This window comes from Camellia sinensis, chromosome 4 (assembly GCF_055761805.1).
Source record: "Camellia sinensis isolate YWXY chromosome 4, ASM5576180v1, whole genome shotgun sequence".
NCBI lineage: Eukaryota > Viridiplantae > Streptophyta > Magnoliopsida > Ericales > Theaceae > Camellia > Camellia sinensis.
This window is the reverse complement of record NC_138964.1, coordinates 16,538,596-16,610,684: the sequence shown is the minus strand read 5'-3', so window position 1 is coordinate 16,610,684 and position 72,089 is coordinate 16,538,596. Positions and strand designations below refer to the sequence as shown.

The 72,089-nt window shown below is 37.5% G+C and overlaps 5 protein-coding genes across 54 annotated transcripts; 3 read left to right on the top strand and 2 right to left on the bottom strand.

Annotated features, from left to right (window-relative positions):
* The first annotated feature begins 39,999 nt into the window (after positions 1-39,999).
* LOC114266984 (protein NEDD1) lies at positions 40,000-50,214 on the top strand. 50 transcript variants are annotated; one of them, XM_082924306.1, is made up of 14 exons: positions 40,003-40,219; positions 40,356-40,392; positions 40,759-40,818; positions 40,976-41,047; positions 41,859-41,946; positions 42,141-42,221; positions 44,560-44,637; positions 44,794-44,988; positions 45,817-46,041; positions 46,375-46,761; positions 47,008-47,187; positions 49,107-49,238; positions 49,394-49,510; positions 49,623-50,214. In XM_082924306.1, exons 9-14 carry the CDS (start codon positions 45,823-45,825, stop codon positions 49,833-49,835), a joined length of 1,248 nt encoding a protein of 415 aa, XP_082780432.1. In that variant the 5' UTR covers positions 40,003-40,219; positions 40,356-40,392; positions 40,759-40,818; positions 40,976-41,047; positions 41,859-41,946; positions 42,141-42,221; positions 44,560-44,637; positions 44,794-44,988; positions 45,817-45,822; the 3' UTR covers positions 49,836-50,214. The 50 variants fall into 50 exon arrangements, 49 of the variants coding, with proteins under 49 accessions (XP_082780454.1, XP_082780440.1, XP_082780448.1 ...); XM_082924318.1 differs by having other exon boundaries at positions 46,371-46,761; XM_082924317.1 differs by lacking the exon at positions 40,759-40,818 and having other exon boundaries at positions 46,371-46,761.
* An 840-nt stretch (positions 50,215-51,054) lies between these two features.
* Positions 51,055-51,900, top strand: LOC145823603 (putative UPF0481 protein At3g02645). Its single transcript, XM_082923091.1, has one exon. The coding sequence runs from the start codon at positions 51,055-51,057 to the stop codon at positions 51,898-51,900; it is 846 nt and encodes a 281-aa protein (XP_082779217.1).
* Positions 51,901-55,214: 3,314 nt separating this feature from the next.
* On the top strand, positions 55,215-56,602 carry LOC114256900 (uncharacterized). Its single transcript, XM_028196595.2, has 2 exons — positions 55,215-55,821; positions 56,106-56,602. The coding sequence occupies exons 1-2, from the start codon at positions 55,215-55,217 to the stop codon at positions 56,600-56,602; spliced, it is 1,104 nt and encodes a 367-aa protein (XP_028052396.2).
* A 6,939-nt stretch (positions 56,603-63,541) lies between these two features.
* LOC114256902 (uncharacterized) lies at positions 63,542-64,243 on the bottom strand. Its single transcript, XM_082923090.1, has one exon. It carries the CDS (start codon positions 64,241-64,243, stop codon positions 63,542-63,544), a length of 702 nt encoding a protein of 233 aa, XP_082779216.1.
* Positions 64,244-64,500: 257 nt separating this feature from the next.
* LOC145823602 (uncharacterized) lies at positions 64,501-65,373 on the bottom strand. The gene is made up of 3 exons (XM_082923089.1): positions 65,298-65,373; positions 65,206-65,256; positions 64,501-65,120 (listed from the first exon to the last, which is right to left on the bottom strand). The coding sequence occupies exons 1-3, from the start codon at positions 65,371-65,373 to the stop codon at positions 64,501-64,503; spliced, it is 747 nt and encodes a 248-aa protein (XP_082779215.1).
* Between the last annotated feature and the right edge of the window lie 6,716 nt (positions 65,374-72,089).

Below are 72,089 nucleotides of genomic sequence, written 5' to 3'. Positions count from 1 at the left end.
GAACAGTGTCTAGGTGATCTTCGCCCTCGCCGAATTTCCAATTGCCTCAGACATTGACCATTATATCGTCAACTCATTTGCCAGAACTGGAAAACATGATTACCAAGTGATGGTTGGTGTCCTTGGCCCTGAGAAAGTAGCGCCCGAGCCAATCGGCGGATTTGGCTAAAGTGTAGCAGTACCGAATCGCCGGAATGCCAAGGTTAATCCTAAGGCGCCAGTTCAATTCTATGATTCCCATTATGATTTGAAAGAAATTCACATTGGGTTGGGAAGGAATCAGACCCCAATGGCGGAGAACGGCCCTAAGAAATGGGTGTAGAGGAAAGCAAACCCTGCCCTCTGCAATGGATAGGAGAGGAAAGACGATGGTATTTTGGTCCTCCCTCTCCATATCGAAGGTATTGTCCATTACTAGAGATATATGGACATCATCAGGGATAGAAACATGTCGCCGGAACCCAGAAATACGACCCTCGGAAATGAGGTCTTTTAAATGCTTAGCCATTCTAGTATGGACTCAAAGGTATTCTAAATAAAAAATGAACACGGAAAATAGGATTACAAAGAGAAGAGAAGAAAACTTACGAGAGGCAAATGAGACAAAGAGAGATATGAAGAAGTTGCAGAAGACGCAAAATAGAGGAGGGATTCCGACTGGCAATCCAGGAGGCTCGAATATTCAAAAAGTATGCATTCGAAGAGACTAAAGTTTCAAATCATAATAAATGCAAAAGATGCACGAATGAGGCAGGAACGTATAATGATGACCAAAAGACGTGCGTGTTCTAACATTCACATTGGGATAGGTGAAGCCGCCTAATTTATGTTTCTCTTGACTTTTCAAATTCGAAACCAAACACACCAGGCAATTGTGGAGCCGAATAATTAGCAGAATCAGAAGCGTACGCTTTAGAAGATAGACATTACTCGGCCTTAACCTGCACGATTATGAGGCCGAATACAATAAATAGGCCGAGTAACTATTAAGAGCAGATGGGGCCGAATAAATAAGCAGATAGTGAGCAAAAAATGGACCAGGCCCCGAGGCCCTGGAAACGAGTATAAATAAAGGAACAACAGTCAAAGAAAGGTATGTGAGAACTATTAAGCTTAACTTAGAATACAAGTAATCTGGAGTGTAGAGACTGACTTGCCCGTCGGAGTGCTAATTCCGGCACCCCCGACCGGAGTGTTTATTCCTTTTCAGGTGACTAGCAGAGGATCACGAGCATCCCCCAGGATCAAAAGAGTATTTCCAAGCCACTTCTCCACAGGAACGTTCAAGAGCAATATCCTAATCGGCCCGTCCGAACATAAGATGGAATTCCATGTCATGGACGTTCCAGCCACATTCAACCTACTATTGGGAAGGCCCTGGCTATATCAGATGAAGGTTATATCATCAACAGTCCATCAATTAGTAAAGTACCCCTTCAAAGGTGGGATTGCCACCATGTACGGTAGCTCTGTGATCCATCCTTCCTAGGGAACCACCGCACCCTTATTGGAAATCATATATGGGGAAGAAGACATGTTCCTTTCTGGCTTCTCTTTGGCAGAAGCCTGGTTGGTCTAAACCATCATGGCAGAAGACGAGGGAAATTATGTGAGTGCCCAGTCAATCTATATGATGAAAAAACAAGGGCATATGCTCGGGTCGGGACTAGGCTGAAGTGGTAGGTACTGTTGCTAAGGAGATGAGTCATAACCCCCACACTTTTGGGCTGGAATACAAACCTACCGCTGCAGATTGGCAAATGAAAGGTCAGGAGCTGAGAGAAAGGCTGAAAACAAAGAGGACTGGGAGGCAGTATGAGTTAGTTCACAAACCAATACAGGGGACCTTGAACAGACATTTTGTCCACCATGGGGAAAACTTCCCCTTTTGTTGATTCCCAAAGCCCTAGTACGATTAGAAAACAAAAACATGGTATTCAGGGTTTGAGATCTTCTTCGGGCACTAGTTATCGAAAGAGGAGGATGAGCAGGTAGACCTAAGCATTGGTACAGATCAAAGAAGGGCTGTGAGCTTGGTTATTGAAGAGGAAGAGTTACTGGGAAAGGCATTGGTAGATTTACTGGCGAGTTCTACTACTGGAGCTGAGACCACCAACTTGGGGGATAGTTTTACTATCTCAATGATTGGGGATACCCCAGCAGCAGATTTCTCCAATCTTATCGTGGATGTGTCTGAGGCTCCACGCCTGGTTTGGATGTTTAAGCAAGGCGTCATCAACAATTTTGAATCGGATAGTGAGTCCGGATCTGATTCCATTGAGTCTGTGGAGTCGGAATCAGATTCGAGTTCCTCTGAGTTTGGTACTTCTAGGAGTGGTAATCCGGATACCAAAGTCCTGTCCAAGTCATCTTCTAGCTTTTCTTTTGAGTCCACTATAAACGAAGATCCAGCCTTTTTGAATGGGAATGTTGTGAATGTTACCTACTTCTTTGTGCCTTTGGTTTCTTGTACTAGTCTTAATTTTCAAAATTTTGACATAAACGAAGAGGAAAAAATTCCTTGGGTTTTGAAAATTTTGGTTGATCATGAGGAGGATAGGCGTGTTAAGCCCTGTACAGATGAAATCGTATCAATTAATGTGGGTACTAAGGAAGATCCTCGTTTGATCCAAATTGGGTCCACACTGTCTTCGGAGCAATGCGAGCGTTTAATCAATTTATTAAAAATTTTAAAGATGTTTTCAAGTGGTCCTACAAAGACATGCCTAGAATTGATCCTAAGATTGTACAGCACCGGATCCCTCTTGACCCTGAGGCCTGGCTAGTTAAACAAAAGCTACACAGAGTTTGCCCAGATTAGGCTTTGAAGATCAAGGAAAAAGTTACCAAACAGATTGAGGCAGGGTTCTTACTTGTATCTGAATACCCGATGTGGTTGGCCAATATTGTTCTAGTCCCAAAGAAGGATGGCAGAATCATAGTCTGTGTCGACTTCAGGGATCTGAATAAGGCTAGTCCGAAGGATGATTTTCCACTGCCGCATATTAATGAGTTGGTAGACTTCACCGCAAGCCATGCATTGCTCTCATTCATATATGGGTTTTCCAGGTATAACCAGATTCTGATGGCACCTAAAGATAGGGAGAAGACCGCTTTCACTACTCCGTGGGGCACCTATTGTTACCAAGTCATGTCGTTTGGGTTAGAAAATGCTGGGGCCACTTATCAAAGTGCTGCAAGTACTATTCTGTACGATATGATCCACAAAAAGATTGAGGTGTATGTGGACGATATGATTGTCAAGTCCAAAGATCAAGAGGGCCACCATACCGCCTTGGAGAAATTCTTTCAGTGGATCAGAGAATATAGATTGAGGTTAAACCCGCAAAAATGCACTTTCGGTGTAACAACAGGAAAAATGTTGGGATTCTTAATCACACAAAGAGGAATTGAGGTAGATCCTTCCAAAATCAAGGCCATCTTAGAAAGGCCACCACCAAGGACTAAAAAGGATGTGCGTGACTTTCTAAGTAAAGTGCAATTCATAAGGTGGTTTATTTCAAAACTAACCTTGACTTGTGAACCATTATTTGGCCTCCTAAAGAAAGGAAAGAAGTTCCAATGGGACGATCGCTATCAGTTCGCGTTTGAACAGGTCAAGTAGTACCTACAAAATCCACTTGTGTTATCATCGCCAGAACCGGGAAAATCGCTGATCTTGTACCTGCCAATGACAAACTCAACCATGGGGTGTATGTTAACTCAGGAGTCGGAGGCCAAGGTGGAGAAAGCCATTTACTACTTGAGCAAGAAAATGCTAGATTACGAGACCCGTTACACTCCCCTTGAGAAATCTTGTCTAGCCTTGGTATGGGCTACCCGAAAGTTGAGGCACTACCTAGTTTTGAGATTAGATCCCATCAAATATCTCTTTAAAAAACCAGCACTTACGGGAAAGCTAGTCCATTGGTTGCTTCTTCTCTCCGAATTTGATCTTACGTATGTTACATGCAAGTCGGTTAAAGAGAGAGTTGCAGTGGAATTCCTAGCAGATCACCCAGTAGAGGGGGATGAAGCGATGAAGTACTTGTTCCCAGATGAAGATATTCTGTAAATAAAGGAGAAAACGTGAATAATGTACTTTGACGGAGCAGCCAATCAATACGGTTATGGGATCGGTGTGTTGCTGATAACACCTGATGACTCCCATATACCCTTAGCCTTCAAACTCTAGTTCAAAGTATCCAACAACGAAGCAGAATATGAGGGGTGTATTGTTGGTTTAGAAGCTGCCCTCAAACTAGGGACAAAAAGGTTGGACGTCATCGGGGATTTGAATTTGGTTGTGTCTGAAGCTAATGGAGATTAGCGGGTAAAAGAATAAAAAAATGAAGGTTTACCATCAGGTCTTTGATATACTAATTCTGAGGTTTGAAAAAGCTAACGTTTACTCATCTGCTAAGGGAAAACAACCGGTTCGCTGATGCACTAGCAACTCTATCTTCTATGGTAGACATTCCATTGAGAGTCGGGATGCGTTCGATCATTATTGAACAGAAGTACACGTCGGCCTATGAAACCATTGCCGCAGTAGATAAGGCTTCAGACAAGAACCCTTGGTACTACGATATCTGGAATTTCTTGGAAAAGGAGGCGTATCCACCAGAAGCAAATGCTAAGGATAAAAGGGGAATACGGTGTCTGGCCGTCCAATTTATCATCTGAAGGGGCAAGCTGTAGAAAAGAGGCCATCTGGGAATGCACAAGCTATGTGTTGAGGAAGAAGAATCAAAGCTCCTTATGGAGGCCATTCACGGAGGAGAGTGCGAAGCCCACATGAATGGTGTGGTGCTCGCCCGAAAAATCCTTAGACAAGGCTACTACTGGTCAACCATGGAAGAGGATTGTATTGGTTTTGTTCGGTGCTATCACAAGTGCCAGATTCATGCCAATCGCATGAACATTCCGCCGTCGAAGCTCTACAACATGACTTCACCATGGTCATTCTCTTTTTAGGAGGATAGACGCTATTGGCGCAGTCACGCCAAAGGGCTCAAATAGGCATGAGTTCATTCTGGTAACAATTGACTACTTTACAAAATGGGTGGAGGCTCAGTCCTACTCTATATTGAAAGCATCGCATGTGGCTAAGTTCATAAAAAACAACATCATATGCCGGTATGGGGTGCCCAATGAGATTATCTCTGATAATGAGTCGCACTTCAAGAAAGAGGTGATAGACTTGCTTGAGAAATATAACATTGCTTTCCATAAGTCATCAACCTACAGGCTGCAGACCAATGAGCTATCGAGACTACAAACAAAAATATCAAGAGAATTCTGCAGAAGATAGTGGAAACCTACAGGAATTGGCCAGATAAATTGTCATTTGTGCTCTGGGGCTACAAAACCTCAATCCGAACATCTACAGGAACAACCCCTTATTCTCTCATCTACAGAATGGAGACTGTTTTGCCAATCGAAATTGAAGTACCCTCGTTACGAGTTATGGCCGAGTGTTAAATAGCAAAGACAGATTGGTAGCAAAGTAGGTTTGAGGAGTTAATGTTGTTTAATAAAAGAAGACTAAGAGCACTGTATCATGTCCACGGCTACCGATGTAGAATTGCCAGGGCTTTTAACAAGAAAGTGAAGTCCAGAAATCTTCAAGAAAGGGACATGGTACTGAAAGACAACGGAGCTCTCATTCATGACCCTAGGGGTAAGTTCAAACCCAACTGGACTGGTCCTTACATCATCAAGTCAATCTGGTCAGGAGGAGCGGTTATTCTTATGGACTTGGATGGCCTGGAGTTCTCACAACTAGGGGTGTGCGCGGTGCAGTTTGGGCAGTTTGAGAGTGAAATTACAAACCGAATGGCGGGTTAGCGGATTAGCGGATTGACAAATTTCAGTTTGGACGATTTTTGGCATATTGGCAGATTGAAGAATATTTTAGCTAATTATCATACATTTGCATAATATATAACACTAATTTGTATAATATTTTTTAGATATATAATATAAAGTTATTTTTCATAATATGTTTCATATATATAACCACTAATTTGTAATAAATTTCATATTTTCAATCTCTCTCACACTCATTTTTACATTGATATTTTATTGAAAATTAAAAAATGTATATGTATTTGCCATAGCGGAGTAGAGCGGTTCGGTTGACGGATTATAAATTTTAAAGTTTAAACTGCGGTTAGCGGTTAGAGCAGTGCGGATTGATGTATATCGGTGCAGTTTTAGCGGATTGGGCAGTATTTTGCACACCCCTACTCACAATCGATCAATATGGACAAGTTAAGGAAATACTACCCCTGAGAGGCTCGCTAAGCTAAAAACCCGAAAGGGTGACCTAGGCAAAAGTTAGAGCATGAAAAATTAGAAATAAATAAAAACTGAGCTCGCAAGGTTGGAAACCCGAAAGGGCGACTTTGGCAAAAATTAGAGTGCAAAAGGAGAGCGTTAATACTCGAGTGAACCTAAACCAAACTACATAAGGCCTGATTCCCATTTTTGGGATACGTAGGTAACTTCATCCCGAAGTTCGGCCGTAACTATCCCCAATTCAACTATCCTATCCATTTTCTTGATCAAGTCATCTTTGTTCACTATCTATTAGTTCGGTTGTGCTCTTTATTTCGAGAAGAAAAGATGATTACATTGTAGAGAAGCGGGGATATGCAGCCAGGGGCAGTAATGATTTCTTTTGGGACTATACATCTTAAGAATCGATTCTGTGCATGTCAAGTGGTGATCGTTTCTGAAAATTATTTTGAAGAGTTTTAATAAAAGTTGATTTTTTTCAAAATTTTACCATTTTACAACTTGACCATTTTTGGGACCGAAAAGAAAATTTTCAGTACTCGTAACTTTAATTTTATTGATTTCAACACAAGTACATTCTACAACTCTTTGATTTAGATCAAAGTTGCTTTTTACATCTTAAAACTTGAAAAGAAAGATCAAATTAGTAAAACTAGGGGCACAGCTAAGTCATGTGATTCTATGCCAAAGACGGCCCAACCTCTGCCTCTTCTTCAAGCCAAGCCAAACACTCCTCAGACAAGGTGTAACTAAAACTAATGGTAGGGGCCACAATCTATCTCATCCTTCATGCCGCAAGATACCGGGGCAGGTGCGAGGTGTGAACTGGAAATGAAGCTGTGTATTCCACTCCCTCATCTGGTCATATCTGATCATGCTCGAATTGGCGTCAGAACCGGAGAGGAAAATAGAATACGCAATGTGTAAGGCCAATTAACTCTACACCTGATTGCCATGACATGTTGTAGCTCATCTCAGCTAAATTAAATTACGGGCAACGCCAAGTTATGTCAGCTGCGAACCGGCTACACATCCAATCACACCATAAACCTTCTGAGGGGAAATCCACTAGCCGTTGAAAAAAAAAGTAAGCTTGGTCCGAATACTCGGGGTAAGGAGCCACTACTTGTAGTTTATCCATAAGCTATACCTGAGGAGGGATGAAAAATAAAAGAGATTAAAGAATAGAGATGTGTACGATGAGAGAAAAGTAAGGAAAAGGTTATAAGAGAAAAATAGAGAATGAGTGTTAAGTGATGTAAGAATTATAAATTAGAATGGTGGAAAATAATACCTGGAGAAGTAGCAGATTCCTTATTAGCCGGGTGGTCTCTCCTCGACAGAAAGCATCTAAACCCATCAAGGTTTCGGCCAGTGCCAAACCCATGCAACTCTTGCCCTCTTTCAGACGTTGAGCCACTTCTATCAACTGGATGCTAGCTCCATTGAAACTAGAGGCAAGGAGGAATTGTACAAGAAGGCATAAATAGAGAGGATGTCGCCGGTGGCTTCTCCAAAGAAGGTCACTCCTGTCTACAATAACGAAAAATCGATGAACTAAACCGGGGATGTCTAGCTCTCTGTCATGTGCCAAAGACCTAGCCTCATGTAATGTTAACCCACACATCCGTCCCAAAGCTTAGGTATGGCCAAAATGGGGCTGCAGTATGATTTCTTCGTCGCACCGGGACTCCATTAATGCTCGAAATTCTTCAAGTGTCGGACACATCTCTTGTGATCCGAATTGAAACACATGTGTGATCGGGTTCCAACATCGAACAGCGGCGTATAGGAATGGAAAGCAAAGAGAAGTGCAACTTAGAGGAAAAAGGGCATTTAGGCCAAAACTGCAAAAATTCACATTTTTCGAGCCATCCAAAGTGGCAATCCAGTTTCGGAGTCTATTATTGCATAATGTCTCCATTTTGATAGCAAAAATATCAAAAACTTGCTATTCTATCAGAAAAACAGCATGGAAGCATCATTTATAGAGGATGAGAATGAGCAGTGCATGACAGCTGGGCAGCACTAACCGACCTCATACTTAGGCCCAACCGTGCCTATTTATACCTGGCCGAGTCTAAATGATGGCTCAGATCAGTGCAGTTGCAGGAAAAGCTGACATGTGCCTTGACGTACCACAGTTGTATTTTGAGTCTTGTTTTGTTTATACCAAGTGTTTTTTAGTATTTTCAAGCTGTTTTCATTTTGTTTCTCTATTCTCTAGTTGTATTTTACATTTTGTCTGGTTATGGGTAGTTGTCCGATTCAAGAATGAATGCAAGAGCAGATATTTATTGTTTTAAGTCCTATGTGAAGTTACCATGCAAGGGTTATGCCATTCATCACATGCAAATACCATTCATCACATTGTGCAATGAAATCATTCAACAAAAACTTGTCTTTTATAACTAGCGGGTCCAACCCTAATCATTATTTTATAGAGCAACAAAACAAAAGAAAATCCTTCAAAAAAAAAAAAAAAAAAAGCAAAAGAGTCTATCCGAAGCTAGTCATTAACTACAAAGCAAAAACAAAAACAAAAACAAAAACAAAAACAAAAACAAAAACAAAAACAAAAACTAAAACAAAATCATCGTCCTCATCAGTAACCCATTATCACCCTCTTTCTCCTCAGCTACGGAGGAGGTACATCACTATCCTCACTGGGGCTACTGAACTACAAGTCAACCTCCTCTCCCTTGTCCTCGGGGGTAGCGGACCCGTCAAAAGACTCCTCAGAAGATAAGCGCTGCCTCACATGGCCTCTTCCTCGATCGGCTCTCCCTCAGCCCCTCACTGGACCCCGTCTTCGTCTACTAGCCGAAGGAGGTCCTGCAGGGATTGCTGGCGCCGGCTTAAGCTAAAAAGAGTACAAGTATCAGTATGAACTAACGTGTCACAGCCCAAATCCGCCCCTATGGGTTTAGCACCGTAACCGGCCAGTAATCTATGATTACCGAAGGCTTGCTTAACAGTAATAACAGTAATACAGAGTACAGGGGCTGGCGGAAGCCAAAACAGTAATAAAAGATGTCCAATGAGCTGTGACAGTCTGTATGCAAAAAAAGCCTTTTCATACATATTCATATTCAGAACCAAAACAGTATATATATACATATACAATCATCCAGGACGGGGACCTAATCCCTATTAGAACAGTACAGTACAGGTACAGTCAGTCTATACAAAAACAGAGACAGAAAGGATGAATCTAAAACACTCCAAAAAACTCTAGCTTGAAGGACTTGGAACCTCTCAGTGAGGCACGGTGGTTGGCTTGGCAAAAAGGGAGTTAAACCCAACGCTCCTAGCTTCGATCCGGCGCATGGACACCTACATATATATATATATATATATAAACAGTGAGCTAAAGTCTAGTGAATAACATATGCGTAAAGAGGTTAAGAATGAATGTCCTTTCAGTATTTAAAACAGCAAGTTATAACAGTATACCAGTCATTCAGTCATAGCAGTCATATGTGATACATCCCATAGCAAAACAGTATAGTAGGCCTTAACAGACCAAACAGTCAGTTGATGGCCATCATATCAGTAAACAGTAGTGGTTCCAAACATGGGAACCGACAGAGATCTCTGTAACAGTAGCAGTAACAGTACTGTAATAGTAAATCGCTATGGATACCACGAATACAGTTCACAAATAGGACAAACATTCATTCAGTAAGAAATATCATTTCAGAAAGCAGTACAGTTGATCATTCAGAAAATATTCATGATTGAATATATCTTTACAACATTGTTACTCACAAAGTTCTGGGCTACAGATAGGCTAGAGCGTCCTCGGATGCCAACCCTATACAATTACAGAATGAACACACACTAAGTTACACACTTGGGAATCAATGACTTAGTCCCTAACTTGACTCGGCGTGGTTCTACATCAATATCCTCATTAAGATGCCTTAAACTAGGCCTAGGAATGCCTAGGATGGAATGAGGATGCAAAGATGCACTTTAAAACACTTTTTGAAATTTTCGGAAAATAGGGGTCTCGCTCGAGCATGGCTTTCTATGCTTGAGTGGACATGCAGACAAAGGATCTCCGCTCGAGCGTGACTTCCTTTGCTTTGGCGGACTGTAAACTCATGAAAAGTACTGGATGCATGCAATTCACGCTCGATGGGCGCTCGACCTCCGCTCGAGCGTGAGACACAAGTCCTCGTTCGAGCGTGCATTCCCTCGCTCGAGCGGACTGTAAAACACAAGAACTTCTGGGTGCATGCATTTCACACTCGAGCACTACTTTCCTCGCTCGAGCAGAAGTGCACATCTTAGAGGGTATGCTCGAGCGTGAAGTCCTACGCTCGAGCGTGGGTCCAAAATTTGGAATTTCCAGATTGAACCTCCAAGCTCAAATTCAACATTTCAAACATCAAATCCGATCCTTTTGGGCTAATTTTCTGGAAAACACTTTAAAACTCATAATATGACATGTTTGAAAGATTAATTTGCAAAATGAAAGCCCAAATGTAGTTCAATTAAAAATAAATCCAAACAAACTTCAAGAACATGATGAACATATGACATGCAAGTGTTCAATTGAAATCAAAGCTTCCAATACATAATCAAATGAGTCAATCCACTAAAAAACATGATGAATTCATGGACCATAGCTAGGTTATAGACATGCATGTAAGAATTTCCATGAAAACAACCTCAAAACTCACCAATGTGTACATGCATGCATGATTCAAGCTTCAATTCAACAATTTAAGCCGTATCTTGGCTCTAGAATTCAATATCATCCTAGACCATGCACGACACAATTTAAACTCATAATCAAGAGGATGAGTTCTTACCTTAGGTCTTGAATGTTAAGGTGTAGGAGCCTAATTTGTAAAACCTCTTCAATTCTTCAAATTTTCCTAGCCAAAACTTGTTGAAATCAATTCTCCTACTCTCCCTCTCTCACTCACTCGGTTTTGGACTTGAGGAAGATGGCTGAAGAGTTGTGATAATGCCAACATATATAAATCAAATAAATGGCTCATGGAATAGTCCACTAAGTGGCATTTTGGTAAAAACATAAACTAATGAGATTTAGCTTTACTTAATCTAACATAATCTTACCAAATCAAATTTCAATTAAACATACGATAAAATCACATAAATTCTAATTAACATGAAACTCTAATTAATTTCAGATTCGGCCGCCGATAAGGCCTCCAATTCACAGTTCGACACTTAAAACATGAACAGATCAATTAACAGTCAAACAGATAGAAATGCGTTTAAACTAATACACTCAATCAATCAGCTCAAAATGTCAGTCAAATCAGTTACTTAATCATGTTTAGTCACAGTTTAGTAGTAATCAGTGGTGAGGGTTGTCACAGTCTCCCCTCCTTACAAAGAGTTTGGTCCTCCAAACTTGAATTACCTTCATTTTGGAAGAATACTAGATCGGAAGGGAACAGATCAGGATATCTCTTTAACATATCGCCTTCCCTTTCCCAAGTGGCATATACGCCACCATGGTTTTGCCAGTCAACTTTCACTAACGGAATTTCTTTGTTCCTTAGCTTCTTGATCCGTCAGTTTACAATCTGAATAGGTCGTTCTTCATAAGTGTAGTCATCACTTAGCACTACACGGACGGGCTCAATCACATGGAAGGGATCCCGGAGGTAATTCCTCAACATTGAAATATGGAAGACATTATGCATATGCTCCATTTCAGGAGGAAGCGCTACTTGATACGCCACCGGATTAATCTTTTTAATAATCTCGTACGGTCCGACATATCTCGGCGCTAACTTGCCTTTAACCCCAAAACAGGTCTGCCTTTCATCGGTGTCACTTTAACAAAAACATGATCACCTATTTCATACTCTCTATCTTGCCTTCAGATATCCGCATAACTTTTCTACCGGCTCTGTGCGGTTTCAATCTCTATTGAATCAGTTTCACTTTTTCAGTAGTTTCATGTACAATCTCAGGCCTAAGCAAAGGCCCATCTCCAACTTCTGCCCAGCAAATTGGAGATCGACATTTCCTGCCATACAAAGCCTCGAAAGGCGCCATACCAATGCTTGAATGAAAACTGTTGTTGTAGGAAAATTCAACCAACGGTAAATGGCTTTCCCAATTTCCCTAAAAATCAAGGACACACATTCTCAGTAAATCCTCCAGAGTCTGGATGGTTCTTTCTGACTGACCATCTGTCTGAGGATGGTATGCACTACTCAGTCTCAGTTCAGTACCCAATGCTATCTGTAGGCTTTGCCGAAATTTCGATGTAAACTTTGAGTCCCTATCAGAAACAATGGACACAAGCACTCCATGCAATCTAACAATCTCATCGATATAGAGTATAGCCAATTTGTCCGCATTATAAATTGTTTTGACAGGTAAGAAGTGAGCAGATTTAGTCAGTCTATCAACAATAACCCAAATTGAATCCATACCTTTACTGGAGCTAGGTAAACCAACAATAAAATTCATAGTGATATGTTCCCATTTTCACTCCGGTATTGGTAAGGACTACAGTAAGCCTGCGGGTCGTTGATGTTCGGCTTTGACTTATTAGTAATGAAGACATTTCGACACAAAATAAGCAATTTCTTCTTCATTCCCGGCTACCAGAAATTTAGTTTCAAGTCTTGGTATATTTTCGTATTTCCTGGATGGATAGACAGTTTTGAATTGTGGCCCTCTTGCAGAATTCTTCTTTTCAGTTTAGAATCACTCGGTACATATAACCTTCCCGGAAATCTCAACACATTGTTCTCAAATTTGAAATCTAGCCTCGGTTTGGACTCCCGTTCATCAATGACCTTTTTCAAAAAGTCGTCCTGTTGCTGTTTCTCTTTAATCTCCTCAATTAGTGCCGGTTGAGCAGAAATAGTGGCTAAGGTTCCACCTTGTTCATGCAAAACAATCTCAACTTCAAATTTTTCAAGGTCACCTAGCAATTCTTTCTGTCCGGTGAGTAAACAGGCTAAATTTCCAATCGATTTCCGACTCAGTGCATTGGCAACGGTGTTAGCTTTTCCTGGATGGTACAAAATTTACAAGTCATAGTCTTTTATCAGTTCTAACCATCTCCGTTGTCTCATGTTCAGTTCTTTCTGTGTGAAGAAGTATTTCAAACTCTTGTGGTCTGTATACACCCCACATGTCGCCCTATAAAGGTAGTGACGCGAGATTTTCAGTGCAAACATTACTGCAGCAAGTTCCAAGTCATGGGTCGGGTAGTTCTTTTCATGCGGTCTCAGTTGTCGGGAAGCATACGCAATCACTTTACCATTCTGCATTAAAACACATCCCAAACCCTTATAAGAAGCATCACTAAATAGGGTAAAACCATTCGTACCTGAAGGTAGGGTAAGAATCAATGTAGTCACATGTCGAGTCTTTAACTCTTGAAAAGCTGATTCTCTCTGATCGATCCAGTCAAATGATATCCCCTTTTGAGTCAACCGAGTCAATGGTAAGGCAATCTTGGAGAAGTCTTTCACAAATCTCCTGTAGTACCCGGCTAAGCCTAAGAAACTTCGAATTTCTGTAAAATTAGTTGAAAAATTAGTTGGTCTGGGCCAATTCACTACTACTTTAATTTTATGCGGGTCAACTGTAATACCATCTTTACTGATCACGTGCCCCAAAAACATTACATTATCAAGCCAAAATTCATATTTTGTCGGTTTGGCATACAGTTTCTGTTCTCTTAAGATCTGCAAGGCAATTCTCAAATGATGTTCATGTTCTTCCGTGCTTTTGGAATTAATCAGAATGTAATCTATGAAAACAACTACAAATTCATCTAGGAATGGTTTGAAAATTCTGTTCATAAGATCCATAAATGCAGCAGGTGCATTAGTAACTCCGAAAGGCATAACAACAAATTCGTAATGTCCATACCTCGTTCGAAAGGTAGTCTTTTCAATGTCCCATGTCTTGACTTTTAACTGGTGGTATCTAGATCTAAGGTCAATTTTGGAGAACACTTGGGCACCCTGTAACTGGTCAAATAAATCATCAATATGAGGCAATGGATATTTATTTTTCACTGTTACCTTGTTTAGTTCACGGTAGTCAATGCAGAGTCTCAATGAGTCGTCTTTCTTTTTCACAAATAAGACCGGCGCGCCCCACGGTGAAGTACTGGGCCTGATGAACTTCTTGTCTAATAGTTCTTGCAGCTGAACTTTTAACTCTTTCAATTCAGTCGGTGCCATTCTGTAAGGAGCTTTAGATATTGGCTATGTACCCAAAATCACATCAATGGTGAATTCAATCTCCCTATCAATCAAATCCCCTGGCAAATCATCTGGAAAAATATCTGAGAATTCTCTGACTATAGGAATACTGTTCACATCAGTAGGTACAGTCAATACACAACACAGATACCCTTTACACCCCTTTTAATCAGTTTAAAAGCTTTCATGGATGAAATCAGATATGAGGGAGGTACTACTCTAACTCTGTTAAACACAAATTCAGGCAGTCCAGGGAGACGGAAAACAACTTGTTTTGTTACACAGTCTATGGTAGCATGATATTTCGTTAACCAGTCCATTCCCAATATCACATCAAAGTGATCAATATTTAAAGGCAGTAAATCAATATACAAATGAACATCCCCAACAATAATTTCACATGCAGGGTACATATAAGCACAAGTCATAGATTCTCTAACAGGTGTAGATACAGCTAACAGATAGTTCATAGGTTCCAGTGGTCTATTTAATTTTCGCGAAAAAGCATGCGATACATATGAATGTGTAGACCCCGAATCAATCAGAACGTAAGCATTTTGAGCACAAATTGAGAGTATACCTGACCCAACGGTCTCGATATTTTGTATATCTCCTGGTACGAGTGCAAATACTCAGCCTTGCCTCATAGGCTCTTTTCCAGTAGCTTTGGGGTTGGGTTTCGGTGGAGTAGTTGATGCTGCTGTGCTTGGTGTAGCTTTACTATTGCCCTGAGGAGCAGAAGGGCAATCTTTGACCATGTGGCCCACCTTGCCACACCTGTAACAAGCACCAGATATTTTATAGCAAACCCCTTTATGTTTCTTACCACATTCAGAACAGGGCGGTATGGAACCACTTCCTTGACTAGAACTGGTTGTTGACCCTGTATTTTGCTTTTTATTCAATGAACTGTTCCGGCCTTTCTTAAACTTGAAGCCTCGTCACTTACCACGCCACTCGGTTGCTGGTGTTTTAGTCTGTTTCGGTGCCTCGATGTTCGACTCAGCCATTATTGCTCGGTCAAGAACATCTACATATTTCAGTAGTTTCAGAACATTGATTCTGTCAAGGATTTCAACATTAAGGCCGCCTTCAAACTTCCTGGCCTTTTTGTAATCGGTATCCACCATGTGTGGTGCATATCTGGCGAGTTTAGTGAATTTCGATTCGTACTCAGCTACGGACATAGTGCCTTGTTTCAGTTGTTCAAATTCAGTCACTTTTCGGTCTCTGACACACTGTGGAAAGTATTTCTCAAAGAAGGCTCCCTTAAATTGAGCCCAAGTCATAACAGTATTGGTGTCACGGATAAGTATCCACCACTTTCTAGCCTCTTCTTGTAAGATGAAGGTAGCCAGTAGCACTTTGTGTGCTTCAGAACACGGAAAGACTTCAAATAATTTCTCTATTTCAAGAACCCAGGCTTCGGCCTTTAATGGTTCAAGGCCTCCTTGGAATAATGGCGGTTTCATTTTACTAAACTTCTGTGTTAGAGAAATTATGTCATCATTCACATTCGGTTCCGACTGTACCGGAGGCGGTGGGGGCTGTTGGTTCTGTTGTTGCCTTAAGGCCTCAGTCAGCAGTTCAACTGTTCTTTCTAATCTCGCCATTCTAGCGTCAGATGATTCAGTTTCATCAGTAGTTCTTGCATTCTCCATTTCATTATAGGCAATTATGGCAATAATAAACATAGGCAGTTGCATACTTTAAACATATTAACATATTAGCACATATATTCATGTCATGGCCACACACACTTTCTTATGCTCATGTAATGCCCTATCCACTTTTCTATGACATCCTATAGCTCATTTGGACACGTGTGTGCGGTATAACTTGTGGTTTTATATTGCTCTGATACCACTCTGTCACAGGCCAAACCCGTCCCTATGAGTTTAGCACCGTAACCGGCCAGTAATCCGTGATTACCGAGACCTGCTTAACAGTAATACAGAGTACAGATGCTGGAGGAAGCCAAAACAGTAATAAAAGATGTCTAATGAGCTGTGACAGTCTATATGCAAAAAAAGACTTTTCATACATGTTCATATTCAGAACCAAAACAGTATATACATACATATACAATCATCCAGGACAGGGACCTAATCCCTATTAGAACAGTACAATACAGGTACAGTCAGTCTATACAAAAATAGAGACAGAAAGTATGAATCTAAAATACACCAAAAAGCCCTAGCTTGAAGGACTTGGAACCTCTCAGTGAGGCATAGTGGTTGGCTTGACAAAAAGGGAGTTAAACCCAACACTCCTAGCTTCGATCTGGTGCCTGGACACCTACATATATATATATATATATATATATATAGTGAGCTAAAGCCTAGTGAATAACATATGCGTAAAGAGGTTAAGAATGAATGTCCTTTCAGTATTTAAAACAGTCAGTTATAACAGTATATTAGTCATTCAGTCATAGCAGTCATATGTGGTACATCCTATAGCAAAACAGTACAGTAGGTCTTAACAGACCGAACAGTCAGTTGATGGCCATCATATCTGTAAACAGTAGTGGTTCCAAACATGGGAACCGACAGAGATCTCTGTAATAATAGCAGTAACAGTACAGTAACAGTAAATCGCTATGGATGCCATGAATACAGTTCGCAAATAGGACAAACATTCATTCAGTAAGAAATATCATTTCAGAAAGCAGTACAGTTGATCATTCAGAAAATATTCATGACTGAATATATCTTTACAACATTGTTACTCACAAAGTTCTGGGCTACAGATAGGCTAGAGCGTCCTCAGATGCCAACCCTACACAGTTACAGAATGAACACACACTAAGTTACACACTTGGGAATCAATGACTTAGTCCCTAACTTGACTCGGTGTGGTTCTACATCAATATCCTCATTAAGATGCCTTAAACTAGGCCTAGGAATGCCTAGGATGGAATGAGGATGCAAATGTACACTTTAAAACACTTTTCAAAATTTTCGAAAAACAGGGGTCTCGCTCGAGCGTGGCTTTCTACTCTCGAGCGGACATGCAGACAAAGGATCTCCGCTCGAGCGTGACTTTCTTCGCTCGAGTGGACTGTAAACTCATGAAAAGTACTGGATGCATGCAATTCACGCTCGATAGGCGCTCGACCTCCGCTCGAGCGTGAGACACAAGTCCTCGTTCGAGCGTGCATGCCCTCGCTCGAGCGGACTGTAAAACACAAGAACTTCTGGGTGCATGCATTTCACGCTCGAGCGCTAATTTTCTCGCTCGAGCAGAAGTGCACGTCTTAGAGGGTATGCTCAAGCGTGAAGTCCTATGCTCGAGCGTGGGTCCAAAATCTGGAATTTCCAGATTGAACCTCCAAGCTCAAATTCAACATTTCAAACATCAAATCCGATCCTTTTGGGCTAATTTTCTGGAAAACACTTTAAAACTCATAATATGACATGTTTGAGAGATCAATTTGCAAAATGAAATTCCAAAGGTAGTTCAATTAAATACAAATCCAAACAAACTTCAAGAACATGATGAACATATGACATGCAAGTGTTCAATTGAAATCAAAGCTTCCAATACATAATCAAATGAGTCAATTCACTCAAAAACATGATGAATTCATGGACCATAGCTAGGTTATAGACATGCATGTAAGAATTTCCATGAAAATAACCTCAAAACTCACCAATGTGTACATGCATGCATGATTCAAGCTTCAATTCAACAATTTAAGCCATATCTTGGCTCTAGACTTCAATATCATCCTAGACCATGCAAGACACAATTTAAACTCATAATCAAGAAGATGAGTTCTTACCTTAGGTCTTGAATGTTAAGGTGTAGGAGCCTAATTTGTAAAACCTCTTCAATTCTTCAAATTTTCCTAGCCAAAACTTGTTGAAATCAATTCTCCTACTCTCTCTCTCTCACTCACTCGGTTTTGGACTTGAGGAAGATGGCTGAAGAGTTGTGATAATGCCAACATATATAAATCAAATAAATGGCTCATGGAATAGTCCACTAAGTGGCATTTTGGTAAAAACATAAACTAATGAGATTTAGCTTTACTTAATCTAACATAATCTTACCAAATCAAATTTCAATTAAACATACGATAAAATCACATAAATTCTAATTAACATGAAACTCTAATTAATTTCAGATTCGGCCGTCGATAAGGCCTCCAATTCACAGTTCGACACTTAAAATATGAGCAGATCAATTAACAGTCAAACAGATAAAAATGCGTTTAAACTAATACACTCAATCAATCAGTTCAGAATGTCAGTCAAATCAGTTACTTAATCATGTTCAGCCACAGTTTAGCAGTAATCAGTGGTATTATCAGTAAACTGTGGTGAAGGTTATCACATAACGGGAGTATAAACAGTATGGCAACAACAGTGAACTACAGACAGAATATACCTCGATCCCATGAGTGACTAAGGCTGTCTGCCTCCTCCGTACCATAAGGAGCAGTCGATCGATCGTCTGGAGGAGGTCATCAACATACGCCTAGGGTATCTGCAAAAGGAACAGAATTTGAGAAGGGTAGACAAAAGTAACAGAGAACAATGAATAGAAATGGTAGAACACAAAATAAGATAAAGTGCAGTATGGACTAGCATAAAGAAATGTGTACCTACTTGATGCCTGGAGCAAACACCAGCCTACGATCTCTCTCCTCGATGCACTCGATAGGGATCTGCTCGATCACTCCATCTGGACGCATGTATATGATCTCAGTGGGAATCACAGGAAACCCAAGAATGGGAACAACGGCAGAGGCACCTCCAACAGGGGCATCACCCACCACAGCAGCAGCAGTAACCTCCAGTACAACGCAAATCACGCCCGGGGTAAGCAGCGCCATCACCCGAGTGTGTATGAAGGTAGTGAAGTCGTCAGGCTCGTGATGTCGATCACTATCCTCGCCAACATCAGGAGGTCGATTTGAGGATCGTCCTGCAGCTCATCAAATACCCTCATGACTAGAGGAGAAAGATGTGGACTATCGGGATCAACAACGCCCTGCGTCTGGCGGATGAACCTATCTCCCAGGTAGTAAGCTCAGCCAAAGGGGCCCTCGATCCGCATGGTGGAGGCATGCTATCTAGTGATGTAGGTCGTCCTCAATGCCTGGGGAATGCCCACCTAGGATAGTCAACCTGTAGAAGCAGACGTCAGATGTTAGAAATCAGTGCAGTATGGAAATAGCAGTGCAGTATAGAAGCAACAATATAAAAATAACCATATAGTGTGGGAAACAATGCAATTTGCTTACAGTATATAAAAAGTAAATGTTGATATTTTGTTACCTGATATTTTGTTACCTGATCCACAATGATCGTGTCAAAGAAGCGGTGAAAGTAGGGGAAATCTCGGTCTACGCGATAATGGCGCTCAAATCGGGAGTTGTGGTACCGGGAGTAGGGTATTAACAACTCAATCGGCCTCACCGGGACCGAAGTCAAAGAGGTGAAGCATGTATAAACCCAGAGCTACAAACAGAAAAAGATGAATGAAGTAAATAAGCAGAAAATGAAATGTAAAGATGAGCAGAAAATGCAGAATGAACAGAATGCATAGAAAATATAAGTGTGAGGCATACCTCCCAAACCCTCCAGTAACCGCCGAGTGAATCTGCCTTGCGGCGGGAGACAAAGCTCATGTAGTAGTGTAAGGTGGCCAGACCGGCGCCACCCCAATCATACTTTGTCACTTGGAGAAGGTGCACCAGTGCCCCCAGAAGGTGTAACCCCACGGTATTTTCCCGGTTTGCAAACAGGGTAGTATCGAAAAGATACATGGGGAAGTCGTAGGTGTACTGGGTGACCTCATCTGTAGTAGTAGGCTGGGACTCAAAGAAATGATCGTAAAACCAACTGTACCTCACCATCCCATGACTGGTGATGTCTGGGATCGCCCTAAGAAACTGACGCTGTGCGACTCCACACTGCGTCATATCAGGATCATATGGGATTGGGCCACCAACTCTAACCCGCAGGTTGGTGAGCATCAAAAAATCATGCAGGGTCAGAGTCAACTCCCCGACCGATGAGAAGTGGAATGAATCTGTAGTGTTCCACCATCTCTTGACCAGGACCCCATACAGCAATGACTCGGCCCTCATTTGTATGAGCCCTGAGCAGAAGGGCCCAAAGCCGGCCGCATTAACTAGTGCGCAGACCTCCGCAGGCAGTCTCTCATACAAGCGCCGGGGGCCGGATATGGATCTGTATCCGCCAATCCTCTTGGCTATCACCTGCAAATGGGAAATATATGGCGTTTAACTAGTGATCTACTTATGAGATTCAACAATGTATCCAAACAAAGGAAGGTTGCTTACCATGCAGGCATCGGCGGACAAGTGCTCCGTGGGTTCTGACAGTAAGATGTCCTCATCTGTCTCGGGAATGAGGCCCTCGAATCTCAAAATAGCACCCGGGGGTGAAGAATGTGTGCGTGGTCAGTAGGTGACCGCATCAAATGGCCTATCAATAAGGGAAGGCAACGTGGGAGCATCCTCGGCCTCCATATCTACGCCTAGGGCAGCCCCAATACCAATTGCGGGGTCTCCGATGGAAACTTCGTCATTGGCCATGGAGAAAAGTGGAGGAAATGAAGAGAAAGCAAGAAAAATGTAGGGGGCTAAACCCTAGGAGAGAGAAAATGAGAGGGAAAAGTGAAAACACGAGAGTGAGAATACAAAAAACCAAGAAAATTCATGAGAAACAAGTTAAAAACAATGAGAAACCCAAAAACTTGACCGAATCAAAATCCAATCGGTTTAAAATATAGAGGAGGGGAAGGGTTTCGAAGAAAAAATGGCAAGGGTTATTGGGTATTGCAAGGAAAAGGGAAATCTAGAAAGAAAGGGAAGCTAGAGAGAAAGATGAAGGATTTTCAGATGAGAAGGTGTGAGAAAATAGGGTTTGAGTTTGTTTTAAACAAACATATCACATGGAATGCCCGAAACTGCCCCTGCTACTATCGAGGCCTGACCGACAGTCGCGATGCCTGGCCGTGCTTCATTGAGGCCCAGCCGACTCTTAATGTTAACTCCATCCAGTTTTGTGTTTTCTTTCTTTCTCTCTCTCTCTCTCTCTCTCTCTCTCTCTCTCTCTCTCTCTTCCTTTTTATTTATTATTAATTTCTTGTATTATGGAATTTCAAGAAAAACAGAAAAGAAAACCAAAAAAAAAAAGAGAGTTGAAAAAGAAAAGAAAAATGAAAAACAGAAATAAAAGAACAAAAAAATAAAAGAAAGCAAAAAGAAGAAAAGAAAAATATGAAAAGAGTGGAAAACAAAAGAAAGTATTTTTGTTCATTCGAATTTATTCTATGAATGCATAATTTGATTCAAAAATTGTTTGTTTAAACTCATTTGTTTTAACTCATAGTTTAAGTCGTAATTTGATCTGTTTAAATTTGTTTAAACTATTCTGTTAGTTTATAAATTGTTTTGCCTTAATTATCTGTTCTGTTATATCGCAAACAAACGATATTGTATGTACAGTTCATTCAGATGAGTTCCAGATAAATCATTCGTGTCACAGTAAAATCATCATCTATCTCACAACCACATTGAAACATGGTGCGTTGTGTTCATTGTTTCAACACATTGGCAAATTAGTTTTCGCTTTAATACAGTGCTTTGATTGTTTTTATTTTACTTATGCGATTTTTTTGTTCTTTTATCAATTCAACCTTTCTTGCTCTCGCGTGTGACGCATTCAGATTGTATTCTCGGTTAAAAACATCAGGTGCGCCCGGTGTTCACACCACCTTTCCTCCTCTCGCGTGTGACGCGTTAGGATTGTACCCCTTGGTTAAAAATGTCAGGTGCGCTTGGTGTTCACACCATCTTTCCTCCTCTCGCATGTGGCGCGTTAGGATTGTACCCTCAGTTAAAAACATCGGGTGTGCCCGATGTTCACACCACCTTTCCTCCTCTCGCGTGTGACGCGTTAGGATTGTACCTTTCGGTTAAAAACATTGGGTGCGTCCGATGTTCACACCACCTTTCCTCCTCTCGCGTGCAATGCTTTAGGATTTTAACCCTTGGTTAAAAATATCGGGTGCGCCCAGTGTTCACACCACCTTTCCTTCTCTCACGTGTGATGCGTTAGGATTGTATCCCTCGGTTAAAAACATCAGGTGCGCCCGGTGTTCACACCACCTTTTCTCCTCTCGCGTGTGACGCGTTAGGATTGTAACTTCGGTTAGAAACATTGGGTGCGCCCGGTGTTCACACCACCTTTCCGCCTCTCGCATGTGATGCGTTAGGATTGTATCTTTGGTTAAAAACATCAGGTTTACTTGGTGTTCACACCATCTTTCCTCCTCTCGCATGCAACGCGTTAGGATTGTATCTTTGGTTAAAAACATCAGGTTTACTTGGTGTTCACACCATCTTTCCTCCTCTCGCATGCAACGCGTTAGGATTGTGCCCCTGTTAGAAACATTAGGTGCGCCTATTTGTTCACACCACCCTTCTTTCTCTCGCGTGTAACGCGTTAGGATCTCGGTTGAGACCTCGGGTGTGCTCGATGGTTACGTCGCCCTTCCCCCTTTCTACACAAGGCGTAGTTAGGTCTACATTTTCTTACATCCTTTCTACGTGAGACGTAGGTTGGTTTGTGCTTCCTTTGTATTTTTCATGCGAGGCGTGCCTGTTTATTCATTTTTTTCCGTATGAGACATGGCAAGGTTTGTTTTTCTTTGATTTATTTTATGTTTCATTGCATTTATTCATTTCATGATCATAAGTTATTCACTGCATTGCATGTCACATTTTGCCCTTGAGTTCAATCTTTGCATTTATGTCTTGATTTTTTGCCCGAGCCTTGCGGCCTTGTCAAATAGGTCGTCTCTAGGCTTTAACATTCACTCGCGTTACTTTATGACGTTGAGCTCTGTCAAAGAGGGGCAATTGTGGACACCCCATTTTTTGATCGCCCGCAAGGCTCGAGCGCTTTGTCCGGTACACTCGATGATGAAAGTGGTGTTGTACGTGGTTCGAGGTCTCAACGAAGGGGCCATGTTTTAAGCTTCGAAACAATACCAAACCTCGCATATTCCCACTGATTATACCCAAGAAATCCATTTTTACATATTGTGCCACCCTATGCTGAGGCTGAACCAGAAAAACAGGGAAATGCATTGAGGTCCGGCCGTACCTCATTGATGGCCGGCCCCTCTCGTACCTAAGTCCCCGAGCCAAGACACTTTGGTGATGATAGACTAATGGCCTTTGGCACGAGTCTCGGGTTTCCTAAATTTTTCAAAAATATTTAGGTGGCGATTCTAAAATCTGGCAAAGTAGTCCATTTTTGACATTTGATTCAAAATATCGATTTTCCAAAAAAGAATTGTCGGATTTAGATTCTTTTAGTGTTTTCAGTATTTCACATTGCACTTGTGAAATCAGATTCTGAACCACTGGTGGAGTCCAAATTGTGGGGTTATTCGCCCTCCGAAAGGAATGTGGAAAGTCGGGCTACATCATGCTAATCACAATGATACAATAAATGTTGGTTTATGTCGCCTCTACGACCCTCAATTTCAAATTATTATAGGAAGTAGAACAGGTTTTCCTACGGTGGACAGATATAACTTCAAATTCACATATAATCACATGATTAGCATTCAAATTCATATCAAACACATAATCACAACCTTAATTAAAGGTTAACAAGATAACACAAAACGGGGTTGCCACATAATAAATCATGAGCATTTGAAGCTTCTGTTGCCAACACAAAAAATTGACCATCTGAAAATTTGTTTTTTTCTTTTTTGTTTTTTTTTTCTTTATTCCTTGGTGCCATCCAGGTTCACCAAGAGGAAATAGCAATGGATATTGTAGTGGATCATAGCATCCATAATAATACCAAATTCTTTCAAAATGACCTTGATGCTTTTGGACAATGATATTAAGCTCTCTGTACTCAACAACTTCATCATTCTCATGCCATATTGCAGAAACTTGGAATACAGTAGGAGGATTAAAAGTTCAGAGATCTAAAGATGGATCAGCACAGATAAGTATATGATGAGTGTCTAGGTCAGAAACGTCTCTTAAACTTCTAAAGAATATAGAATATGGATTTGAAGTGACAATATCAATTAGAAGAGCAATGATGTTCAGATCTAGATTGTCTACAATCCTCATCCTATTCTGAACTTCGTGTTCAGTGCCAAAGGAATAGAACTGCAAGTAAGAAGGTTTATGATCTGAAGGATAAAGCTAATTGATATAATGATAAACCTATCTGTAGACACCCTATTTTTGACCGACCTTAAGACTCAGACGTCACCGATTGAGCGCTTGGTGATGTTTCATGTTGTGCTCGTTCGAAAGTCGCGGAGTCTTGGCTGCGAGCCTTGCCTTCGGACTTTCGGACTCTTTCACGCCTTACCTCGGTTTGCGAACCAGGCTCGGTTTTCTCTGTTTCTCTTCCCAAAGGGAGTGAGAGGTCTCGTAGATCATCTCTCAGTGGCCGTAGGCTACGTTTCGTGGTCATAGGCCATTTTGCCCGTTTGGAGTCCGGTTTTCAGTTTTTCGGAGCCGTTGGCCGTGTGCCTCGGTTCGGGACCGCTTAACCACCTCCGTTTGCTCCAGGTTTTGGCATACTTCTTATTTGATCCCTTTTGAGGGAAACTGTGGTCCGAGAGACTAACTTCGTGGTCGAACACCACTCCCGGTGCCTAACAGCCAGTTTTCGGGGCCTCGGGCTGCGCGTTTCGGCCCCCGAACCTTCGTTTTACATTGGTTTTGGTTCATTTTTGGCAGGGACCTCTGTTTCATTGGTAAGAAGGCCGTAGAAGGGTGGGAGGCCAGTAATTGTTCTGTCAGCCAACTTTATCCCTTCATCGCCCTCCGCGATTTTCTGCACTTCAAAGCCAATGTTGAACACCCTTGGGCCATTTTCTTGCACCAAAAACCCCATATTTGTGATGTACACATCTGGGAGGCCACCAATATTTGGTGGCCGGCTAGTAACCCTTTCTGACCCTGTTGAACCACTCCTTGAAGTGGGTTGTTCTCTCTCCTGGTTCACTTTTTTCAGTGTTTAACCACAGGGTTGTGTTGTGCACACATCAGAGGCTCTTTATTTGTGGTGGCCGGCCATTAATCACACTTGACCCTTTTGACCCTTGGCCGGCCGGCCATGGGAGGTAGCTGGCCGGCCACCTGCAACCTAGATAACTGGCCGGCCAGAATCCTTACATCAGCTACAGTGCAAATATGCATCTGTTTTTCCCCCAGATTCTGTATCCGGGGGGCTACTTTTTGGAGGGAAACTTGGTTGGTTTTCCCTCCATTTTCCCCCCCTTTTTCCCTCCCTTTTGGCCTTTATAATAGGAGCTCCAACTCTGATTTTAGGGTTACAAAAAATCCCCCCTAAGCCCTTGCTTTGTATCTCTCTTTCTCCCTCTCTTCCAAGCTCCAATCCTTCAAACCCCATACCATTTTGCACTACACCACCTAGAACCATACCTCCAACCTCCATTGAAGCCATTTGAAGTTGTTTTCCAGAGCCTAGGAGTGCTGCAACTCAAGCCAAGGAGCTGCCAAAGACAAGTCTTCAAGGGTGAGCTTCCATTTTCCCTTTTCTAGCATTTTCTTGATTCATTTATAAGCCATTCTTGCTTTCTGTTTTGGGCTCCGACCCTAACTGGAACTAGGCTTATTTTGAGCCATTTGTCATGTTTGATTAAGGGCCTTTACCTGTTTGGGGCCTCCTTGTTGCACTTGCTTCATTATCCCTCTTGTATGCATATTCCTTGTGTAGTATTTTTGGCCTACGTGTAGACTGTTTTGAGGCATGTCATAAACTGTAAAATATCATATTTTGAGCCCTTCTTCAACATTGTTGAAGGGCTCATTGCTGTTTGAGGCTTTAATTTATCAGTTGCCTTTATATCTCTCTTGTGGCTCCATTTTTGCATGATTTGTTAGCCTCTTTTGATTTTGTTTTTAGGCTCTGGTCTGAACTACAAGTGACCTAATTTTGAGCTATTTTTCATGTTTTATTAAGGGTCTTTCACTGTTTGAGGCACCCTTTATATACTTTGTGTTATATCTCTCCTTTTGGCCTTATTTTGCATAGCATTTTGAGCATTCTTGCATACTGTTTTGGGTCTGACCATCAACTGTAAAGTGCATTATTTTTGCCCTCTCTTCAACATTGTTGAAGGGCCCCTTTGTGTTTGAGGCCAGAAACCACCACTTGCTTCTTTAACCCTCTTTTGGCCCATTTCTTGCATGAGATCTTAGCCATACCTGTGCGGGTTTTTGGGGTTTGTTGTAAACTGTAAAATATCATATTTTGGACCCCTATTCAACATTGTTGAAGGTTCCTCATCTGTTTGGGGCCGGCAGCTGTGGCTTGCTTCTTTATCCCACATTTAGGGCCATTTTTTACATGCTAGTTTTGCCCTATTTGTGTTTGCTGTTTGGCCTCACTTAGAACTGAAAACATGCTTTTTTTGGGGCTGCCTTGAATCTATCTTCACATTTCATGATCAAATAATGCATGCTTGATGTAGCTACAAGTCATTTCATGTGCTTAATCTTGCATTTCGGGACCATTTTCATGCATCGGGTGCCATGTGTTCCTGATTCGGGGCTGTTTCGGGTCATATTTTAGGGCTGAAATTTGCATGTTTGCATGCCATAGTCCATGCCTTGCCATGTCTTGTTAGAGTGGCATTTTGTGCCTTAGGGTCGGTCCTTGGTTTGCGTGCATGCGTGCGCGCATCTCGAGTTGTCTCATTTTCATCGTATGGCCTCTTATGCGAGTGTGGCTGAGGTCCACTTGTGTTAGTGTAAGTCCATTCATGCATTGTGTATGCCATTTTATTCCATAGCATTGTGTATGCTAGGCCGCATGTTAGCGCATTGTGTATGCCATGTTACCTTGTTCATCGTGCATGCCATTTCATAGCATTGTGTATGCTAGGTTGTATCTTAGTTGCATTTCATGCATATCATGCATATTGCATCGTGTTTGGGATAGGGGTTAGCCCGAGCACGGGAAACGAGGTACGTTTCGTACTCCGAGTGACGGAACGTGTCTCTATTCCCCGGTCACTGACACTCCGGATCATCCATGATGGAGTTAGGTTTTAGTTGAGCTTTCATGTGCATTCATTCCATATTGAGTTGCACATTTTGACTCCTCGGCCATCATGCATCGAGATGCGTGATTGGTGGCACGAGGATCGAGGCATGCATACGTTTGTGAAAATACATTGCTATGCCCCTTTCCTGCTCTCTGTTGCAGCAAATCAAGAATTAGCAACCTTTCGGAGTTTGGCGCGCTTTCCAAGAATAATTGTAAAACAGAGGCTAATCGGGGCATCCCAGTGGATTTCCGCGCAAGGAAGCCCAGACATGCATCATCCATCATCTGAAGAAGAGTCAAGGCAGTCCCTGGCTTGCATGCCAGATTATAGCTTTCTTAGTTAATTTGTAAATTAATTAGGAGTTTGTGTATATTCGGATTGTATTATTTGGACTGTACTATTTGGACTGTACTATTTATTCGGACCCTCTGCGCGAGGGCACAACTGTAATAAGTGTACGTGTGTGTGTTGTATGTCTTCCAACCCCACATCTTTCTCCCTTTTATTTATCCGCTTATGATGGTTAGATTAGGGCATATTTCAATTAGCATACAGTATGACAGCATGTTTGCATTCATTCATCTGTCTTGCATGCACCGGGCTCGGCGCATCATACTAACTGCATTCGTATTTCAATTCCAAGTTGAGTACTTGTTAGCTGTTGCATCTCATATGCCATGTTTAGAATAGCCGAGCCTGCTATAGTTGCATTTTTGCATGTGTTGCATTAGGCATTTATGTATAATTAGGATCATGCATGGATTTCTAATCGGTTTCTGTTTTGGCTTGGAGTACTCGGTGAGTTTTTATGCTTTAGCATCCTTGCATGCGTGTGAGTGACTGCCATGATAGCATGCTTACCATGAGGCTATTTGCTTATGTGATATAACTGCCTGAATGCTTGTGGGTGAAGGTTGGGTTATTTGGATTGGAACAATTCATCAAATGTGTGTTTTAAGCCCACTAAATAGTGGCAAAACCATCTTTTCTTAAGCCCACCTGAGGGTGGCAAAATCTGCATTTCAAGCCTACTTGCGAGTAGCAAACCATCTTTCAAATAAACAAACATGAAATGTTTTGTTCCAATTCAAGCGATCCAGTCTATACTTGTATGCTGTGCGCATCACATAGTAAATCTAGGCTAATAACCGGAATAAGAACACATAATGTTTTCAAAAATAGATATCATGGTTAGTAGAGGCCGATCTTGGATCGGGCGAGCGGGGGTGCTCATGAAGTGACCTTCCCCAATCGTACCCAAGTTCCCGAGCCGAGGCAACTTTGGTGATGACGGACACGTGGCCTTAGGCAAACGAGTCAGGATTTCTTAAATTTTCCCAAAATAAAACATTTAGGTGGCGACTCTGTATCTGGCAAAGCAGTCCATGTTTGGCACTTCTTTCAAAAATCTGTTTTCTCAAAACGATTTGCCGGATTTGGACTCTTTGGTTCAGACTTAGAACCGTAACAATTTTAGAGTCCTGAGCTGTAGTGACCCCAAATGAACAGAACGGGGTGGACTCGTTCCCTCCCAGGGCGTTCCGGGGACGTCTACACTATCCTTGCACACGAAACTTATAGATTCCTCTATTTCTATACCCTAAATGTTTGTCAGTGGTAACCCCGAATGAAGTGAAAACAAATGAATTATTATAGGCACGAATGGATTTCAAGAAATGAACAGAATTTTTGGAATGACCTCTAAACAAGTCATATAATTGAGATGGAGCAACATTGGGACATACTACAATTTTCCCAACAGAACAACAAAAACCATCTCGCTCGAGATCTTTTTTTTTTTTTTTTTGCATTATAGAAAGAACAACATGGTCTATTTGGTAAAACAAAGGCTTCAACTAGTATATCTCTTTTGATTCTCTTCTTCTTTCTACAGCGTAGAACAAAGCCTATGTAGAGTATAAATAGAATTTAACAATTATTTTCTATCCAGTTGGGTGTATAATAAAAATAATAATAAGAGAAGTTGTTTAATTACCATCTTCAGTGTTAGTGGTTGTGTTATTCTGGAAATCATTAATACCTATATAAGATAAATGTATGAAGTCATAATGAGAAAGACTAATTATTATAGTTGAAGAATAAAATAAAAACTCTATGATGATCTATACGCTGCAGAACTGCTGTTTCATCAAGTGTGCTGGATGTATAACCTAAGGATTAGGAGAAAAAAAAAAATGTAATTATACATAAGTAATCGAAAAAGAAAGAGCGAAAGCGGTTGCTATCTAATGAGGAGAAATGAATTTTTTCTCTAATAAAGACTCTAAAAAAATTATATCTATTTCAAAGGTGTTATGATTGATGGTTACTCCTTCAAGACTAATTTGGGAAGGTTTTGAAAAAAGAATAAAGCTTGGGACCCCAGTGGGGGTGCTGGGGGTCCTCTGTGATTGGTTGAAAAAACTGTTTTTTTTTTTTTTCCTTTGTTTTTGGCCATTGGCAGCCCCCCATGTGGCACTGGGGGTGCTAGGGGTGCCAAAATGCTGGGGGTCTCTAGCATTTCCGTTGAAAAAATTGATGTAAGAACAGGACATTCAGATATTCCCAATTGTTCATATTCAAATAAATTGCTTGATTTATTGATGTGGCGTGTTTTTGTTGGTCAATCTTTTTGTTTTTCTGCTCTTAATTCTCACCTTCTTTGATTGATGTGATCTTTTCGTTCTTGTGAAAAATTTGCATATGACACTGCTTTTTTTTTGCTTTTCCGGCATGATTGAAACACTATACTGTATTAAACAACAATATATACCGCAACAAATTGATAAATAAACATTAAATTGCAATTGTCATTTTGATAATAATTTTATTAGCGTTGTAATTATGATATAGCATGTACACAAAACAAGAAAAGAAAGCATACAGTGACATTTTACAATTACAAAAATAAGCTCAGATCTTAATTAAGATTAAAAACAAATTTCCATGGAATAATAAATTGTACAAATTAACACAATTAAAGATTATAAAAATTGAAAGTGTAATTAATAATAAATTTCCATGGAATTTATATTACATATTTGCCTAAATTGTAATTAATAATACGGTTATGATTTTTAACAGAATTTTAAAAATTGAGTTGGTTGAAATTTATTAATTACGTTAATCAATTTACATGTTTACCCGTAAAAATACATTCTATGTTTCCATTATTAATAAAAAAAAAATAATGATAAGAATTGTAATTATTTGAATCAAAGTATAAGACCAAAATCACACAATGACTAAAATACATAGACTATTGGTATAATCTGCTCAATTTTAACATCAAAATTAATATTATACAACTTATGAATTTTGAAGGGCATTTTGTTTTATGTCCTCAGAATGAAATGATATAGTAATATTTTATGATTATTATAACAATAAATAACTACACAATTTTTAATATAATATTTAAAAATAATTTTTATTATATTTATTTTTTAAAAGTTGTAGAATAGCATACTAAAGGACTGTTTGGGAACATTCAAATAAGCCAAGTATTTTTCTGGATTTTTTTTTATCTTTAATCATTATTCTTTTTTCAAAATTATGTCAATTTTTTTTTCTAGTTTGTCAATATGAATAAAAAAATGAAAAAATTCAAGAAAATAAAATAAAATAAGCCAAAATAAAGTAAAAAACAAATCAAAAAAAAATTTGAAATATTTTTCTCTTTTCTGGACTATTTTAAAAAAAAATTAATATTTTTTTCATTGCTCTAGTTGAGTATAATCCTAAATTTTTTTGATAAAAAGTTCACTAAAACAAAAATAAGCCAACAAAAAATTCATAAATAAAAAAACCAAACCCTAAACACTCTCTGAACAAAATACAAAAAATGGTCATGACCAAAATTTATGAACACAAAATTCAAGTTAAAGGATTTTCTATTTTGTGTAGATGATTAAAAATAAAAATAAAAAAAGTTGGAAAATTACAAAAATAAAATAAAAATAAAATGAGGTAGAATAAGATAAAAAGTCAATTTTTTTTTTGAATTATTATTGTCTTTCTTGGACTTGCTTTCTTGAATTTATATATTTATGAACGTATGCATAGAATTCATAAATACATATTTAATTTATAGTCTTACCTTGTTGAACTCTGAAAATCTGCAGACTGAAGACCGAAAATCTGAAGATTGAAGATTGAAGCTTGAACTCCGAAAATCACAAATCTCCACTTTCCAGCCGGAGCACTTCCTTCGCACTATACATGAGATGAGACTGAAGAAGCTGAATCACTTTTTGATTATCTAAATTAAGGATGTAATCGGTTCGGTACGGTTGACATTTAGGTAAAAAATTACACCGAACTGATAATATCCGTTTTATTATTTTAAACACCGATACAGACCGCTTCTCACATCAAACCGTACCAAATTGAACCAATTGAAACAGTTCGGTTTGGTGCAGTTTAATCGGTTTAGAATTTTTCAAACTTGAGTCATTTTTAAATATAATAATTAATCTACATAAAAATATTAAATTAGTTATTTGTTTACCATTTCAAACATATCAAATCCATCCATTTAATACATACTTTTTAATTCCTAAATTAACAAAAATAAAAACAAAAAAAAAAAAGGTTTAAAAAAACTAAGGTTTCAAGAATAATGAGTTAGAGTTAAGATTATATATAATAAGAGTTTACAAACTTAAGTTATAAAGATGATAAGGTTAATTAATTAAGGTTAATAATTTATTATACTTATTAATATCATTAGATTATTAAATTATATATATATATATATTTATATATTATAAATACAATATATGTTGAAGTGGTCGGTTTCGGTCTAGATCGGTGCACAAGATGCTTAAACCGATACCGAACCGAAAATCAAAAAATTTCAAATTTAAAAACCGCACAGACCGATTCTTGTTAAAAAACAGATCAAATATAGTCGGTTTGGTCCGATTCAATCGATTTGGTTGATTTTTTCAATTCTTCTTAAATCTCTAATCTAAATGCAATCATTATAGCTAAATGTAGATTTCCTAGATATGATGAAGATCGATGATATTATCAAATGAGAATGGATCTAAACTTTCACTTTTTAACCAAAACAGATTTGATCAAAAAATAAAAAAAATAACCAAATTAGATATATATGTAATAAGGCAAAAAATCAAGGGTAAAATGGGGGAGGACAAAAATGAAAAAGAAGCCATTTTACTGTAGTAATACCAGAACTGACTCTTATTTATAATAGTAAAATAAATATCTTTAATGTATTTGAATTCAAAATACATCATGTCTCTTTTATACATGGTAATTATCAATTTATCATTCACATTTATTTACAAGGAAATTACGATTTAGTGAGAAGTGAGCTAATTAATCCAAACCAAAGACGTCACGAAATTGAGATACTTGTGGCAAAACTATTCCCTGTTTTAAGTAGTAAGGGAGAGAATTAACTAAAATGATTAATTATACTTAGTACTTCTTATTCTTGTAGTTTAATTCAAATTTTATTTTAGTCCTTATAGTTTTAATTTGAACAATTTAAGTTTAGTTTTAATTTATAGTTTTAATTTGAACAATTAGTCCTTATAGTCTTTATACTTTAAGATAAGTTTTAATTTGTTCATTCTGTTTAAATTGTTATTAATTTTAATAGTGTCTCAAAATTATTAATTTTAACCTCTGATTTATAATGAAAAACCAAATTGAAACTTTAGAAAATTGATTAGTGTCCCAAATTTGTTAATTTTAATCTCCAATTTAAATGGAAGAACCAAATTAAAAGTAGACCTAAAATATAAAGAACAAATTATTCAAATTAAAACTATAGAGAATAAATTAAAATTTGAGTCAAATTACAAGAGCGAAAAGTACAATTAATTTATTTTTATTTTTATTTTGTTTTTTCATTTCCATTAAGTTGAAGAACTAAGCGTATATATAATGACCTCCTGAGTTGACTCGAAGCCGATACTTCGAATCTAATCTTTTAAGTCTTTGCAACTTGGTCAATTTCGTGGAGTTCATATGTACTTTCCCTAATGATGTTATTTTGATTTTGGGTAATGGATTGGTTTTTTTTTTTTTTTTTTTTTTTTTAACTATTTTGACTATTTTAGTCTGCGGCTATCTAGTGATCTCCCTAAGGCTTTTTTTTGGCCATCTAGTGACCTCCCTAGGTGTCGTTTCGGAAGTGGGTTTGTCTTTTTGACTTTTTGACTTTTTTGACTATTTTAACATGCGGCTAAAAAGCATGATTTGGGAAGGGCTTTGACTTTTTTGGCTTTTCTGACTTTTTTGTGAAAGAAAGAATGTAATGATTATGAATTAAATGTGATGTTTTGTCTTATTAAGCTAAAAAATTTATTTTATTTTTTGTAGTTATTTTAACCAAAAAAAGCCCTAAAGGCCTCTTCCCAAACAGTGGATTAATAGTTAACCTTTTACCCTCACTATAATAAATTAAGATTTTATCAATTAAATACAGTTATTAATAAATAAATAATAACAATAATAATAATAATTGAAGAATGGTTAATCCATCATCCATCATCTAAACATTTTTACCATTACATGTATCCAAACATGCTAGGTAGTCAACCATTACATGTAACTTTTATAAAAGTGATATTTACCAATAAATCACATCTCACAAACAAGTATTTTAATTAATCTCAATTTTTTTTGTTAATCTATCAAGTCCTATTACTAGAGAGTTTCTTTCCGTGTGATCCTATTTTTTTTATTTTGGTAGTGTTTTGGTTGACATCTATACTCTTTTATTAATGTGACATGTATGATGTGATATTCCAATGAGATAAGTATTAATGTGACACTCTAAAAAATTAAAAATTCCTTAGTGTACTTTTTCCGAATATAACAACGTGGCGGGCATGATGTGACACTTCAAAATTTTTACTCTAAAAAAAATAAATAAATAACTCTTTAGTATACTTCTTCTAAAAATGACAACGTAGTAGATATAATGTGACACTCTAAAAAAATAAAAACTCGTTATTGTACTTTTTCTAAATATACAATATAACGGGTATAATGTGACACTCTAAAAAAAATTAAAAAAAAATTAGTGTACTTTTCTTAAACGTGACCTGTGACACTCTGACGTGCGAGTATGATGTGACACTCTAAAATAATTAAAAACTCTTTAGTGTACTTTTCCCAAATATAAGACATTACACATCCAAAATGACTAAATGGATTAAAAAAAAAAAATATATATATATATATATATATGGAACTATATGAATTACAATTTAAAATATGAGACTTATTGATCAATCTCCTTCAATTGCATCACAACTATCTTCGCCGATCAATTCAATTAAAAAATTTTTGCAATTCCGCAACTTTTGTATGATAGATGTATATTTTACTTTTACGACCTGGAGCCCAATCATTGATCTAGACTGGAGGATACTGCTTGGACCTGTGGGATTCGTCATGTTTTAATAATTCAAAACATTTATGTTGTCGGGCATTTCGTATATCAATCACCAAAAAAATTAAATTGATCCGATAATCGTAACATATTCAAGTTATTACATTTATCACTAAAAACATGAACGGCAATTGTGTTTTTAACAATAGACTTTATTCTTTTTCTTTTTCTTTTTTTGTGACAAACGTGATGAATTGAATATTTTATGATTATTGGATCGATCTTTTTTTTTTTTTTTTTGTGATCGATATAAGTAAAGTGCATAACAAAATGAACGGTTTGAATTATCAAAATAAGACCCGCGATAGACTCCATAAATTTAAACATTACCCTCTCGTTCGGATTAAGGACGGCGAGGATCCACTTCCTTACTTTTAATTTTAACATTACAAACTTTTATCCTTCAAACCCTAGAAGGAAGGATAGGCATCATAAAACACATTCACAAAGTTTTGTGCATGTTGATAAAACAAAAATAAAAGAAATAAACAAAATAAATTTAAACAGATAGATATGAATTTGAACAGATAGTTAAAGAAAGTCAAACAGATAAAAAGAGTCAAGGGGTAAAATTGAAAATAAAAAGTCATTTAGGAGTTCTCACCAAACTATTTCACAAAAAGTATATATCTCACCAACAAAAAATATTCACTGGACCTATGTCAGAGTAAATTTTTCATCAATTTTCTCTAACTTTAATCACCTCGATTTTGTCTTTAATTTTAAATTTTATGTCAATTTAATCTAATTAATAATTTAAAATTTTCAAAGGAAAATATCCACTGAGTTTTTTAAAGTTAACTTACTAAGTAGAATATGTTTACAATTTTATCTATAAATAGAAGTCACTTATATGTTCATTTTTCATTTAAAAAAAAAAACACGCTAACAATTATTGCTAATTGGACTAAATAGAGATAAAATAATAAATTTAGAGTAAAAATCAAATCAATTAAAATTACAAAAGCAAAAATGATATCGGGACAAATATATAGAGATCACTGTTGTAATTTTCCTTTAAAATATTTTAAAAAAATGAAATAAAATATATGATTTACTTTTAAAATTTAATATAAATGTATATCGAATTCCAAGTGAATATATGATTCGCACGTTTCATTTTTTAATCATTGGCACAATTTTATGTGATGAAGTTGGGATTGTGAATGTTAGTTATAATACTTTTTGCATTTCCTTGCTTTGTTATTGTAGTTTTGTATGTATAGTGTCTTTTTCATTAGTAAAGATTTTAGAAATTATTTGTTTTGCTGATAAAAAAACAAATAATAAAAAGAATTTAGAAATTAAGAAGTATATATTTAAATATATTTTTGGAGCTACACTTCCTTTCAGTACATGATTTCAATTGGAGAGTGTTTTTTGGATCCGTGAGACTCACAATAGGTCCCACTATGATAATCTAAACTATTCATTTTGTCGGACTCTTTTTGTATATCATTCACACAAATTAAATCAATACAATATTGTAACCTATTCAATTTATCATATTTAATTCTAAAAAAATGAACGACTATTGTGTTTTTAAAAATAGATCATTCATTTTTTTAGTAATAAACATGATAAATTAAATAAATTATGATTATCAAATCGATCTAATTTTTTATGTAAATAATCTACACAAACAAGCTTAGAAAATAAATTATTTGAATCATTGAAAGAGATCCAAAATAAGCCCCAAGAGCCGAAACATTACCCTTCGAGCCAGATAATGTTCTAGATTACCCAATCCTTTTCTTCTTTTTCTTTTTATTTATTATTATTATTATTATTTATTTTTATTTTTATTTTTTTCTCTTTTCTCATTGATTTTCAAATGTGACATTTAAACAAAATGTTAATACGTAAACAGTAATAATATAAATTCAGAGTTAATTATTTATAAATTATTTAAAAGTATAATCTTTTGAGTCAAATTTATTTTAGGGCAAATTACACTAACGGTCCCTATAGTTTGGGACTTATGTCACTTTAGTCCCTAACTTTTCAATTGTGACACATTTGACTTAGAATTTTGAATCTCGTACCAAATAAGGATAATTGAATATACTATTGCTTAATTTCAAGGATAAAATCGTCAATTTGATAAAATATAAACTAATTTGATAAAAACAAATGTGAAAAAAATATTTTTGAATATTTAAAAATTATTTCTACCCACTGAAGATAAAATTATGTAAAATTGATAAATCTTTTAGACATTTATATATTTATTTATTTGACTAACGAAATGACCTTTAATAGGACCACGTGGAGAAGAAGGATTCATGTAGCCGACCCCACTTGATGGGACTTAAGGATTGGTTTGGTTGGTTTGGATATCAAATTAATTTTTACTATGTGTTTGGATGATGATCATGTAATGGGTAGTTTTTATTTTCATTAAGTTAGTTTCTATTTTTTCAAAAGTCAAATATGACGACAACTTTAATATCATTATTAAACCAATCCATTAAATCAAAAATCCAAAACTAAAAATATTTCATATATTAAATATATTGATTACACATTATAATCCTAACAACCACCCATTACATGGTTATCATCCAAACACATAATAAAAAATTAATTTTGTAAAATAAATAAATAAATAAATGTGTAAAAAATTTATCAATTTTACATGATTTTATCTTTGATGGGTATAAATAATTTTTAAAAATTTTAAAATATTTTTTTGACATTTATTTTTTGTCAAATTAGTTTATATTTTATCAAATTAACGATTTTACCTTTGAAATTAAGCAATGGTATCTTCAATTGTCCTTATTTGGAACAAGACTCGAAATTCAAGATTAAATATGTCACAATTGAAAAGTCAGGGACCAAACTGACACGAATCACAAACTATAAGACTGTTAGTGTAATTTATCCTTTATTCTATATATAGATTTTATACCATACAAATTTAACCTTAACCACACATTTTCATTCAGGGTGACTTTGAGGTGGTTAAGTAGAATTCATAGAATTATTCATGCCACAAAAGTCAACCTCTTGTGTTGCACTATATTTTTTTGAAAAATGCTTGGGAGCACTAATTAGTGCTCCCACTAATTAGGTGGCAGTGGGTCCCGCCATTACTGATGTGATGTTTTGGTCTTGGAGTTGTGTTTTTTTTTTTTTTTTTTTACTTTTTTAATGCATTAGTGCTATTAGTGGTGATGTTTTTAGTGGGATGAATCATTGTTGTATTTTTTTTGAGCAGCAAATAAAGATATATTTTATTAAAATAATATTTTTTTATCAACAAAAAAACAACTTTATTGATGCAAGAATCAAGTACAAAGTACAAAATAAATTACATCAATAAAGAAAAGGGAAGTGTAAAAAGTATCACAATAAGCTAAATCATCCCAACTAGGTTGGCTTTAAAACAATATAAGTACAAAAGTTTGGAAATAATTTGCATCATTGTCCAAGCTAGGCATCCCAACTAGGTTGGCACCTATAGCAAAACTAATCATGTGCATTTCCAAAATCCCAAAAGAGAGTTAGAGAGTTTCCAACTCCAACCCCTCAAAACCTCAATGACAATACAACATGACAACATCCTATCCAAACAAATCCTAATTTGCACCAGGTTATACGTAGAATCTATTAACAAAAAAAAAAGGCTGCAGAATGTGTTATGCTCCAAAATAATCTGACCAACATGCACTACAAGAATTTGCACTTTTCGCGACCACTTTTTGCGACCAATGTAAAAGTTGGTAGCTAAAAGTTATCTTTTGACGACCAAATATTAATTAGTCGCAAATGATCATTATTTTTGGCGACCAAATATTATTGGTCGCAGAAGGTTATATTTTGGCGACCAAAAAATGACTTGGTTGCAGAAAGTGATATGTTTTTACCGACCAACTACAAATTTGGTCGCGGAAGGTCACATATTTTTTGGCAACCAAAAATTTGGTCGCGAAAAACTTATTTTTAGCAACCAAAAAAAATTAGTCGCCAAATTAATACTTTTAGCGACTAATATTTTAGTCGCCATTGATTGAGATTTGGCGACTAAAATATTTTGGTCGGCGAAGGTACCTTTTCTGCGACTAATATGGTCTTTTGGTCGCCAAAAGTTTGGGAGAGAAATTTGATTTTTAATGGGGCGGGAATTGAAATTTTTTTGCGACAAATAAATTTAGTCGCCAATTTTAAAACGACGTCGTTTTGTACCATGAAAGCAGAGAAAAAAAAAAAAAAAAACCCTAATCACCATCGTCTCTATCTTGCTATGTCTCGGTCCGCCTCTCCCTCTCTGTGTTCTTTCTCTCAATCGGTGCCCACTCTCTCTAGCTCACCGAAGTCCCTCGCCACCGTTGCTCACATCCGTCGCACATCGCCACCGCCGCAAATCGCCATCACCCTCTGTCTTTCTCTCACACAGAGGGAGCAATTGCTGGGTATTCGCTGCTGTGGTTGTTCACTACAACAAAAAAGTGTCTTTGGAGACGAAAACTAATGACGAAAATAAATTTTGTCACGAAAGACGTACCTTTTAATGAAGAAAATAATTTTTCGTCTCCAAATGTACCAATTTTAGAGACAAAAATAAAATTTCGTCACCAATCTGCATATATAATAAAAAAATTAGGTGACGAAATTATTTTTCGTCATTATTTATATTTTTTTTGTCACTAAATATTTTTTCGCTAATTTTTCGGATGGTGCCAAAATTTTCAGACTTTTGGTGAGGAAAAAATTGGTCACCAATAATAAAATTATTAATGACGAATATATTTTCGTCACCAATAATTTTTTATAATTTAATATTATTTAATGAAAAATTTATTTTCGTAGCTAATAATTTTATTTTTTATGAGAAAATAATTTTGTCACTAAATAAATGATTTAATTGCTAAAAATTTTTAGGGGGAAATGAATATATTAGCGCCTTTAGATATATCTGTTCCTCTCACACACAGATTCCAAACCTCGCCCTACATGACCTCACCTCCCCCTTTCTCTTTTCTCACGCCTCACGCCTCTGTGTCTCTTCTCTCTCACGCCTCACGCCTCACGCTGCCCTCCTCTCTGTTACTAGAGCATCACCGCAAGGGTTAGATGAGCACAACGCAAGGGTTAGGTGAGCACACCGTAAGGGTTAGCACCACCGTCGCTTTGTCTCGGGTAGGTATGTCCTCTATTTCGCCCTCTCTCTCTTTCTCTCTCTGTGCGTGTGTGTGTGTGTCTCTGTCTTCCTCTCTTTGTCTCCTTCGATTTGGGGCTAATTATTTTCTTCATTTTGCTCACTATTTGACATTAAACAGGGGAATTTGGGGCTTTATTGGCATCAAACTGGAAAGGGTATGACCCTCTCCTAATTTCTTTTTCTCATGTTTTTTCTATTACTTAAGGGGATCGAAAAGGCATTGGTAGCATTATGTAATGGGTTTTTATTGGACTAGGATATGATTTTGAATATTGGTATATTAATTTGGGATTTGATTCCACAGTTTCTTTCTCTTTTGTTCTTTTGGTGCTACATCAAGTTTTTTTTTGACCTTTGATAATGATCCTTTTGATATGTTTCCTCATTCTCACATATATTGGGTTATCCACTGGTTCATTGGTCAAAATTTTGGTCAAATACTGTGGCAATTTGTTGAATTGATTAAGTTAATTTTTCTTTTTAGTTAATGAAATCTTAGTTTCAAATTCACACCAATTCAGTGTATTCGAATTCAAGGCTTGAGGGTTTTGATTAAGAATTGGATTGAAGGCTCAAACCAGGTTCTAAAATTAGAGCTAAAGCTCATTTACTGTGTCAACTTTTCCCCTTCCTCTTGTACCTTACCAAGAAGGGAAAAAAATCTAGAAAGAAGAGAGAATTGTTTTGTACTATGCCTTGTTACTCATGCCTTGTGTTTGTCTTTGTTTATATGTTTAGAAGAGAGAATTATTTCAAGATTTGGATCCACTGTTGTCGAACACTTTTGGTACTATCACTGCCCTCTTGCAGGTATGCTTTATATTGTTCATAATAATATTTTGTAATCAGTTTTTGGCCACACAATTGATGTTTGCTGCAGTGTTCTACATTAATCACTGGCTAATCTGCCTCTCAAAGAACCTACCTTAATTTTCTTTTCCATTCATAATTTATTTTACTAGAAAATGCTGTTCGTCTTAGCTTTTCTTTTGTCTATCAGACATAGATTATGTTCCTTTATACAGCACAGCAAACAAGGGGTATATGTTCCAGTCTGTCTTGTGGCAGCAAATCGATGGTTCGTGCTATCGCATCATTGATTATACTGGTGACCTGTGCATTTATTGTTTATATATCTACTGCTGTGCACACGTTTTTGCATTGATCGTGCAAATTCTGAGTTCTACTTGTGTGTTACTTGATTATAAAATATGACTAAGAGATTGAAGTAGTATGTGAACTTGGTGGTGTTGATTTGGTGAAAATTGACGGCCTGATTCCTATAAAAAAATTATTTTTTGGGGCTAATTATGATGATTTGGTAAGTATTTACTGTTGCAAATTATGCTTATTTGGATATGTTTAATTTACAATTGGATGAATTTGCTTATTGAGCTAACATAATTAAGTTGAAACATTTCTAACTTGGATGCACTATATGCACATTGTTATGTATTTTTTTTAGTTGTGGAAATTATTAAATCATATTTTGTTTATAATCAATCATTTGAATTTTTAAAGGAAAACAAAATCCTACAGAACAGGATGTTGTTTTGTTAGAGAATGCACTGAAGTAATGGAAAAGAAACATTGACTTGACTTCAAACTGCTTTTTTCATAGATGACAACACACCACACAATGATAGGAGAATCCATGCCGATGCCCCCACAATATCTTGGTCCTCTTGGTTTCTCTTTGTAGCAAATAGGCAAGTTGACACTCTATTTTGTTGAAAAAAATTTGCTCGGAAAAAGTTACTTTTAACTATGAAGATAATTTATTTTAGCAATCCCCTCAAACCTAATTAAAGAAACATACTAATTTTTTTCTTCAAGGTGCAAGGAAATTTACTTGTATATATGAATGAAGTAGTGTTGTTAATTATGGCTTCATTTTTTGTAGGCTTCTTCAGAGATTATGGAGTAGATGGTTCTTGGACGGTTGAAAACTTATGGAGTTGGGTTGGTTTTGTTGCGTGTTAGGGTGATATTTCTTTGATAACCAGCATCTCTAATTTGTGCTTTTCGACTTTGCTTGGATTGCTTTTCAATAGAATGCTATTTATATACATATTGACTGTCTTAATCTTGTTTTGCTGATGGGAGGAAAGAAAAAGTGAGCTTTGTTGATATCATCCCTTGCTTCATATTGCATTTTAGACTCCATTGACAACTTGATTTTGTGTAAAATATTTTTTGCGCCTAAAGAAGCTGTTAAGGTTTCCCGTCTCACAAGAAGCTTTTGATTTTATCTTTGCAGCCTTATTCTAGTTTAATTGTGTTTATGATTAGTTGCATGTTACTTTATTAAAACTGAAGTTCTTTTATTTCTATATATATTTATGAATAGAATAGGATTTTTTATTTTTATTTTTATGATGCTATCTTTAGAAACACCTAACCCTTGTGGGGGCATATAATCTGTTAGTACACTTCTCCATATCTAATTTTCTTGCAGCTCACATCTCACTTATCCCTTTTACAATCTTGTTGACATCAAATAAGAACATATCTATTTAGCTATACAGAGAAAAGATAGAAACACAGGATCACATAAACATGATGTGCACAACATCAAACTAGTTAGATCTTTTCTTCAAGAAATGTGTCTGTTTTTATAGAATGAATGTTTTTGGAGAGATTTGAAAGGGCAGGTACAATCTCACAGTTTTTTCATAGACACACATATCTCACCTCATCTGTCTTGTTGTCCCGAAATATTCATAGCAATTAGATCATGGCTTCAGGTCATCAAATGATCAAACGGTTGGGATTGTTTTGAGGTAGAACGACAAAGGGGTTCTTCGTCCATCAAAGGAGGGATATGATATGTGTGAAAAGGACTACAATTCAAGCAATGATGTATTTGTCTATCAATATGTAGGAAACAATAGAAAGAACCACAGGAAGAAGATACATCAACTTGTGGTTATGCACTAGGTCAAACTTGTTGGATCCTTCTTCAACAATGGTCTCCAATTTAGGAACATTGGATGAAGGTTTTTGGGGAGAGAAGAGAGGAGATGGAAACTCAGGAATGACTGTGTATTTAATAATGGGCAGCCTTCTTGTGTTGAGTTGGGTGAAGTAGTGAAGGTTAGGGTGGCTGTGTGATCTCATTAAAGTGAGAATGGCTAATTGGTATCCTTGTGTGTGATACAGATCAGCCACAGCTGCGAGCCATAGCCAAGGCCACAGCAGTCAAGGCAGTGAAAACTAGATAGCTGCAGCCAAGGCCACAGTGATAAGGCAGAGCAGTTAAGGCCACAGTCTAGCAACCAAGGCCACACCTTAGCAGCTAGCAGCCATAGCGAAGGCTGCAGCTCAGAACAGACAGAGCTGCTAATGCTACAGTAGCTGCAGCCTCAGCTGTAGCCCTCTCTCATCAGCTGAAGTCTCTCTCTCATTTCAAGAACGTGTGAATTGCAAAGCAAGTGGCAAATTAGCTGTTAGTTTGTTAAAGGTTAACTATATGGTTTAGTTAGACAGTTATAGTCAAGTTAGGTAGTTATGGTTATGGTTCATTGTTTTTCCCTCAACAATTTTAGCTTCTTTTTTCTATTGATAAATTCGCAGCTGGGGTTCTTCTCTCTCTTTGCCCTATAAATTGCAATTTATGTGCCCTAATTGATTTTTCCTTGCCAAATGCATTTTTGTTCTTTCCAGATTTCTATTTTAGTGTTAATTCCACCATTAGTTTCATCCACTAGATCTGTCAATAATTCAGTTCTGGATTGAAAATCTGGAAAATATTTCAGAAATGAAATGACATTTTAAAAACTGCATTTTTTCACTTAAATTAATGAAACTAATAGAAGCCACTTTAGTTATGATTTTGTTAGCTTTCTGCAACAAATTAAGCAATCAATGATCATATTGAGAATTCTTAGCAATAAGAATTAGTCCCTTGAGGTAATGGACATTGCTTGTACCTGTCATCGTATTCTTGTTCCAAAAACCTTTACTGGTTTTTCTTTTGTGTCTCAAAAGGAAGAAGGAAAGAGAAAACTTTCACTACTCTTATCTATTTTTTGATGTTGAGCTTCTTGAGTTCTGAATCCTTGTATTTGTTTTGTTGCTACTAGTTTCATTGATGTCTTTTAATCTTGTACCTCTGTTGTGGTGTTGATGGAAGCAATAGACCTGGAGATGGTGAATTTTGTTAGAATTTTTGTGTTCTTGACTGACCTTTTTGCCCTTGTATTGCCAGCTAGTTTTTGTAGACTTAGTTTCAGCACTTCTAATAAAACATAAATTCTTCTTGATATGGATTGACTGAATTAAGGCCCTAAAATTTCATTTCATCGTGTAATATTTTTTAGCCGATCTTTCAAAGGTATCCACGGCCTGAGAAGGAGTACCAGTCCTCTCTTATATAGAATGACAGGTCACTAGATTTGGTAAGCATCTCATTTGACATATCCATTTCCTTATTAATTTTCAGTTGCTGCAATGATCTTCCTAAAATACCAATTCTGTTCTACTATTTTAGAGTAGTTTCCAAATAGATATATATTTTACTCTATTTGTAATTTGGTAAATGACTTTCATTCCAGATTTGTAAAGATAAAGATGAAGCTGAGCAATGGTTTATTTGTTTAAAAGCATTAATTTCGCGTGGTCATCAACGGAAGTGGAGAACAGAATCAAGGAGTGATGGTATTCCATCTGAAGCTAATAGTCCCCGAACATACACTCGAAGAAGTTCTCCTTTGAACTCTTCATTTGGTAGCGGTGATAGCTTGTAGAAGGTATAATTTCTAGTTTTGCACACATGCAGAAAGTTCACCTTGAGACACACGTAGGCACCTTTATGTAAAAACAAATGCACATGGACATAGTTCTCCTTAAGAATGCTTAAACTGGTCTGCATTTTCCTATAAGTTTTACTTACTATTTTCCCTTTTGGTTTCATTGGTTAAAGCCATATGTTATTAAAGCTTGTGATTTCATTCAATTCAATTGAAAGATTGCTGGCTGTTGCTTTACACTTGGTCCTCATGTTAAAATTAAAGAAAATCAGAGAAGAACTTGAATGTATTTGCAATCTGATGTAATTGCTCTGTTGGACTGAGCTGTGGCTGCAACTGCTGCAACTGTTCTGTTGTTCTGAGCTGTGGCCATGGCTGCAGCTCTACCTTGACTTGTAATGCTTTAGCCAATTGCCCATGCTGTGGATATGTCTGCAGCCATGTAGCCCTTGTGTCCTTCAATTGTCTTGCTGATCTGACCTCCTAAACCTGCTGGTAGTTACATAAATATGGTTGACATTCAGATTTGGAATACCTTATCCTACCCTTAGGACCCATTTTTATTTAGCATTCAAGTTTGTATTTTGTCAGAATTCAAGTAATAACAATTTTATCATAATTAGTAAAAATTACCAAGAAAAGGGTTAATCACATCCATTGATTTCTTGATGAATAAAAACTATGGAAAAACAATAACTTCACAAAGAGGGTAAAAAAAAGAGAGATTGAAATGGAAAAAGATAAGTAGATGTTGAGCTTAAAAATCACACACAACACCTTTTTCATTATTTGACGAGATTACATGCTCCTCGTAATTATAATTTCAAGGATGATATGAAAGTGTTTTCCCCACTTGTGGAAGTCCAACCTATTACACCATCGCTTGATAAACTTTGGGATCAGCATGAGGGTGCAAAAAAAGATCATCTTCGAGTTGATAAGAAACCTTCTTTGCTCTTTCCTTCATCGAAAAGGAGATTTCCTCTTTCAGAGGAAGGAGGTGGCAGTGATCATCCAATTTTTGACTGGAAACCTAGTTCAACTTCCAAACAGGTTTACTTTTTGCCCCTCTCTAATTCCCTTTCAATTTTATTGAATCACTTGTTTGCTGCCTGACATTTACTAATTTAGATTGAGAGCATTAATTACTCATCATTTAAATAATTCTGTATATCTTTCCAATTTATCAAAAAAAAAAAAAAAAAAATTATGTATACCTTTCCACTTGAGGATCAAAATTGACCTTTCAGTCCATGATGCCCCTAACATCATATTGAGATGGGAAGTGAACTGTTTGGCTATAATTATTTCATTTTCTTTTTGTATTGTTTTGGTTTTCCCTCTGTCCCTCTGGCTATAAGTATTTCATTTTCTGCAACTAGCCAGACAAGTATGAGTTACCTAACAAGTTCAAACCTGATCTCGGCAAATTTACGCAACAGAGACAACTCCTCCAATCAAGAGTCTTCACTGGGATTTCCAGAGCATATCCCCTTCAGTTCTATGTCCCTTTCTCTAGGAACAAAAAGTACTACTTTAGGGCAGTCTAACCTTGATTCTCTGGGGTCAGCATTAAACCACCCTCGAAAATTTACCACTTATGCTGAAAGGATGAGTACTAATCTGGCCTTTAGTGATGGAACATCCCTCTCCGTGGGTTCACCAAAAACAAAGAAAACAGGAGCTGAAACGAGAGAAGAACTGTTGAATAGCTTGTTATCAAGAACGAACACATTATCTGCTACAGAACAAAGGACTCTTCCATATGTGAATGTAAGATCACCATCATGGATTTATCTAATTTCTTGTTTGTACAATTTTCCTGTGCCTCCATCTATTAAATTTAGGTGTGAACTTGACTTACATTTTGTGAGCTTAAATTTAGGTTTATTCCTGGAACTGTGAGGTAGACTTACACTTTGTGATAATTCAACATCTTAACCTTTCACCCAGATTTCTTAAAGCTAGCGCCATTTTTTGTTAAAATAGAATGGTCATTGACCTGTAGTATTGTAATAGGGAGGAGTTTCACAACCCCCGAGAATCCCATCTCAACCTCACACACAGCAGGGGTCCTCTTTTACACTTCAGCTGTTTCAACGCACTCTTGAAGAAACTCTTGGTGCCTTCCAGAAATCCATTCATGAAGATATGAGGAACCTCCATATTGAAATTTTAAGGCAGTTTCATATGCAGGAGGTATATATATATATATATTTAACCCATGGTTTTGAGGGAGTATTAATCTGTCCGCACAACTAATCCCCTTATTGGTGAATCAAATGTGAGACATTACAAAATTAGGAGACAAATTCTAAACATATGGGGTCTTATGTTTTTTAGTTTAATACCCTAATCCTGACACAATCATGTCGAAAAGGGTAGAATATATATATGTTTATCTTTCATCTTCAATGTTGATATGTACAAGATGTTTTGAAGCTTTAAGTTTTCAGCCGTTGAACTACTTATCAAGTTTTTATATTGTTCATCCTATATGTATCAAAATATGTAAAAAGTGCTTAGTATTCTAACTATTTTGGTATTACCTCCCCTTAAAGACAGACCATAAGTTGTCATTAGCATGATCCGTTGAAAAATAATAGTGGATCTTATTATTTTATAGATATGATAGGTCCTATATTTATACATATGGTTCGTACGTAGGAGGTAAAAAGAAAGGGGGGTAAATATTCATGTATCATTTTCTTAGTCATCAAACCAAGACGTACTCTCTGAGGATGAACTGTCTAGTACAAAATCTGACTCCATTTTCATTTGGCAGACTTAACTCGAACAGCATTACACTCTGGTAGGGGCCTCCCCATCAACCATAACTCAGTTGTACCAAATTTGCAGTCATGTGTGAAGAAATTGTTTCTCTAGTCGATGATAAACGTACCTAATTGCCTTAAAATAGCAAGAACATCAAGTACCCAAGACAAAATAGAAACTTGGTTGCAAGGCGGTAGGGGCCGCCCCATCGATCACTCTTGGTGAAGAAAGACTATTGACTAGTTATATACCAAAACACAGAAAAAAAATCTAGACTACACATTAATTTTTTTTCTGCCTCATTATCTAATTGCATTGAAATCTATTAATTGGGCAGTTTTTGCAGTCTTGGCTTCTTTTACCTTTGGGTAATTTTGCATACTAGGTATTTTACAGTGTTCCACATGCATGCTTAAGCTTCTCACACGTGGTTATGTAATGCATTCTATTTTTAAAATGTTGACTTACATATGATCGAAACTCATTAAAATTTTCTGCAAAATAAATTAATGGAAGTCCATCAGCCTTTATTTGTTTATCTTGATCTTGGTTTAAAGATGTTTTAGTTTGCTTTCAGTTCAATAACTTCAGCCTCCGTCACTTCAACATCATTTCAAAGTCTGGATATCTCTTCTTTTCCCTTTTGTAGGTGCTCTTTCATACCACTTCTTATGAACATTCTGCCTCTGTGAGAACATTCACGGACACGTTGTAACTAAATCTATCACGGGGGGATGGATAAGTAGAAAGTGCTTGAAAATATCGATTTTATACAAGTTCTTTCCTGAGAAGTTGAAAATTTCTATATTTACCTTTGATGTTTTGGACATGTTAGATGAAAACTATCAGTTTCATCAATAAGGATGCAAAGTGCTTAGTCACATAACATAACAGTTGTTAGCAATGATATTGGCTAAGAGGAAACTGGTTATGGTTCCCAACACTGACAAGTCTGACAATACTTGTTACACCGATTTCTCTGGGGCTCTTTACATATTGAGCATTATTTATCTCTCGAGATTTTTCATCCAGCTGGGGGTTGGATAATGTGAGATTTCTTTGGGTAGATCTACAGTGTTCAAATATAGAGGTTATGTTATAGACTTAGCAAAAAAATATAGAGGTTGTAGAAGTTTTATAGTTCCTCCAATACTTCTTATGTTGTGAGCCTTGAACTTATTCCTGCTGCTGATACTTGCTGCACAACCCACCTACCCCTGCAGGATGCCAGTGTGCGAGGCAGGGGCATGTGGGAAGTCATTGGTTGATTTGTCCTCATTTTTTGTAGGCTCACTTGAAAGGGATTAATTATACCTTAATTATTTATGTTTCTTGTTCTGCAGACAAGGCAAGCCTTTACACCAGAGCAAATAAATGAAGCACGTTATGTTGACATTAATTCCAACAAGGCTGTCTTTGACAGTTTGAGGAATAACCCAAAAGTGAACTATGATGGGAGGTGCTTCGCTTACAAGGTAAATCCTAATCTTTTCACCTGGAACCCTGGCAGACAATTGAACTTCTCTGTCTTCCCCAAGAGTTCATAGATTGTTACAGGTGCCTGCCCAAAAAGCTTCGAAAAAAAGTTGTCTTTGTGCTGAGAATTTACTTGGTCTTTATTTGATTACAGTCCAAACATGCTCTGGAGGACAAGAATCAACTACTCATCCTAATACGTAAATTTCCAGAGGGCATTGCTGTTATTGATCTCAAGGATGCATACCCAACTGTCATGGAGGATCTACAGGTTTGTGTTACCGCCTAAAATAATAGCCAAATACTTGCATGGACTTTGCATTATAACCTTTAATTTTCGTTTTTCTTGGAGTTTTAGAGCAAAATTTGTATTTTCTTCATAGGCTTTGAAAGCTGCTGGTCAAATCTGGCTGTTGTCGAACTTCGACTCGCAAGAGGACATAGCCTATCCAAATGACCCTCGAGTGCCAATCAAGGTTGATGACGACCTGAAACTGCTATTCCGGGGAATTGAACTACCACGTGATATGATTGACATTGAGAAGAATCTTCAAAAGAACGGGATGAAGCCCGCCACAAACACTGCAAAAATCTAGACTACACATTAATTTGTCATTAGCATGATCCGTTGAAAAATAATGGTGGATCTTATTATTTTATAGATATGATAGGTCCTATATTTATACATATGGTTCGTACGTAGGAGGTAAAAAGAAAGGGGGGTAAATATTCATGTATCATTTTCTTAGTCATCAAGCCAAGACATACTCTTTGAGGATGAACTGTCTAGTACAAAATTTGACTCCATTTTCATTTGGCAGACTTAGCTCGAACAGCATTACACTCTGGTAGGGGCCTCCCCATCAACTATAACTCAGTTGTATCCAATTTGCAGTCATGTGTGAAGAAATTGTTTCTCTAGTCGATGATAAACGTATAATTTTTATGCTAAATGAAATATGTAGTTTCGAATTATTTGCGGATGTAAACTTATAATAGTTGCTGACTTTAATTAAACAGGTTCAGAAATGATTGATATATGTATTTTGTTGAATGTTGATGATTCAATTTATTTGTTGGTTTGAATGATTTCTTCTTTTTACAGATTATATTGAATAAATTGGATGAATTATTATAAATTACAGGTTTATTTTGTTGGGTATTGGCGACCAAAATTTGGTTTGGTTTTTATAGTTTTGGCGACCAATTGATTAGTCGCGAAATGTCACAATTGGCGACCAAAAAAATTTTGGTCGCAGAATGTCACAATTGGCGACCATAATTTTTGGTCGCGAAATGTCCCAATTGACGACCAAAACAAATTTTGGTCGCAGAATGTCACAATTGGCGACCAATTGATTAGTCGCGAAATGTCACAATTGGCGACCAAAAAAATATTGGTCGCAGAATGTCACAATTGGCGACCAAATTTTTTGGTCGCGAAATGTCACAATTGGCGACCAAACAAATTTTGGTTGCAGAATGTCACAATTGGCGACCAAATTTTTTGGTCGCGGAATGTCACAATTGGCGACCAAATTTTTTGGTCGCGAAAATATCACTTTTCGCGACCAAAGTGTTTTGGCGACAAAATAAATTAGTCGCGGTAATTAAACATTTAGCGACTAAAAATTTAGTCGCGAAGTCCAACTTTTGCCGACCAATCACAATTTTGGTCGCGAATTACTTTTGCCGACCCTCAATTGGCGACCAAAGTAACGACCAAAAAAATTGGTCGCGGATAATTTTTGCCGACCAAAAATTAACTTTTAGCGACCAATTTTTTTGTTGCCAAAAATGTTAATTCTTGTAGTGATGGCCTTAACTTCTATTTTTGAATCAAGTTTTACTGAGCAACGATGGATTTCCCAAATCAGCAAAATCATTGCGAAAGAAGTCAATATTGAGATCGATTTTCTTGTTTCGATCTTTCCTGTGCCTACAACCCCAGAAGTATACATCCCTCAACTCATAGGCTTGGGGCCTTATCATCATTTTCGCTCCAAGCTCTATGAGATGGAGCGATACAAGCTTGCTGTATCAACTAGGGTTCAAAAGCAATTTCGAAGGCTTAAATTCAAACAACTTGTTGACAAGCTTAACGAACTTGAATACGAAGTTCGTACGTGTCACCACAAGTACTTGGACATCGATGGCGAAACCCTAGCTTGGATTATGGCCATTGATGGTTTGTTCTTGCTCGATTTTCTTCATAGCTATGTCAACAAGAATGATAGTCTTTCGTCATTGTCATCTACAACGGCTCACTTAGTGGATGCAGCAGAGAAAAAATTGGCTCATGATACAATCCTTAGCGACATAATGATGCTTGAAAACCAAATTCCAATCTTTCTTCTAAATAAGATCTTGTGCATCCAATGTTCATTGTTGGACATTCGTAACAATTTGTTACCTTCAATATTGATGGGTTTTTGTAAAATTGTTTCTCCATTGAAACTTAAAGAAGATGTTCCTTTCTCTCAAGTTTTTGAGCATGCACATTTGTTGGACCTTTTGTACCACTTGATTGTGCCCAAGATAGAGGGATCCCATGAAGCAATAATAACCGACATATATCAAGAAAAGAAAAGGGAGGTGCAAGCTTTGGTAGTAATTCTAGTCAAGTGTTTGCTAATCTTTGGAGCTTGTTATCAAGTCTAAACGTCAGTTTGGTGAGTAAATTTACAAGACCAATTAAGATGATATTGGCTTTGCCTTGGAAGATTGTTGCTAGTCTACCTGGGATGTCCAACTTAGCATCAAAGAATAAAGAAGACATCAAACCTGAAAGTGAAGTTCCAAGTGATGAGGAAAAGAAAAAAATTCCAATAGAAGAGGAGATCATGATTCATTCGGTGTCACACCTATGTGACTTTGGAGTTGAATTTTGTCCTAGTATTGGCAACATCACTACCATCAAGTTTGACGAGAAGTCTAAGATATGTTACCTTCCTGTCATTACTTTGAATATGAACTCTGAAGTGATCATGAGAAACTTGGTGGCATATGAAGCGTCAACTGTATCAGAGTCCCTTGTTTTCACTCGATACATAGAACTAATGAGTAGATCATAGATACTGTCAATGATGCAAAGTTGTTGAGGGAAAAGAAAATCACCGTAAACAGCCTAAAAAGTGATGCTGATGTCGCGAAACTCTTTAATGGGGTGAGTAAATCCATTCGACTCGCAAACGTGTCTTATATTGATAAGACGATTGAAGATGACAATAAGTACTTCTATAGTACATGGGGGGTTCATGTATACAAGAGCATGAAAAGGTATATGTATGGTTCTTGGAAATTTCTTACAATTCTAGCAGCTATCTTGTTCATCTTGCTAATGTTTCTACAGTCATTTTGCGCAGTTTATAGTTGTCCTCGTCTTTTCCACACGAGTAGTTAAGTGTGGCCAATCTTTGGGGTTTGCAAATTTTCCTTCCATTGAGTTTCGATTTATAATGTTTATTTATTTATTTTTTATTTCTTTTCTTTTTTGTATTGTGTTGTGTGTGTTTTTGTTATGACTAATGAGTTTGTGTGTTCTTGTTGTGTCTTGTGAGTTTGTTTATATTCGTGTTGTCATTGTAACCAAATAATAGTCCTTAATGTAATGTAATGACTTATTATTTATCATTGCTCCATCATTCCATGTACCTGTGAATTAAACCATTGTTGATTTGTGTTTCTTTCTTTCTTTCTTTCTTTCTTCTTATTCTTCTTCTTCTTTTATTTTTATATTTTTAATTTTTTTTTTGCCTTTTTTTAAATTTTTTTTTTTTGGTGGCATATGTTTTTGGATGAAGGCAAGAGCTGGGCCATAGAAACCAATAACATAGTTGAAACCTTTATTCCAAGGGATAGAATCATCAATAGAAATATTGATATAATTAATATGAGACTTGCCCAAACTTGTGGTTAGTGATTACTAGATTCGAACATCAGAGATTTACTTCTTTTTTTTTAGTAGCAATAGAACTAAGTTTTTTGGCTTCTCAACAAGAGGACTTGTGATGGAAAGAGGAGGGTGGACACCGGTGACCCGGAAAAGAAGGCCAAGATATCAACAGATCCACTACAGGGGTGTAGGTTTCATCACGGTTTTTGTCGACAACCTGTCGGGATCTATGGTGCCAAGAAGTCTTTTTACTCTGTTTAATAGCTATGGTGTGGTAAAAGACGTCTTCATTCCAAATAAAAGGAGGAAAGCTACTGGTTCAAGATTTGGGTTTGTTCGGTATGACTGCTCTACAGCAGCAAGGGTAGCAGTCCAGAAAGCGGATGGAATATGGTGCGATGATAAGAGTTTGAAAGTGAGATTGGCAGAGTTTGGAAGCAATGCTCAGTATCCAAAGAAGGAAGAGGCCAGAAAAGGTAAGAGTGTACAGATGGAGCAATGGAAGCATGGTAAAATTACAACGGGGTACAATGGTCAGAGATCTTTTGCTGATGTAGTCTAAGGTTTACGAAAGGAGAATACCGCGATAACCATAAATGCACAGGAAATTGGAAATGGATGGCTTTATAGTTTAGTAATTAAGCTTAAATCCTTCTTTTCTTTTAATGCTTTCAAAGAAGAATGCAGCAAACGAGGTTTAAAGGAGGTAAGCATAAAAGATGGTGGTGGCCGTATAGCTCTTCTATCCTTTAAGTCAGTCGAACATCTGAAGGATTGGAAGGGTAGAATAGAGGAATGGATATATGAGTGGTGTGATTCAATGGATGAATGGGAGAAGGGTAAAGTCATTAAACAAGAAAGGTGTGTGTGGGTGGTATGTTATGGTATTCCTTTTGATCTCTGGAATGCCGGCACCTTCAAGGCGGTGGGTAACATCTGGGGAGAAGTTGTTCAACAGGATGAAGCCACGAGTGCTCCGAAGTTTTTAGCGTGCGGCAAAGTGAGGATTATTACTAATAGTTATGAGTTTATTAATCAAGTGATCCTATTAGATTGCAAGGGGCAGCAGCACCTAGTAAGGGTGATTGAAGAGATACTTTTACCAGCAAGTCTAAGACCTGGAGAGTGCAGGCATCAGATCTCTGAGGGTTTACTCTCAAGTTCCGGCAATCAGAGTGCCATGAATTCCAGCGTGAAAGATGGGAGGGTGGTGGTAGGCATGGAAGATGTTAGTAGGTCTGTTGTGGCAGCTTCTAATGATGTGGTAAGTGCAGTGCAAGACACAGTTGAGGGGACTATACACGTTTTGGAAGAAAGGGTCAGGAGGGTGGTTCAACCCATGGTAAGGATGTCAGGAACTAGCTTGGAAAACTCAAACAATGGGGGTTATAGTCATGATGATGTTCTGAAGAGTGTAGTCGAAGTTTCAAAAGAGGTGGTTGTGCAGCCCCAATTTTTAAATGGTAGCAATCACACGGATGGGTTTTTGAAGAGCTTAAGTGGGCCTAAACTTGTTAGGCCCAATTTTAATTTCGAAGTAGTGATCCCTAGAACCCAAGGTGAAGCTTGCCCTATTAGGCCAGTTGGGCTTTCTTTTTCAAATTTGAGTGACTGTGTGGCCCGTTCACAGCTCCTTGCCGAGAGAGCCCAAGTATATTTGCAGATTGGTGAGGGTAGTTCAAGTCAAGTTAGGGGGGAAGTTGCTCCTATCAGTAAAGGCATGTTCGCTGTAAGAAGGAGTGGAATAGCAAAAAGGAGTGGTAAGGCTCTTCAGAAAGGTAGAATTCTACCTAAAAGCTTCAATAGGGGTGCCATTTTTAGAGCAACTGCTGCTGCAATTTTAGCTCACACTTAGCATTCAGTGAATCAAGTAGAAGAAAGGGCAAGCTGATGAAGGAGGCTAAAGCAACAATACAACTTGGGAAAAAACTAGGCATTGATTTTGGCGGAAATGAGGATAATGTGTTAAATCAGATTGTTCAGTTGGAAACCCGAGATTTGGAGAGGATTACCGATGGGGTTCGAGCAGATGAAGTTTGATTACCCAACGGAGGAGTTTAGGTGTCTTGTTGTTTGACTTATGAAGATAAAGTCTTGGAATGTGCGTGGTCTAAGTAGGCTAGAGAAAAGGAGTAAAATCAGGAACATCTTAAAAGAAAGAGGAGTGGATGTGGTGTTAATTCAAGAAACCAAGAGAAGAAATCTGGAGGAAACCCTCGTTAAATCTAGTTGGCCATTTGATAAAATGGACTATATGGAAGTAGATGCTGTTGGCAGTGCTAGAGGATTACTGTGCATCTGGCACCCTGATAGATTCAAGATTGTTGATTGTTGTGGCTCAAGAAATTTTATCATTTTATCAGGTACCAGTGGTCAGTCTTTTGAATGCTCTGTGGTGAATGTCTATGCTCCCAATGATGTTGGCAAAAGAAGGAAAATGTGGGAATCTTTAAAGAATCTGAAAATCTCTTACCATAATCCTTGGTGTATGGGTGGAGATTTTAATGAAATTAGATTTCTCAGCGAAAGGAAGGGGTGCTCTAGAAGGGATAGAGGTATGAATGATTTTAATGAGCTGATTGATCAGTTGAATCTTGTTGATTTGCCAATGAAAGGTAGAAGATTCACATGGTGTAATGCACAAGATGGGAAGAGATGGAGTCGGATAGATAGGTTCCTTCTGGAGAGTAGGTGGCTTGAGCAATTCTCCTTCAAGAAGTGGGGACTGCCTAGAATAATTTATATCATTGTTCTGTCATAATAATGGAGGATGAGAGGAATTGGGGCCCAAAACCTTTCAAATTTATTAATGCTTGGTTATTTCATCCTAATTTCAAATCAGTAGTGAAGAGCTCATGGGAGGTACAAGTTCAACCGAGTTGGGCGGGGTTTAGATTGATGAGAAAGTTTGCCTCACTCAAAGTCATCCTTAGAAAATAGAATTCAGAGGTGTTTGGTCATGTGAAAACAGAACTTAAGCAACCAAATGAGGATTTACACGCTTTGGATTTGGTGGCTGAAGAAAGAGCATTGTCAGAAACAGAAGCAAATTCAAGGAGAGAAGTTAGAGGGCTAGTTTGGAATTTGCATAGAATGAAGGAGAGTTTATGGCATCAAAAATGTAGAATGCTGTGGACTAAGTGTGGGGACAAGAATAGAAGGTTTTTCCATATGATGGCTAGCTCTAGGCAAAGAAGAAACCTCCTTGATTCAGTTGTGGAAGATGGGGTTAGGGTGGTGGAACCTAACTCAGTGAAGCTAGCTGTTCATGGGCATTTCGTGAAATTATTCTCTGAGTCCTGGAGCTCTAGGCCTAAGCTTCTTGGCCTTTTTGCATCCATCTCTTCTGCTAGGCAGGTAGATACCTTAGAAATAGAATTTTCAAAGCAGGAAATTTGGGCTGCGGTTAAAGATTGTGATAGTAACAAGGCCCCGGGTCCGGATGGTTTCATTTTGGCTTGTATTTAGAAATGCCGGTAGATAATGAAGGGTGAAGTTTTACACTTCATGGATGAGTTTCACTCTAATGGAAAGATTGTCTCAGGCCTTAACAGCTCTTTTATCACCCTCATACCCAAACAGGAGAATCCTTGTGAGTTAAGTGATTATAGGCCCATTAGTCTTGTTAACTCAGTATATAAAATTCTTGCTAAAGTGTTATCAAAAAGGCTGAAAATAGTGTTGCCAGGAATCATTAGTGAAGTTCAAACAGCCTTTCTGGGTGGCAGATTTATTCTTGATGGTGTTTTGATCACAAATGAAGTAGTTCATTGGTGGAAAGCTACAAAAATGAGAGGAATCATTCTAAAGTTAGATTTTGAAAAGGCACACGATTCAGTTAATTGGGAGTTTCTATTTTCTATGATGAAGAATTTTGGTTTTGGGGAAAAATGGTTGGGTTGGATTAAATCATGCCTTTCATCATCCAGAGTATCTGTCCTGGTCAATGGATCTCCAACAACAGAATTTACTCCTCAGAGAGGGCTTAGGCAGGGAGATCCATTATCTCCTCTTTTGTTTAATATTGTTGTTGAAGGTTTGAACATATTGATTGAAAAAACAAAGGAGATAGGGCTGGTTAAAGGAGCTTCTGTTGGGCCTAGTGAATTGAAATTTCTCATCTGCAATTTGCTGATGATTCAATCATATTCTGTGAGGCAGAAAGAGGAGAATTGGTGCACATTAAGAGAATTTTGCGTTGCTTTGAGGTGCTTTCCGGCTTAAAGATCAATTTCCACAAAAGTATGTTGTGTGGGGTGGGTTTAAATAATGTTGAGGTTAATCAGTTTACCTCCATTTTCAACTCCCATAGTCAAAAGCTCCCTATTAGTTATTTGGGTTTACCTCTCGGGGCTAACCCCAGTAGAAAAAGCACTTGGCAACCTGTTATTGAGAAAGTGAAAAAGAAGTTAACTGTTTGGAAGAGAAAAGTCTTGTCTTATGCTGGTCGTTTAACTTTGATTAGGTCAATCCTCTCTTGTATGCCCATCTATTTTCTATCAATCTTCAAAATCCCTGTGGAAGTGGCTAAGCAGATTGAGAAGATTCAGGCAGCATTTTTATGGGGCAAATCTGAACTTAAGAGGAAAGTCCATCTGGTGAAATGGGCGAATTTAACAGTGGACAAGTCACAACGGGGTCTGGGGCTTAGAAATCTGAGAGAAATCAATGCTTGCCTTTTGATAACATGGTGGTGGAGGTTTGGAGTAGAGGACAGAGCTATATGGAAACAAATGTTGAGGTGCAAATATGGTCTGGGTGCTGGTGGCTGGGTACCATCCATTCCAGAATCCTGTTCAGTGTCAATAATTTGGTCAGATGTTGTCCATCTTGGTGCATCTAGTCCACAGTTGATTGAGTACTATTTATCTAATTTCAAGCTTCTTGTAGGAAATGGTAAAAGACTTCTTTTTTGGGAGGATAAGTGGTTAAATAATCTGTGTTTGAAGGAGGAATTTCCCAGACTATACAGGCTGTCTGAGGAGAAGGGTTGTACAATTATGCAGATGAATCATAGAAGAGGGTTAGCACATGAGTGGAAATTTCTGTTTAGAAGATCTTTGTTAGCTTGGGAGGGGGAGGAGGAGGAGGAGGAGGTCGCTAGGCTGCAAGGGGTACTAAGGGGCACGCATGTTCTTACAGATCAAGTAGAGGATTCTTGTTTATGGATGGCAAACCCTTCAGGTTCTTACTCTGTGGGTGTGTCATGGAAGTGGTGGATGCTGTCAAAAAGTCCAGTCGTAAGTGCTGCTGATATGCTCTGGAAGAACTCTGCCCCACCCAAGGTGAAATTCTGCAGCTAGTTAGCTTGGAAAGGAAGACTTAAAACGTCTGTGTTTTTGAAAAGGATTGGTGCGTTGAATTCGGTAGCTAACACATTGTGCTTGTTGTGTAAAACAGAGGAGGAGTCAATGAATCATTTGCTTTTGTCGTGTCCTGTGATATGGAAATTATGGTCAGACATGGTGAAATGGTAGGATCTGGTTTGGGTGGTTCCAGGTTCAATTGAGGTACTGCTGCATTGGTGGGCTAGTTATAAATTCAAAAAGGTGATCTAACCATTGTGGAAAGTTGTTCCCGTAGCTGTTATGTGGTCAGTTTGGAAAGCTAGGAATGAATGCCTTTTTTTATCAAAAGAGTGTCTATGGGTTTGATTTGGCTGAGTTGGTGAAAGTGAGGATAGCTCTGTGGTGTAAGCATAGCTATAGAGGTTTGCAGTATTTTGTGGAGGACATTGTATATAATCTCGATAGGATCAAAGTCTGATTGAGGTCGTGGTTTGTAGGTTTTGTGTGGATGTAGGGCTACAGTCTGGTTTGTGTTGATTTGTGGGGTGAAGATCTGCAATTCTGATTTGATCTGTTGATTTGCTGGGGTTGGGTTGTTATGTGGGTTTTGTAGCCCAGGAGCTCTGCTTTGGTTTAGTTCTTGGTTCATTTTGTTGTGTTGCTGTAGTGAAGGTCTGTTGGTGCTGGGTCTGCTATTTGGTTGCTATGCATAGGTTGATGCTGGGAAGGTCTGTGGGTCTTATTTGGTTGCTATGCACCGGTTCTTATTTGGCTGCAGTGAAGCTCTGTTTGGTTGCTATTATCTGATTACTTTACCAAGGTCACTAGCAAGGTTTGTTCTGGTTTTGAGCCAGGAGCTGTGTGGTGGTCTGTTTGTGTTTGTAAAGATGGATTGAGTATGATTATGGTGCAATCCTCCAAAATGGTGTATGCTACAATCTAAACACTTTGAAGGATCCCTATATCTATGCTGTTACTAGGCCTAGCAGTGGGCTGTTATTTTGGGTCGGTGTGCTTTGCTTTGGTAGATGATCTGTTCTGCTGTTGCATTGGATTACTTTTGTTGATCGCTTCTTTGTTTTTCTTCTTCTTGGGTTTGGTTCCTCACGAAACTCCTGGGGTGAGCTAGTTTGCTGCTCTCTCCCTCCTTTTTTGATGTAATCTCTTTTGTTGTATAGTTTTTGCATCAATAAAGGTTCTCTTTTTGCTGATAAAAAAAAAAAAGTTTTTGGCTTCTCATAACTTCAACAATAGAGCTATCCAACTAGAAATAATCAAAACAAAAACTCATACATAATTTGTATACATAATGATTTGACTAATTATATACATTTCACTTCAAAATAAAATACTATTAAAAATGAATTTATTTACGATAATGACATTGCCACATCATTTTTGTTAAGTTTGTGTATGAATTTTATATATGTTTATAATATATTTTTTTTTAATTTTATAATATCAAAACTATCTCTTCAGACATTACAAAAAAAAAAAAAAAAACATTTATAAAATGTTAATTTCGTAATATAACATTAAACAAATTCTTTTAAATAATTTTTTTTCTATAATTTAACAAAACAAGATAATAGATAATCAATATTACTTTTCTTTCTTTTACTTATTTCTTTAATTTATTCAATTCTCCCCCCCCTCCCTCTTAACTCCTGTAACATTTTTGTTCTTCTTTCGCCTAAATTTCCAAACATATCGATAATAATTGCTCACCACCACTAATCAGCAATCCGATTCATACAAAATATGAATATTAAAATGTATGAATATGGAATTAATCTTCCAAGGCAGACTTGGAAATTCTTCCTTACCTTGTGTTTTGTTAATGAATTTTGGTAGAAACTTATAAATAAATAAAAAAAAAATGAAAAAAAAAATGTGAAATGTAACTATATTTCACTCACCTTTTCATTTCCTTTTTTAAATTCTTATCATAATCCATAAATCAAATACGACCTTATGCGATTCTTACTCAGGGGTTATAAGTTGCATTTGGGCTAGTCCTAACTTTGTTTGAGTCCAAGGCAAAATCTAAGAAGTAGGATTTTCATATATATATATATATATATTTGATTTAATTATACTTCTAATTCTGGTAATTTCATTAAATTTCATTCTAGTCTTTAAAGTTTTAAATTGAACAATTTAACTCCTACACTTTAACTTTAGTTTTAATTTGGTCATTTTGTTCAAAATTCTGTTATTTTGTTTCTACATTTTTTTTTTTTTTGATCAAGAAAGAAAAGGAAACTTTATTGATGAGATGAGAAAAAACAAGAAACAATATACATCAATAAAGGAGGGAAGTGCAAAAGACATTATAGCTAACACTCCATAATCCTAACTAGGTTGGCACCAAGGAGGAAGCACAATCATCTGCTAGCACTAAACTCACAGATTGGCGAGAAACCAATCCAAAACAGAGAAACAAAACGAAAAACAGAAATAAAAACCACCCAACCACACAGCCTTCCAAATCTGCCAACTCCATCCCCAACAAACTCCAGCAATTTATAGCCCAAAACTGCAGCAATCTCCTAGCAACAGTAAGAAATTAACACTCAAGGTAGCCACAAACTGCACCATGAATTGCCCTATGCACTCTATCAGATGAGCAACATAAAAAGCAACCTTACACCAGCAGCAGACAGCAGTATACAACAGCATACCAAACCAAAACCATGTCTTCAATACAACTGTTGTATGCTACTATAGGACAGTAACTATATGCCTTACACCAGATAACAAAAACAGAACAGAGCTCCAACACAGTTGATCACAAAAACACAAACAGATACTCTCCTAGCAACACTAAGTAATTAACACCCAAGGTAGCCACAAAACTTCCCCTTGCTGCCCTATGTGCTCTATCAGATGAGCAACATAAAATGCACCCAAAACCATATCTTCTACATCAGCAGACCAAAACCAAAAACCATGTCTTATGTAGTCATACAACAGCTGTTGTATGCTGCCATAGCACAACAGCAAACAACAACAGCATACCATAACCACAGCAGCATATAACCATGACTTCTACAACAGCAGACCAAAACCAAAACCAAAACCATAGGACAACAGCATACAACAGCAGCATACCAGAACCACACCAGCAATATGCCTTATACTAGATCTTAGCAAAACAGAACAGAACTTCAGCACAGATGATCACAAAAACACAGACAGATACTGTCCAGAAGCCTCGACCTGAATTTATGTAACTAGCAACAGAACATCAAAAACATCAACACCAGCAACAGAACAACAACATCAACAGTAAGCCTTAACCAGTCTTTACGCAACCAACAACAGAATATCAACACCAGGAACATAACAACAGCACCAGAACAGTGGCAGCAGTAAAATAGAGCAACAGAATAATCAGAGCAACAACAATACTACCAGCCAAACATTAAATACACAACCTTATTTGATTTAAATTGGAGACAAAATCTTGGATGAAATATAAATTACCATCAGAATGGTTTTTCAACCAAACTGCGATTCTAACCTTAATAAGCTCAGTGATCTTCAAGAAGTTGAGTTGGGCGCTATTGAAAACACAATCATTCCTGAGCTTCCAAATTGACCAAACAACAGCGAGTGGGATGACTTTCCATATCTGTAATTATTTCTTCTTAAATTTTGTGCCAAGCCACCAATCAAACAAATCCACAACAGAGCCAAGGCAAACCCAAGAAAGGCCCCGCCAATTAATGATAGCAGACTAAATTTTCCAGCTAAAGGGGCAAAGAAGCAAAACATGATTGGTCTCCAAGTCAAATTTGCAGAAGATGCACTGAGTAGCATCGTCCCCCTGAGCACTCCAATATGATGAAGGAACACAGACGTTTTTACTCGTCCTTTCCAAACTAGCCAAGAGAAGAATTGGACTTTTGGTGGTGAGATGTTATTCTAAATGAATCTGGGCATAAACAAATCAGGACCTCTGTTGGACTGCCACCAGCAGAACAAATCCTTTGCTTTGAAGACACCCTGAGATGAAGCTTTCCAACTCATTCTATCCTTCATTCCATGCCTTAATGATGACCCATTTCCCAGTAAAACTTGCATATTATGAACTGATTCATCTTCCCAGGCTAATAGAGGTCTCCTAAAACTGAGATTCCAGTTAGAAGAGCTAGATTTTCTAACAATGAATTCTAACCGAGATCCATTTTTATCAGAAGAAAGACTAAAAAGCCAAAGAAATTTAGACTGAAGGCATTCAGTCCCTACCCAGATATCCTTCCAGAAAGATATGCTAGCCCCATTACCAATTACTACTTTTGAATTAGTCAGAAAGAAATTGAATAAAGCAGGATTTTCTAAAGCAAGGCCCATAATGTCCTTCCAAATCGATGAGCAAATAGTAATTGTGCCTTGAGAATGGTACCAACTACCTGTTCTGGTACTATTCTTGCTGCAGATTAATCTTCTCCAAAGAGCTTGCTTTTCATTATAGAACCTCCACCACCATTTAGCAAGAAGACAAATATTGACTTGACCCAAACTTCTTACACCTAAACCTCCTTGCTTCTTTGTCAGTGAAACATCCTTCCAACTAATCATGTGAACCTTTCTTTTGACATCTGAATCACTCTAAAGGAAAGAAGCTTGAACTTTATCCACCTCTTTGATTACACAGTTTGGCATTTTAAACAAGGAGAGGTAGAAAATTGGAAGGCTAGATAATGTGGATTTGGTGAGGATGAGTCTACTGGCAAATGATAGAAACCTCTTATTCCATCTTGGGAGTTTGCTCTTAAATTTGTCCAAAACTGGTTTCCAAGTGGCTTTCCTTCTGGGATTGGCAGCAAGAGGAGGCCCAAGATACTTTAAAGTTAGTTTATGATTAATGCAATTCGATGTGGACAAAAAAATATTGATTAAAGCCTTAGAGACACCAATACCACAAACTGTACTCTTGTGGAAATTTATTTTTAGCCCTGACATAATTTTGAAGCACCGAAGCATTCTCTTCAAGGTTGTGATCTCTAGTAAATCAGCTTTACACAAGAGAATGGTGTCATCAGCAAATTGGAGGTGAGTGAAGTGCAAGCTAGTGGGACCAGCAACAGCCCCTTTAATTAAGCCCAAGTCCTTAGCTTTGGTTAGAAGCAGATTTAACCCCTTTTGCAACAATGTTATAAAGAAAGGGTGAAAGTGGATCGCCCTGTCTAAGCCCTCTTTGTGGTCGAAATTCATCTATGGGTGAGCCATTGACAAGAATGGAAATGCTAGCAGTTGATAAACAGGATTTCATCCAACCCAAGCATTTTGAAACAAAACCAAACTTGATAAACAAATCAGAAAGGAACTCCCAATTTACAGTATCAAAGGCTTTTTCAAAATCAAGCTTTATGATCATCCCTTGGGTATTGGATTTTTTCCACCAATCTATAATCTCATTAGCAATGAGCACACCATCCAAAATACTCCTGCCTCCTAGGAAGGCAGACTGTGCTTCACTTACTATGCTAGGTAAAACAAGATTGAATCTGCGAGAGAGAACCTTGGAAAGAATCTTATAGACAGAGCTAATCAGGCTAATGGGTTTGAAATCAGATAAAGACAAGGGGTTTTCCTTTTTTGGGATGAGACTGATAAAAGAGCAATTGAGGCCCCCAGCTAAAATTCCATTCTCATGAAATTCCAACATAAACTTCAGAATGTCATGCTTCATAATTTTCCAACACTTTTGGAGACAAAATAAGTTGAAGCCATCAGGACCTGGGGCTTTATTCCCATCACAGTCTTTAATGGCAGCCCAAACTTCATCTTCAGTGAATACACTTTCCAACATGGTAGATTCATTGCTAAGGGTATTAATAGACTTAAATTGCCCCCCCGCCCCCCCAGTTTAGGCCTAATTTTCCAACGCTCAACATAAAGATTTTTGAAATGATTCACTATTGCTTGTTTGACTTCTCCAGGTTGCACCACTGAAACCCCATTAACCTCAATTGAGTCAAGTGAGTTCCTATTTTGTCTACTAGTGGCAGTAATATGGAAGAACCTGGTGTTCTTGTGACCCTTCAGTGCCTAACTGAGCTTAGATTTCTAGAGCCAGAGCCTTTCCTTCAATATTCTCAATTTCCATACTTCCCCCAATAAGTCATTTCTTTGGTCAGATTCATCAACATGGAGTGGTCTTTCCTCAGCTATTAGATCCCATGAGTGAAGTTCAGCTTCCTTCTCTTTAAGTTTTTCATTGATGTTACCAAATACTTCCTTGTTCCAAACTTTCAGGCAAAGTTTTAAGGATTGCAATTTCTTTTTTAAAATAAATCTTGCCCAGCCCTCCAAACTAGGATTTTCCCAATTTTGCTTGACTGTTTGTAAGAAACTGGGATGCTTGGTCCAAGCATTGGTGAACCTACAGGGTCTAGGTCCCCAATCTCTGTCATCTTCCATTAGTATAATAGGGCAGTGATCAGACAAGGTTCTGGATAATCCCCAAAGTTTGAATGTAAATAATTCAAGCCATTCAGGGTTAAGAATAAATCTATCAATTCTGCTCCACCTAAATCTGTCCTGAGAATTGCCCCACGTGTATTTTCTGCCCAGCATTGGCAAATCCACCCCTTGAATCCTTTCAATAAAATCCCCAAAATCCTTCATCCCAACATCCCTCCTAACACAACACTTCCTTTCCCCAATAAATCTAACTTCATTGAAGTCTTCCCCCAATGCACCATGGATAGATAAAAGAGCTTTCAATATTAATTAAGGTTTTCCATAGCAGCCTCCTGTTTAGCATATCACTGGGAGCATAGACATTAACAATATTACAAATGAAGTTTGAAGAGGTGGTACCTGAAAGTAAGATGGAAGTCTTACTACAGCAACAAGCTAACAGAGTGAAAAACTCTGGTTTCCAAACACACAGAAGACTCCTGCATTTCCTGTTGCGTCCACTACCATGTACTCCATCTGATTCCTAGGCCATAGTGACAAATGATTCTGACATTTCTGCTCTCTTTGTTTCTTGAATTAACATGAAATCCACTTTTCTGAGATTAATCAGCTCCTTTAATTTCCTTTTTTTCTCAGGTTTCCCCAATCCTCTGACATTCCATGACATTAACTTCATCAACACACAAGATAAGACTCCCAAGCCACCATATCCAACAAATCAGGGCTGCTTAGCAATATCCAATTGCTCCTTTCTCACCAAGTCCTGTTTTTCAAGTTCCATAATCTGCTCTACTACGTCTTTTTCATCTACTTCACAATTTAATCCGAGAAGCTTCCCAATTCGTAGAGTTACTTGAGCTTCATTTAGAAGATGCCTTCCTTTGCTTGATCTGCTAGTTAAAGAGATTGAATCAGATAATGCCTGGGACGTAGCTCGGAAGAGAACGCCCTTTTTGATTAGGTTTCCTCTAATTGCCATGGCTTTGACTCTCCTTGAAGCTTTTCCAGGGCGTTTCATCACTGAATGATGATTGCCCCTGATCTCCTTTGCTTTACTGACTTCAGTCTTCAGCTTTGAGTGTCTACAATTAACCTCCACTGACTGTAATAAAGGAAGATGGACATGTGAACTTTGCAACCCAGAGTTGATGGCTTCAACTGATCTTACTAGGCCCACTTTGTTAAGAGCATGAATGGGTTAAGTTCTGGAGTGATTAAAATTATCCAGCTGATCTGGGCCTAAAAACACTTCTAAGTTTACATTGGACTGAGAGGAAGGTGGCCCACTCAAGCTTTTCAAAAAACATGAAGTAGCCACATGTCCATCGACTTTTGGACTTCTGCCATCATCATTAAGGATCCTCTAAAGTGATTTTTTCTTAAAGTTTTCTAGAGAGTGTGATTGTGTGGTTGAGATTTACTGGCAAGTCACATCAGAAAAGTTGATGTGACTTGCTAGTAAATCTCAACCACACAGTAGAGGATCCTTGGTCTCATCATTGAGACAGTTGCAATCTGATAACAGTGCCTCCTTCCTCATGCATGTGCCTCCAGTATTGATCGTTCCCAAGCCACTAACCGTCTCATGTATTACCAAGACAGCCAGAAGCCTATCCTTGTCTGCCGTATCAGCTTCCTTCTTCTGAGAAGATGTACATCTGTCAGCTCCCAGACTCTTCACCCTCTCCAAGTCATCACCAATTGCCACATCATCATCATCTTCTGTAAGGGGCACACCATTATCAACACAGTGTTCAACGCCTCTGTTTATACTAACAGAGTTGTCGTTCCTCAAAGGACTAGCAGAGCTGCTTGGATTTTGCATAACAACTATTTGTTCTTCACAAACTCTGATCTGGTAAAGTTTGCCTTTGCAGTCCAAAGTTATCACCTGGTTAATGCAGTTCAAAACTTTGGTTGCTATTCGAATTTTTCCACAGCAAAGAGATGACATGTCAAGAGTAGCTCTATCAATCTCAATAACATCACCCCATAACATGCCTATATTTTTAAATTTGTTAAAACTAAAATGTATTCTCATTTTAGTTCAAAACTTTGGTTGAAACTAACAAATGTTTCAAATTTGTTAACTTTAATCCAACGGAATGAACAAATTAAAATTAAATTTAAAATATAAGAATAAAACTGTTCAATTTGAAGCTATATGGATCAAAGTAAAATTTGATTGCTTTGAAATTATTTTCATTCCACAAATGTTAAATTTTTTAAAAGGTTTTCACTAAAATGAGAATACATTTCCCATTTACCATTTTCGTGAGATTTTACCATAAATTTATAAAGAAACCAACTGAAAAAACAAAGTCTTATAATTGATTAATAACAAAATAAAATAGGTGAAAAGTCCGCTGGGTATTTATTTATTTATTTGGTGACAAGAACAATTTGGAAAATATTTTTGTGAGAAATATTTTTGTTATTTTTGGGGACATTTTGTTTTTAATTTTTATTAACAATTATCTGTTGAATTTTCATCTGTGTGAAATTTTATCAGTTGAAATTTATTGCGTGATCTATTGAATTTTTACACCTCTATTTTCTTGTTTTTTTTTTCCCTCTCTATTTGTTTCTCTATAAACCCACTTCTACGTGTGTAAACTCGGCCCAACCTACCTGAGCCTGGACTCGGGCCAACCCACTGTTGGGCTTTGCGGGCTCCCTCCAATTTTCAGGCGAGGCCACTTGGAAAAATCTCAGCCTAGGCTCAGGCCCAAGTCCACCCAAAATCGGGCCATGTCACCGGGCCTAGGCTTAGGCTTGGGCCGAGTCTAATTATTTTATTTTATTTTATTTTCACAAAAATAGCTTGAAAATGATATTAGGCCTCGGGCGGACCTTGGAGTGGGCTTTGAGCGGGCTGAGCCCCAAAACACATAGCCTAGGGCTAGGGTTATAGGATGGGCTCAGCTCGGGCTTGGGCTACGTGTAGGTCGCGGGCCGATGGTCCAATTTTACATCCTTATTAGAGGTATAAATTCGGCCTGGCCTGCCCGGGCCCAGGCTAGGGTCGATCCATAGTCAGTCCTCACGGGCTCTTGTCAATTTCGAGTCGACCCAGGCCGAAACCCATTCAAAATCGGCCCACGGATCGAGCTCTGGCTAAGTAGTTAGGCCTAGGCTTGGGCTCAGGCTTAGGGCAAGCCCAACTATATTTTTATTTAAAAAAAATAAAAAATCAGCAAAATTTTTTTTTCCTCACCAAAATAATTTGAAAATGATATTGAGCCTCGGACGGACTGGACCTGGAAGCGGGGTGGTGAGCCAGGCTAGGCCCTCAAGCACATGGCCCTGGCCTAGGGTCATAGGCTAGGCTCGAGCTCAGGCCTAAGCGGGCTGGACTGCAGGCCGGTAGGCCTATTTTACACCTCTACATATTACTCTTTTCTCTTTTCTTGATCTATTGAATTTTCATGTGACAACAGTAATAGAATTTTTAAAAAATAAAATCACTCTATTTGTGAAAGCAATAATTAATATACATAATGGGAATGTATATAAATTTATAGGAAGAAGATTTGCCAAATGTTCACAGAGGAAGAGGTGGATCAGAGTATGAATATATACGAGTAGAAGCATACAAATGAGACAAACAAATAACTAATAAAAAAGAGGAAGGAATCACATGGCAAGGTGATCGCAAAGAATGAAAGCAAAAATTGTTGAGAACTTCATCATCAGTTACTGCAATTCCATCTTGAGGTAGACACACAACTAAGGTAGTGTCGCTAGATGCAACGATCGTTTCCATTTTCTGCTCTAAAAAGCATTACCAGTCCCACTGTAAATCTAAAGCATTCATCACCAGGAGCAAAAAAAAAAAAAAAAAAAAAAAAAAAAAAAAAAAGGAAATTAGGGTTTCCACGAACAAAATAAGGTGTTCATCGATATACAAATTTCAATAACGGAAGAGAGAGAGAGAGAGAGAGAAAGTTTTTACATGCTCTTGAAATGGGGTAGGTGGAGGAACAAACCTCTCTCTCTCTCTCTCTCTCTCTCTCTCTCTATCTCTTCTCTTCCCAAATTAACTAGCCGTGGAGGCCGCAGAGTTTAAGCCCTGGCCCTCTGTATCGCCCAGATCTTCCAACTCACCCGCGAGCTCGACCACTATAGCGACGATTTGGTGATTGGTTATGATGCGTTAACTTCGCCGAAACTGGATTTGTCATGACCCGAGCTCACCCCTAGAGGTTTGAATCATAGCCGGTCAATAATTATAAGATTACCTATGGTCTCAAACAGAATTCAAATTATATTTAAATATATGGGGCCAGAAGCAAAAGTAGAATAATAAAATTTGTCTAATGAGCTTATGCATAAGTGGCATGAACAAAAACATTTTATATGTTAACAACTCACATCTGATCATATATATATATATATATATATATAAATATTACACATATCCATAAATCATTCCACACAAGTACAAAACATTATCTTACAACACTTAAGGGTTAAAGCACAAAACATGGTCAAACATAATCGACAAAAACAAAAGGAACAAAGCCTCATCCAAGAGGCGCTTTAGGGTTAACTTCACAAAACTCGATAACTTCAGACTCCTCTAAGGCTGGGCATCTGGCTTCTCACCTACATACATATATATAATGGAGTGAGCTAAAACCCAATGAATAACATCAGACTAAAGAGGTTATATGAATAAGTTTTAATACATAACGTAATTAATCTCATACCTAAATTCCGGTCATAGCGAAACAACCTGGGGTCCAAAACATAACAGAACGACCTCTGGTCTAACATATACATAAGTACAGAATGGAACAAATTATACTTAGAGGAACGATCGTGGGTCCAATCAATTACAACTGTATAATGACCATTAGGTCCACACATAACAGATATCCAAACTTATCAGATATTCAGAACGACCTTAGGTCCATCGTATTAACTATACAGAACGACATTGAGTCCATTTCAAATATATGGAATGACCTGAGATTCAACATATACATTCTTATCCCATTAATCACATTTATAGATATTATATATTCAGACAAATAGATGGCTAATTCATAACACGAAATCATAGGTTTGGGAAAATATACTGTAACAACCCAAATTTTTAATTATTCTATAGAATTTATACTAATATTATTTAATCTCAGTTCGGGAAATATATAATTTATCATATATTATTATGCGTAATTTTGTAAAATAATATAATTATTAAAAGTTTAGGGATCAAAATATAAATAATAACAATATAGATAATAATAATAGTAATAATAGGTGTGGTACTAGAATAAACAATTAATTTTCTGTTGGTATATAATAAAGTGTAATTTAATTAGAAATTAAATTAATTTATATAATTATATTAAAATATTGGATCAAATAGTAATTATCTTAATATCTATCAAGGATAAGAACGAATCTGTGAAATCATTATCAAATCTGCCACGTAGCGCCTTATTCCCCTATAAATAAGGAGGCGTGTCACACCTAGAGAGAAACGAAGAGAAGAAAAAGAAAGAGAGAAAAGAAAGAAAGAAAAAGGAAGAGAGAAAAAAAGAAAGAATAGTGGAAGCTGAAAGGGTTTGTGATGGTAGAAAGAAAGTGTAAGATATTAAAGTTAAGGTGAGTTATATTATACCTTGAGTCATTAAAATGTATTTTATGTATGTTTTGACTTATCAAAATCTGTTTTATACCAGTTATGTTTTATTAGCATATTAATAAAAGTTATGTTTTATAAATATTTTAGTTACGTGGTTTTATTTCTGAACCCTATTTGCTTAAAAAGAAACTCATGGATATGTTTGTTTATATTTTAAAGAATATTTAGCTATGACCTTATATACAATTATGTTTTGTAAGTATCACCACGGAAGTCCCACGCCTTGGGGGACTTAAATAACCATTGGCCTCTGTTTGGTTACCTTGTGGCTCTCTGATCCATTGACCTCTGTTCTGTGCAGACCAAAATGCTGTGCGGAACTAAGTGCTACACTATTGTGGGAGCCACCTCTTGAATCCGTTCCTCTGTTCTGTGCGGACCAAAGTGCTGTGCGGAGCTAAGTGCTACACTATTGTGGGAGCCACCTCTAGAATCCGTACGAGCCACCTCTTGAATCTGTGCCTCTGTTCTGACTGTCACTTTTGTGACCTCTGTTCTGTTCTGTACTGTTCTATACCGTGGTTATGGTTATATATTTACATAATTTATGTATTTCAGTTTCTGCCACTTAAATGAAAATAATCTCGGTTTTGCTACTTAAAGGATTATTTGTTCCGACTAAAGTATCTTAAATGTTTTGGCCTAACTAACTATCCATGGTTATTTCGTGTCACTTATACTTTTGGTATAATATTTCTCACTCTGCCATGTGCTTATAGCTGTTTACCAATTTTCAAGAAATAATGCAATTCAGAAATAGCTTTTGAAAAGTCTTAGACGCGAGGTTGCGGAGTATACACACATAGCACTTTTATGATATGTTTTTCTATATAAATATCGGCCTTTTTGGTCAGTATATTTTGTAATAAAAATAGAAGCTCCAATAATTATTTTGGTACCCTTATTTAAATATTACTTCCGCTCGCGTTATTTGATTTGTTTAAGAATTGGTCGTAGGTAACCTCAGTTACTGGCCATTACGATGCTTAATCCTTGGGTACATGGAGCGGGTCGTGACAAGTGGTATCAGAGCAATGGTTTATAAAAAAAAAAAATTATCATTGGAGCATAGGACACGCGCACATTTAAGAACTGGGATAACGGGTAATTAGTACCAAATTATTATATTTTGTTCGTCGATTTAATTATATTATAATTTTATATGATTATATATATTTAATAATTTTTTTTTTAGTGTGCCTAATTTGTGAAAGATATTAGATATAATTTATATTTGTTATAGTAAAAGAAGGATAAGAACAGAAGGATGTCGGCCTCGAGCACCTACCAAAATTATAATATAATTAAATACATATAATTTTCAGTTCGGTATTCAAAAAAAAATTATTTTGATGTTTTTTTAAAAGTGGGTTCAAATTATAAAGATACTAATTTTGAAACTATTTCTCATCAATGAAAAGTTCATCTCAAATTTTTTCAATTCTTGCATATAATTCTGTCATTGTGTTCCCATTTTTATTTATTTTTATCGTAAACAAAAGAGTGAAAAGTTTTTAAAGTCGCTCCTTATTTCTTATTTTGGCCCAAACCAATTTTTGACAATTAGACAGTGAGT

Excerpts from the sequence above, each read along its gene's own strand:
- LOC145823602 (XM_082923089.1), bottom strand. The coding sequence starts at position 65,373 with ATGGAGTACATGGTAGTGGACGCAACAGGAAATGCAGGAGTCTTCTGT. Across the intron at positions 65,257-65,297 it reads AAACCAGAGTTTTTCACTCT|GTACCACCTCTTCAAACTTC; the intron begins GTTAGCTTGTTG and ends TCTTACTTTCAG. Across the intron at positions 65,121-65,205 it reads TGTTAATGTCTATGCTCCCA|ACTTCAATGAAGTTAGATTT; the intron begins GTGATATGCTAA and ends CATTGGGGGAAG.
- LOC114266984 (XM_082924314.1), top strand. The coding sequence starts at position 45,823 with ATGAAAGTGTTTTCCCCACTTGTGGAAGTCCAACCTATTACACCATCG. Across the intron at positions 47,188-49,106 it reads GGCAGTTTCATATGCAGGAG|ACAAGGCAAGCCTTTACACC; the intron begins GTATATATATAT and ends CTTGTTCTGCAG. Across the intron at positions 49,239-49,393 it reads GGAGGTGCTTCGCTTACAAG|TCCAAACATGCTCTGGAGGA; the intron begins GTAAATCCTAAT and ends ATTTGATTACAG.
- LOC145823603 (XM_082923091.1), top strand. The coding sequence starts at position 51,055 with ATGGCCTTAACTTCTATTTTTGAATCAAGTTTTACTGAGCAACGATGG.
- LOC114256900 (XM_028196595.2), top strand. The coding sequence starts at position 55,215 with ATGAAGATAAAGTCTTGGAATGTGCGTGGTCTAAGTAGGCTAGAGAAA. Across the intron at positions 55,822-56,105 it reads AGATAGGTTCCTTCTGGAGA|AACTTAAGCAACCAAATGAG; the intron begins GTAGGTGGCTTG and ends ATGTGAAAACAG.
- LOC114256902 (XM_082923090.1), bottom strand. The coding sequence starts at position 64,243 with ATGTTGGAAAGTGTATTCACTGAAGATGAAGTTTGGGCTGCCATTAAA.